The following is a 72089-nucleotide window of genomic DNA, read 5'->3' as shown; positions in this document are numbered from 1 at the left end:
TCCACTTTTTCCACCTTCTAGATGCCTTATATACCATTTCCAATCATTATAGATAGCCACACAATCATGCTTATATTAAAACAGAAAAATCCCCAAAAATAATAAAACTTCATCACTTCAACCACAAATCAAGAAATAACCCATAACTTTGCATCTCATACAACCACTAAGCATGATTTAAGCATCAATTAAGGGAGGAGGGTGGTTCTTCACAACTTACCTTTAAAACAAGAGAGAGAGAGCTATTGGTCACCTTAACTTTCCAAATAACTTCACCAATCACCTCAAAATCACTAAGTGGAGGAGTTTTATGGAGCAATTACAAATTTAACCGGTTGAAGTTGGAGATTGAGCAAGGTTGGAGACCAAAATTGTGGAGAGTTTTCTTTCCTTTGTGCTTGAAAGAAGTCGGCCAAGAAGAGAAACAAATGGTGAATTTTTGGTCAATTTTGATATTAATTTGGTAAAGGCATGAATAGTTGTCAAATGGCAAGACTAACTCTTATGGTGACACTTGTCACCTTTTAAATAAATGTTCACCAACCTTGTCTCTCTTATATCAATCCACTTAGCACCCTCTACTTATCTCTTAACACCCGGTAAATTAATTCCAGTATTCAAAACTTAACCTAGTTGGCCGAATTTTTCCGAACTTTTCGCACTAGTGGGTCCCACGTCCGGTATACGCTCTTAATTTCTCAAAACCTATTCAATACTAGAAAAATCATCTAAAAGTTATATCTGCTCCTTAAAATTATCTAGAAAATTTTCTAATCACGAAAATGCAGAAAACAAGCCATGAAAAATACGAGAAACCTAGAAAATGAAAATTATGGGTTCTCACACAATATAACACATTCATGGCTTTTGCATTTAAGGTGAGATGAGTTCTATCCACAGCAGTCAGTTCATTTCTAGTTTTTGGTCTAGATGTACGAGTATTTTCATCTATAAGAGAGGCATCAAATGGACCTTCACTAATAATAAACCACAATTCAATATCAATAGATTGCAAAAAGATAATCATTCTTTCTTTCCAACTCATATAATTTGACCCATTAAATATAGGTGGTCTAATCACAGAATGTCCTTCAAAAAACATGGCATTGTTGGTTGTCATTTTTACTCCAAAGCCAATTGAGCTTAATCTCTAGGAGACCAAGCTCTGATACCAATTGTAAGGCCCGAAGACGACCAATGAGACAATTAACAAGAAAGCAAGACTGTTTGGGAGTAGAAGAGATAATCAATTTAAAGAACACAAACGTAACAATAAGTAAATAAAAAGGAAAGAATAGTAAATCAATTAACCACGCAGCTCCTCTTGAACTTGTAGGTTAATTTAAACAAGCTACTTCAAGTTGATGAATTACAATCACTCTTGTGTACAAAGGAAGGTTCACCTCCTCCTTGCCCCGAACTCCACTCGGTCAAGCCAGGACGTTTTACTATCCCTCAGGACAACCCTCACAGAGCTACACTCATGAAGTATTCACTCACAAATGAAAAGCTTACAATGAACCTCACACCACTAAGACCACAAATCTTCTTTGAAGAGTATTTTCTCACTAAAATCACTCTAGATCTTTTGTATCTTCAGTGTGCCAAAGTTGTTTGAAGTATCTGACCATCCACTATTTATATAGGACCAAAAAAGTGCCTCATTAATGCTTCCAACGGATAGAAAGTAGCTGAAGAGTCAGCTAGCCGTTGGAGTATCGGACGTCCGATGCTTGTGTCCGATACTGTCGGACGTCCGATGCTTGCGTCCGACAGCAGGCAGTGAGTTTGAAAATTTTTCTTCAATTCTATCGGACGTCCGGTAGGCTGGTTTTCTGCGTCCGAAGGTATGATGTAAAACTGAGAATTTTTCTTCAATTCCTTAGGACGTCCGGTAGGCTGGTTTTCTGCGTTCGATGATACTCAATGGTTGTCGGACGTCCGATACAGTCTTTTTGAGCGTCCGACAGCTTTCAGCAACCTTTGTCTTCTTTTAATTGCACTTGTTCATGGAATCAAATAACTTCATAACTGAAAATATATCTTAAAGAGATATTAGTATCATTTATTTGTTTTGTAAACATCAAAATATAGGGATCAAGATCAACATTCCCCTTTTCCCTTGATTTGCATGCTTACTTCTTGATCATTGCAAGTTTTTACTCATTTGTTTTATTTTGATTTTGCCATTTGAAATGGTGCATTAATTGAATTCTTCTTTCTTTGCAAATAAGGATGAAAATTCATCACTTGACCATGGATTTGGATAGCGCAAGTTCAATAGCGGAGTACTACATTCTCTTACTTTCTTTATTTTTTCTTTCTCACATTGAGAACAATGTGAAGTTCAAATGTGGGGGAAGAAAATATTTGAACTTGCATTCTAGTATCATGTGATGATACTTTTTGGATTTAAATGTTTTAGAAATGTTGGAATTGTGCTTGGATATATTGCCATGTTGAACTTTTCTTGAAAAAATGGTTTGTTGGTAGGGAGTTTCACCGAATTATAAGGGAAAACTCTGTCAAAATTTTTCTAAATTATTTTTCAATATTTTCCTATGGCCCAAAAATTTTTGCAATTTTGTCTTTGTTTTAAAAAAAGGGCCAATTTGTTTCAACCTTGAGCATTGTAATTCTTTCACTTGTTGAAACTTTATATGTATTTTGGAAGATTTATTTCTCATTTGACTTGGAAATGGTTATTATGCAATTAGGATTTTCGCATTTTAGAAAGTATATCCAGTAAAGTAGAGAGAATTATGCCTATAATTTTCATGTTTAATGAGATTTCTCTTCTTTACTTAATTCTGCAAGTAAGTGATTGATATAGTCAATAAAAGCTATACTCTTCCTTTGATTATTCTTATATACATTCTATGAGGGAATGTCTACTTATTGTCTTATACTTTAAAAGAAAAAAAGAAGAGAAAAAAAAAAGAAGAAAAAGAAAACAATTCAAAAAAAAGGGAATAAGAGCTTTTGTTCTACTCCAATGATTCTTGTACCGAATAACCGGAGGTTGGCATCTACAAATGTCAACACTCGCGTAAAAAGGTACTTGAATTAAGAGTATGCATAGCAATTTAAATAAGTGAAATGTTGAATAACTGGAGTTCTTCACCTAAAAGTGTCGATCTTCGCGTCAAAAGACGTTTTCATAATTTAAGTAAGATATTCGGCCGTAAATCCCTCTTAATTAAAATTTTTGAGGAAAGAATGATTATAGGAGGAGGAAAACTATAAATTGACTATGTGATTTGCTTGCTTATGAAATTAAGTTAGGGTGAGAGATTAAGTTTAACTTGTTAAAATTAGGGTATAATTATCTTTCCTTTACTTGATATTATGAGTATTTAGCGTAAATTGAACAATTGCATAATGATTGTTTGCCAAGTTATGAGAAATTGAATTCGAAAAAGTACATACACTGTTTCACCTCTTGAATCGTTGTTATTGGAGATGTGTTGATTGCTTGAGAACAAGCAGTGATTCAAGTATGGGGGAGTTTGCTAAGTGTATATTTTATGTATTTTTGTAATGTGTTTTATTAGTTAGTTTTGGTGTGTTTTAATTAGTTTTATAGCTAATTAACTAAGTTTCTAATGAAAATATGCATTTTGTGGTTTAAGTGATAAAAATTACATTTCTATGAATTTTTATGGTAAAAACTTCAATTTTTTTGTATTTTAATGATTCAATCATCAAATGGAGTGATTTGAGAAGATATTTGGATGATTGACGATAGTTTAAAGTGATAAAAAGAGAATATGAGAGATTTTACAATTCCAGTGATTAAAATTAGGGTCTCAATTAAAATATGAGAGATTTAAGAAAATCGGTTAGTCACAAGTAACTAGGGTTTATGATTAAAATATTAGGGTTTCTAATCTTTTAAAACAAAATAAGGTTTTAAATCAAACCCAAAGAAATATACTTTAGTATCTTCTTTACAAACAACCTCCTAATATTCGGGGTGTCACAGAAGTAAGCAAAAAACCAGATTTATGGCTCACAACTTCTTCAACAGATTCAAGACTCACAACTCAGACGTACAACGAGGAAGTAAAACAGGAAAAAGCATCGCAACTCTAGTAGGCTTATGAACAAAGTAAAAAGTATTACCTTTAGCCTTATGAAAGGCAAATCACGATCTGAAATGATCAAAACAAGAGATATCTTTGCTCAGACCAAAACCTCCTCTCAAAGCCTCCTCCTTTTGCTTTTCTTTGCTTCGTTTCTCTCACGAAACCCTCACGGCTGAAACCCTTTCTTCCTACTTGCTCAAAGCCCGTAACTTTCCTTGCCTTTTACACAGCCGAAACCATTTCTTGCTTTTCTCAGCTCTTTCTCGTTCTTTTCTCTCGGTCTTTTTCAATCTCCGCCGCCCTCTTTTTCCAGCTCTCTTTCCATTGCCCTCTCCCTCGCTCTCTCTCGGTTTCTGGTTCCTTGTTCTGTATCTCTCTCGCTCAGTTCTCCTTTCGCAGCCCGTTACTTTTTCCTCTCTCTTGCTCTCAGACCTCTCTTGAAGCTCTCTCAATCTCTCGGCTCTCTCTCACTCCAATCTTAGCCGCCAGCCCCCCTTTACTTGTTATCCTCAGCTTTTATAGCTACCGAAATCCTCCAAAACCTAGAACAAAGGGAGGAGATTGGAGCTGCATTTTTGGCAAGAATTTGAGCCCTTAGATGGGCATTGATTCTAGAACTTAGCACCAAAATGCGTTGGCATTGTACTGAGAGTACTTGGAGGAAAAAAAATGCAACGGAAATGAGTAAAAATGGAAGAAATGGCCAGCTGCAATTTTTCGGTGTTGTCCGAAGCTTGTAAAATGAAGAAATAGCGTCTGTCCCCTTTTTTTCTTTTTTCATTCAACTTTAAACAACAGAAATTAATTCTTAATAGAAAATTTATTGCCATTAAAGTGCTTTAAATCCAAATGTAAAGGGCTAAAACAAATTTTGAATTTTTGTGAGGATTTTTCCTTTTTTTTTTTAGAAATATAATGCAAAAAATACCTCCTAATTTTATAAGTATAAGCAAAATTAACTATTATCTAATCAATAAAATAAAATAAAATAAAACAAGAATAAAGCTAAAATTGAATTTAATGAGAGATAAAACTAAAAAATCCAATAAATAAAATTTTTGGTGTCTACAGTGGGATGCTGTGATGCAATCAGCTAGGGAGGCGCAAGGTATGGACAGAATCCAGCTCACGGTGAACATACTGTGGCAGATCTAGAAAGCTCGAAACAAGATGACATTCCAGACTGAGAAGGTGGATGCAAAACTGATTGTAGATAAAGCACGGCAAGAATGGCTCGAGTATGAAGCTGCAAATGAAACCAACACACGGCCAAATACAACATCAGTAGTGGAAGGACAGCTACAGCAGAAATGGGAACCACCTAAGGAAGGAGTAATAAGGATCTACATAGGTGCTGCAATCTCAGCTAGGATGGTAAGGACAGGCTTGGGGATAATTGCAAGGAATTGGCGTGGAGAGATAGTGAAAGCCAAAGGCATCGCGGCGAGGAGGGGAGGAGAGGAGAAGCAGCCACAGAGGAAGCTTTAGCAGTAAGAAGTGCGCTGGAAATGGCCAAAGCTGCAGGATGGACAAGAATAGAGATCCAATCTGATTGCAGAAATGTAGTGAGATTAATCAACACAGGCAATGTGCAGGAATGTAAGCTACAAACAATCCTGGAAGACATTGAGGACCTGAAGAAGAGTTTTGAATGCTGTTTGTTCTTGTTTGTTCCCAGAACTGCTAATTGTTGTAGCCATGCTATGGCTCAATTTGCAGTCAAGTTGGTTAGGATTATTGAATGGGAAGGTTCATTCCCATCTTGGCTATCAGAGTTAGCTAGAAAGGATATGGGGATAGTTACCCCTTTTTGTAATTAGCTCTTGTGTTATCAAGTGTTAATATTTATAATATTGGTATCGTTTGTCAAAAAAAAAAAAACAGTAGTAGTAATAAACTTCCTGGTATCAAGTTGTTTGCACAAATAATACTAGAATATGTTATAACAGATGCAGCGGAACAGAAAAACAAACAAAAACAACTCCCGAACAGCTCAGCGAAGGACGAAAATCTAATTCAAGACATCTCAACAAATAGGTCCGATTTGGAAGAGATTCACAACTGAGGGGGAGATTGTTGGGATATCAAGTATGAATCAATGTCCCACATCGGAAAGAGATGAGTGGAAAGAGAAACATATAAGTGGGAATGATCCATAGACCCAATGCCTTAAGGTTTTGGGTTGGATGTGGTGTCAAACCCATGGTTATGGTTCCCATTCTAGCTCATGGTTAAATTCTCCCCGAGTTTGGCTCTCTCAGAACCCAACAAGTGGTATCAGAGCCGATGGTTGGGCTGGACAGTGACTCCAGGATAATTAAAAAGCCAGTGGGAGTGGTAAGGCGTGGCTTGGATAAGAGCGGGGAAAAAAAATCATGCAGACCTTGAAAGGTGCCGAACTTGTGCAATAATAAATACCTGCTTAAATAAAATATAATTTCTGTAGATAGTGATAAGTAGGGTCGAATCCACAGGGACTGGGGATAATTTATTTCTTTTAGAGTCCGAAGTATGGGGGGGTTTTTGGAGAATATAAAATAACTAATTAACTAACTAATAAAACAACTAATAGAAATAAATAGAAATTAATCAATAACCAATATGACTCTAGCCGAAGGTACAACTTTTCAGACACGGTCCATGCAACTGATCATCGACGTAAAGATAATTCAATTACTCATTAACAGATTGGTTATAGTTGTCATACACGCGATGAACAACCAGCCTTTCCTTAATTTCTCGATAGTTAAGGTACGACCGATAACTATTTCTCTAACCAAGAAATAACCCTAGGTACGACCATAGGATTTAATTACTTGACTGCATTAATAATTAGAAAAGCCCAACCCTAACCAACAAACACGCTACGAGGGTTTGTTTAAGTTAGATCATACGTTTCCCTAACATGAAACCAATCACGCTAGTCGCCACTGGTATTAATCGATAGAACAATTACGGATTCAATCAATTAATATGACAGTAGATTATTAGGTTAATTCGAATATCGGGCCCTTGACATTCAAATAACAAAACAATCATAAACAATTAAATCAGGAAACGTACAAATACCAATAAATAAAAGAAATAAATAAAATAATTAGATCTCACAGATGTTCGGAACCGAGTCCTCAAATTGACCTTCGACTAGAAAAAATGAATTAGTTCATCTTCATGGAGGAAATCCCATGCAAAATTGCAGAAGTAATTATTCTAAAACAAAGCTATGTTTCCGTCCTCCCCCAAGAAGAAAACGGCAAAGCTATATATAAAGTAATGAATACGAAGGAACTAGCTAGAAGCAAAAACAAAACGAAGCTCTCCTATTCTAAAACAAAAACTACTTCTTATCTCGTGGTACCCACGAATAAGGAACAAGCCACAAAGACTAATGCCTTTCTTCTCCTCTGTACGTTTGTTTCCGTAAAGCCAAAAGAAATGACTCAATGCTATCTATCTAGTGGTCCCCACCGAATTGAGAGTCCAAAGTCCAAAGAATTGGAGCTCTGCGAAGTCCTTGATTTTAGTTTCCTCTTCGTAGGAAAACTTCTAATCAGCAAAAGAGATGCAATCCGTCTGTGGCACCTTGTGGGCCCGGGTTTGTGAAGCTCTTTGGAGTCTCCCACGTGTGGAGCAATTTTCCTCAACAGGTCCTCCTTTTTAGTATATTTCAGTTCAACTTCCCTGTAGATAAGTCCAAATACCAAATATAAGTATATATTAACAATTTAAACAATATTTGGCAAGGACAAAGGGAAAAATTAACAATAAAATTACTAACAATTACCACCCTATCAATTCCCCCCACACCTGAACCATGCTTGCCCTCAAGCATGAGAACAGCAATTGAACACCAAAATTTGACAATGGCTATTGCTCCAACTACCGTATTGCCAAGATACCCAGAAAAACATATATCAAGCATCACAAGTTAAGATTCAAGAAAAACCACCCCGGTTAGCTTCCCAACCACCAACTCCTCAAATTTAAAGCAAACTAATCTAAGAAAAAGGAATGGTTGCTCACATTTATCAGCAAATGGTCCAACTATTAACCAAAATCTCGACATTAAGATCACAAACCGGCAAGCTGATTTATTCGCATACTAACACAATCTTTACTTTACTTTTTTTTTTCTTTTTGTTGTTCTTGTTTTTTTTTTTTTTGTTCGAGTAACAAAAGACTTAGTCTATAGCCCTTAGAGCCTTTCGACGCGAACTCCAACATTTGCCAGATGGAGGAGCCTGGTTACTCAGCTCTAATTGCTACGGGACCACGCACTCATAGCAACTACTACCTTTTGACGCGAAAATCAACACTTTAGGTGAAGATCCCCGGTTACTCAGTAGTAACTACTAGCGGAGTACAGTCAACTCTTATTTACAACCACATAGCACGATATCTAAAAGCAACACAAGAATAACAGCAACCAGCCTCAAATTTCCAGACATTGAGAACTAAAATTAATAACTGGACCAATTCACATAAAAAATGCCAACAATCATTCCCTATGTCTAGAAAAATTAACCAAAAATTGGAAAAGTTAAGCAATTATTGATATTCATCAAAGAGATGTTCCTGAACTCAACCACATCAACTTGATACCTTTTTATTAATAAACTTGGCAATAGCAGAATTAGAGACAACAATCCAGCATCAAACTTGGTATTCATATGAAGACTGACCACTAGAAAAAAAAAGAAAATAAAATAAACGAAAAAGAAGATAAATATCAAACTAAAACACAGGAAAAACCTCTAGAACCTAAAAACAAAAATACTAGCACCCCAACTGATCCCCCCCTACACCTAAATAACACATTGCCCTCAATGTGATAACGTAAAAGCAGAAGGAAGGAGAGGGGCGACGGTACTTCCCTGAAGTTATCAAAATAGGGGCGGTTCAGGTGGAAATTGTGGATCAACTCGCATCTGGAGCTGGTGCCATTCGTGGCTTCACCATGGACTCTAGATATCACTCTAAGCAACAAGAGACTACAATTGCCAACAAATAATGGAAGCCGGAAATTCAATGCAATAACAATTTTAAATCCAACCCAACGAATAAAATGCACAATTCAACCACCCAGAGGACATACAAATACCCCAACACTTATGGCAATGGCAATCAATACGCACTTACGGTCCCAATGTAGTCAATTTCAGAATCAATGCAGTCCAAAAGTGCAACAAATGCTCCAAAGATGTAGGACTTGAATTTAAGAGGCAGTGTACCCCAAGCAAGTCAATTAGGCACACTCGATCAGCAATAAGCAAAGGAAGGGACACAGTAGCCTTCCAATTCAACGAACGGACGCAGAAAGTACCCTACGATACCAGAGCACAGCTCCCAACAATGCACCAAAACAACAAGTCGAACAAACTAAGAGCGGTGCTAGTGCTAATCAAAATAACAAATTTCAGCAATTGGACACAATTCCACCCACAACCTCAACAACTGTCTCCAATTGGACAGTCAAATACTCAACTCAATCTACTAAAATCAGCAAATGACCCAAGAAAAGGGAAATTCCAGCAACAGTAGTTCGGAGACTAACAGGAGCAACACTTTCAGCGCAAAAGCCTAATAGTCAATGGTGCATAACAAAAAATTAAAGCAAAGCAAAATTAAAGCAGCCACAAGAACCTCTTACAAATCGCAACCAATGGTACACAGAAGCGGCACCTAAATGCCCAACCCAAAATCGCAACGAACGCCCCACAGAAGCAGAAAACCCCCAAAATCAACTCCCAATAACTTCCAAAGAAAATAGCTATCAGAAGGTCTAGAAAATATCAATCTCAAGGGCGAAAAGAAGTCCCAAACAAATGAATTGGGATAGTAACTATGGCCATGAAATCAGCAATCAATGCACTAAGTATTATAGTTGCTGGATTGAACAAATAAATGCACAACTCTGCCAACTACAATTCAGCAGAGGCCCGAATACTTTAGCTACTTAAATCAACAGTCATAGGGCATCAAGAATTCAGCAAAATAATTTAGCAGGGGCCCGAAAACCAAAATTCAACATAGAACCCAAAGTCTGTGCCCAATTCAATCTAGAAATCTATTCCAGAAATAGTACTCCAAATATAAGTAATTTACCTTAGAAAGTTGGGCCAATAAATTGGGAAAAACAAATACCTCCGCTTCATACCAGAGACACCAAGCAGATGGCCATGGGTGGTGGAGCAGTGGAGCAGCGGAGGAGCTGTTGGCCGTGAGATGGTGACGAAGTGGAGAGAAAGCAGAGGGAGATGGCGGCGGTTGGCGGAGCTTGGGCGAACTGGTGGTGACACGAGCTCAGGAGGCAGCGGCGCGCTTGGAGTTACGCGCGGAGATGTGGCGAGCTGGCGAAGAGGCGGTGGCCGAAGCTTCGTGCGCGCGAGCAGCACGCGACGGTGGCTCTGGTCGAGGACGAAGTTGGAGGAGAGCTGGCGGTGGTCGCGCGTGGTGGAGCTCGTGGCGCGCGACGGCGGCCAGGAGGCGTGCAGTAGGGAGGCAGGCACGGCCGTGGGCTGTGGGTGAAGTGGAGAGAGGCTGGTGAGGCGGACGAGCGGCAAGAGGGCAAGCGGTGGAGCTGGGCGTGCGGCAATGGCGAAGCTGCGGCGCTCGGCTGTTGGAGGTGGAGGTCCATGGGCTCCAAGCAACAGGCGGCGGCGAGGGATTTCAGCCAAAGAGAGAAAAAGAAAAGAAGAAGAAGGAAGCGGGGAAGAAGAGGAAGAAAAGAGAAAGAAAGAAAGAAGAAAAAAGAAAAAGAAAAGAGAAAAAGAAAAAAATAAAAGAAAATAAATTGGTTTTGGAGGTTTTTTTTTCAATGTTTTTTCCAATTTTTTTCGGATTTAAATTTTCAAAATTTGAAGAAAAAGAAAAAAATGTTTTTTTTTTTTGAATTTTTGAATTTTCTCAAAGTGAAATTTTTAATTTTTTTTTTTTTTTGGGTTTTGGGTCGTAAACACAGCGTGGGCACGCCAATATTATAAAACGTCCACTGACCTTAGGAGTCATTAACATGGCGTAGGCACGCCAAGATTGCATTTCCTGCCAATGTCACGAGATGTTGAGATTTGACCAACACCGCGTGGGCACACCAAGATTGACAAACGCCCACTGACCTCAGGAGTCACAAACACCGCGTGGGCTCGCCAAGATTGCTGTCCTGACCTCAGTGGAGGAAAACATTAAGACCGACCACAACCTAAATAAGAAACGACATAATTAAAGAATTTAACAACAAAAAACATTAAAATCAATATTTGGGTTGCCTCCCAAAAAGCGCCTTTTTTTAATGTCTTTGGCTAGACATTGTCATCTTTGCTCAGTGAGGATAAAATCTTGTGGCTCGTTTCAATGCTTCATCCTTTATATAGTCCTGATAACCCTCGTAAATAGAGTAATCCTTGAGCACACGAGCTACGGTTTTCCTTGGACTAGTAGATGGCGCCAAATAATCCAGCAGTGATCTCAATTCTTCATCCACTCCTCCATCAAGAGCACTCAACGGTTCAAGATATTTGACCATAGCTACTCTTAACTTATTTCTGCCATGAGACTCAAAAACTTCCGGTATAACAAAATCAATCTCATTAACAGAAATCATAGAGTAAGAGTTAAGAAAATGCGGGTTAGGGAATGGAGGTGGTGTCACCACATTTGATGATTCTTCACTGGATTCTTTCACTTGAATGGGTTGCGGTTGGGGTTCCATTTCTTCCTTTTCGGCTTCTTTTTCAACTGCATCTGTAGATCTCTCATTTTGACACTCTTGCATCTCCTCATCACTAGTCAAGCAAATTGCACTCTTATTTTCTTCAAAATCAACAATGGTTTTCGAGGGCAATTCTTCAATTTGAGAAGCTAATCGATTTATTCTGGATGTCAATAGACATATTTGATCTGTCAGATTACTCATTGCATCCTTCATCATCCCATTTCTCATTTGTGTCTCCTGTTGGAATTGATATGTATTAGTAGCTATTGATTCAACTATTTCTTCAAGAGACATACCTGACATAGATGATGATTCTTGAGACTCATACTGCTGAAAATTCATTGGCCCTATTGTATAATTATAACTGGAGTTATCCCACCATCCTTGATCATACCCATTTGGATTAGGGTTATACCACGTTTGAGACCAGGGTGAAAAATCTCCATAATTATTGAGTGGGACACTCAGATTATCTTGATATTCGGGGCACATACCAGTTGAATGATTCCTGGCATAACAAATTTTACAGGGTGCAGTAGCCATTCTTTCTCTAATAGAGTTTAGTGCCTCTGAATATGCACACTTAGCAAAAAAACAAGCCTCATTGCCTTCCTTGGAAACAAAATCCAGTCTATCACCAAAATACGGAGTGTTAGAAGCCATAAACTATATAAAAAAATAAGAGAAAAATAAATAAAAATTAAAAACAAGATGAACTCAAAAAGAAACAAATTAATCTGGCACCAGTCCCCGGCAACGGCGCCAAAAATTGACCCGTGCCGAACCTGTGCAATAATAAATTCCTGCTTAAATAAAATATAATTTCTGTAGATAGTGATAAGTAGGGTCGAATCCACAGGAACTGGGGATAATTTATTTCTTTTAGAGTCCGAAGTATGGGGAGTTTTTGGAGAATATAAAATAACTAATTAACTAACTAATAAAACAGCTAATAGAAATAAATAGAAATTAATCAATAACCAATATGACTCTAGCCGAAGGTACAACTTTTCAGACACGGTCCATGCAACTGATCATCGACGCAAAGATAATTCAATTACTCATTAATAGATTGGTTATAGTTGCCATACACGCGATGAACAACCAGCCTTTCCTTAATTTCTCGATAGTTAAGGTACGACCGTTAACTATTTCTCTAACCAAGAAATAACCCTAGGTACGACCATAGGATTTAATTACTTGACTGCATTAATAATTAGAAAAGCCCAACCCTAACCAACAAACACGCTACGAGGGTTTGTTTAAGTTAGATCATACGTTTCCCTAACATGAAACCAATCACGCTAGTCGCCACTGGTATTAATCGATAGAACAATTACGGATTCAATCAATTAATATGACAGTAGATTATTAGGTTAATTCGAATATCGGGCCCTTGACATTCAAATAACAAAACAATCATAAAAAATTAAATCAGGAAACGTACAAATACCAATAAAAAAAGAAATAAATAAAATAATTAGATCTCACAGATGTTCGGAACCGAGTCCTCAAATTGACCTTCGACTAGAAAAAATGAATTAGTTCATCTTCATGGAGGAAATCCCATGCAAAATTGCAGAAGTAATTATTCTAAAACAAAGCTATGTTTTCGTCCTCCCCCAAGAAGAAAACGGCAAAGCTATATATAAAGTAATGAATACGAAGGAACTAGCTAGAAGCAAAAACAAAACGAAGCTCTCCTATTCTAAAACAAAAACTACTTCTTATCTCGTGGTCCCCACGAATAAGGAACAAGCCACAAAGACTAATGCCTTTCTTCTCCTCTGTACGTTTGTTTCCGTAAAACCAAAAGAAATGACTCAATGCTATCTATCTAGTGGTCCCCACCGAATTGAGAGTCCAAAGTCCAAAGAATTGGAGCTCTGCGAAGTCCTTGATTTTAGTTTCCTCTTCGTAGGAAAACTTCTAATCAGCAAAAGAGATGCAATCCGTCTGTGGCACCTTGTGGGCCCGGGTTTGTGAAGCTCTTTGGAGTCTCCCACGTGTGGAGCAATTTTCCTCAACAGGTCCTCCTTTTTAGTATATTTCAGTTCAACTTCCCTGTAGATAAGTCCAAATACCAAATATAAGTATATATTAACAATTTAAACAATATTTGGCAAGGACAAAGGGAAAAATTAACAATAAAATTACTAACAATTACCACCCTATCAATTCCCCCCACACCTGAACCATGCTTGCCCTCAAGCATGAGAACAGCAATTGAACACCAAAATTTGACAATGGCTATTGCTCCAACTACCGTATTGCCAAGATACCCAGAAAAACATATATCAAGCATCACAAGTTAAGATTCAAGAAAAACCACCCCGGTTAGCTTCCCAACCACCAACTCCTCAAATTTAAAGCAAACTAATCTAAGAAAAAGGAATGGTTGCTCACATTTATCAGCAAATGGTCCAACTATTAACCAAAATCTCGACATTAAGATCACAAACCGGCAAGCTGATTTATTCGCATACTAACACAATCTTTACTTTACTTTTTTTTTTCATTTTGTTGTTCTTGTTTTTTTTTTTTTTTTGTTCGAGTAACAAAAGACTTAGTCTATAGCCCTTAGAGCCTTTCGACGCGAACTCCAACATTTGCCAGATGGAGGAGCCTGGTTACTCAGCTCTAATTGCTACGGGACCACGCACTCATAGCAACTACTACCTTTTGACGCGAAAATCAACACTTTAGGTGAAGATCCCCGGTTACTCAGTAGTAACTACTAGCGGAGTACAGTCAACTCTTATTTACAACCACATAGCACGATATCTAAAAGCAACACAAGAATAACAGCAACCAGCCTCAAATTTCCAGACATTGAGAACTAAAATTAATAACTGGACCAATTCACATAAAAAATGCCAACAATCATTCCCTATGTCTAGAAAAATTAACCAAAAATTGGAAAAGTTAAGCAATTATTGATATTCATCAAAGAGATGTTCCTGAACTCAACCACATCAACTTGATACCTTTTTATTAATAAACTTGGCAATAGCAGAATTAGAGACAACAATCCAGCATCAAACTTGGTATTCATATGAAGACTGACCACTAGAAAAGAAAAGAAAAGAAAAGAAACGAAAAAGAAGATAAATATCAAACTAAAACAAAGGAAAAACCTCTAGAACCTAAAAACAAAAATACTAGCACCCCAACTGATCCCCCCCTACACCTAAATAACACATTGCCCTCAATGTGATAACGTAAAAGCAGAAGGAAGGAGAGGGGCGACGGTACTTCCCTGAAGTTATCAAAATAGGGGCGGTTCAGGTGGAAATTGTGGATCAACTCGCATCTGGAGCTGGTGCCATTCGTGGCTTCACCATGGACTCTAGATATCACTCTAGGCAACAAGAGACTACAATTGCCAACAAATAATGGAAGCCGGAAATTCAATGCAATAACAATTTTAAATCCAACCCAACGAATAAAATGCACAATTCAACCACCCAGAGGACATACAAATACCCCAACACTTATGGCAATGGCAATCAATACGCACATGCGGTCCCAATGTAGTCAATTTCAGAATCAATGCAGTCCAAAAGTGCAACAAATGCTCCAAAGATGTAGGACTTGAATTTAAGAGGCAGTGTACCCCAAGCAAGTCAATTAGGCACACTCGATCAACAATAAGCAAAGGAAGGGACACAGTAGCCTTCCAATTCAACGAACGGACGCAGAAAGTACCCTACGATACCAGAGCACAGCTCCCAACAATGCACCAAAACAACAAGTCGAACAAACTAAGAGCGGTGCTAGTGCTAATCAAAATAACAAATTTCAGCAATTGGACACAATTCCACCCACAACCTCAACAACTGTCTCCAATTGGACAGTCAAATACTCAACTCAATCTACTAAAATCAGCAAATGACCCAAGAAAAGGGAAATTCCAGCAACAGTAGTTCGGAGACTAACAGGAGCAACACTTTCAGCGCAAAAGCCTAATAGTCAATGGTGCATAACAAAAAATTAAAGCAGAGCAAAATTAAAGCAGCCACAAGAACCTCTTACAAATCGCAACCAATGGTACACAGAAGCGGCACCTAAATGCCCAACCCAAAATCGCAACGAACGCCCCACAGAAGCAGAAAACCCCCAAAATCAACTCCCAATAACTTCCAAAGAAAATAGCTATCAGAAGGTCTAGAAAATATCAATCTCAAGGGCGAAAAGAAGTCCCAAACAAATGAATTGGGATAGTAACTATGGCCATGAAATCAGCAATCAATGCACTAAGTATTATAGTTGCTGGATTGAACAAATAAATGCACAACTCTGCCAACTACAATTCAGCAGAGGCCCGAATACTTTAGCTACTTAAATCAACAGTCATAGGGCATCAAGAATTCAGCAAAATAATTTAGCAGGGGCCCGAAAACCAAAATTCAACATAGAACCCAAAGTCTGTGCCCAATTCAATCTAGAAATCTATTCCAGAAATAGTACTCCAAATATAAGTAATTTACCTTAGAAAGTTGGGCCAATAAATTGGGAAAAACAAATACCTCCGCTTCATACCAGAGACACCAAGCAGATGGCCATGGGTGGTGGAGCAGTGGAGCAGCGGAGGAGCTGTTGGCCGTGAGATGGTGACGAAGTGGAGAGAAAGCAGAGGGAGATGGCGGCGGTTGGCGGAGCTTGGGCGAACTGGTGGTGACACGAGCTCAGGAGGCAGCGGCGCGCTTGGAGTTACGCGCGGAGATGTGGCGAGCTGGCGAAGAGGCGGTGGCCGAAGCTTCGTGCGCGCGAGCAGCACGCGACGGTGGCTCTGGTCGAGGACGAAGTTGGAGGAGAGCTGGCGGTGGTCGCGCGTGGTGGAGCTCGTGGCGCGCGACGGCGGCCAGGAGGCGTGCAGTAGGGAGGCAGGCACGGCCGTGGGCTGTGGGTGAAGTGGAGAGAGGCTGGTGAGGCGGACGAGCGGCAAGAGGGCAAGCGGTGGAGCTGGGCGTGCGGCAATGGCGAAGCTGCGGCGCTCGGCTGTTGGAGGTGGAGGTCCATGGGCTCCAAGCAACAGGCGGCGGCGAGGGATTTCAGCCAAAGAGAGAAAAAGAAAAGAAGAAGAAGGAAGCGGGGAAGAAGAGGAAGAAAAGAGAAAGAAAGAAAGAAGAAAAAAGAAAAAGAAAAGAGAAAAAGAAAAAAATAAAAGAAAATAAATTGGTTTTGGAGGTTTTTTTTTCAATGTTTTTTCCAATTTTTTTCGGATTTAAATTTTCAAAATTTGAAGAAAAAGAAAAAAATGTTTTTTTTTTTTTTGAATTTTTGAATTTTCTCAAAGTGAAATTTTTAATTTTTTTTTTTTTTTGGGTTTTGGGTCGTAAACACAGCGTGGGCACGCCAATATTATAAAACGTCCACTGACCTTAGGAGTCATTAACATGGCGTAGGCACGCCAAGATTGCATTTCCTGCCAATGTCACGAGATGTTGAGATTTGACCAACACCGCGTGGGCACACCAAGATTGACAAACGCCCACTGACCTCAGGAGTCACAAACACCGCGTGGGCTCGCCAAGATTGCTGTCCTGACCACAGTGGAGGAAAACATTAAGACCGACCACAACCTAAATAAGAAACGACATAATTAAAGAATTTAACAACAAAAAACATTAAAATCAATATTTGGGTTGCCTCCCAAAAAGCGCCTTTTTTTAATGTCTTTGGCTAGACATTGTCATCTTTGCTCAGTGAGGATAAAATCTTGTGGCTCGTTTCAATGCTTCATCCTTTATATAGTCCTGATAACCCTCGTAAATAGAGTAATCCTTGAGCACACGAGCTACGGTTTTCCTTGGACTAGTAGATGGCGCCAAATAATCCAGCAGTGATCTCAATTCTTCATCCACTCCTCCATCAAGAGCACTCAACGGTTCAAGATATTTGACCATAGCTACTCTTAACTTATTTCTGCCATGAGACTCAAAAACTTCCGGTATAACAAAATCAATCTCATTAACAGAAATCATAGAGTAAGAGTTAAGAAAATGCGGGTTAGGGAATGGAGGTGGTGTCACCACATTTGATGATTCTTCACTGGATTCTTTCACTTGAATGGGTTGCGGTTGGGGTTCCATTTCTTCCTTTTCGGCTTCTTTTTCAACTGCATCTGTAGATCTCTCATTTTGACACTCTTGCATCTCCTCATCACTAGTCAAGCAAATTGCACTCTTATTTTCTTCAAAATCAACAATGGTTTTCGAGGGCAATTCTTCAATTTGAGAAGCTAATCGATTTATTCTGGATGTCAATAGACATATTTGATCTGTCAGATTACTCATTGCATCCTTCATCATCCCATTTCTCATTTGTGTCTCCTGTTGGAATTGATATGTATTAGTAGCTATTGATTCAACTATTTCTTCAAGAGACATACCTGACATAGATGATGATTCTTGAGACTCATACTGCTGAAAATTCATTGGCCCTATTGTATAATTATAACTGGAGTTATCCCACCATCCTTGATCATACCCGTTTGGATTAGGGTTATACCACGTTTGAGACCAGGGTGAAAAATCTCCATAATTATTGAGTGGGACACTCAGATTATCTTGATATTCGGGGCACATACCAGTTGAATGATTCCTGGCATAACAAATTTTACAGGGTGCAGTAGCCATTCTTTCTCTAATAGAGTTTAGTGCCTCTGAATATGCACACTTAGCAAAAAAACAAGCCTCATTGCCTTCCCTGGAAACAAAATCCAGTCTATCACCAAAATACGGAGTGTTAGAAGCCATAAACTATATAAAAAAAAAAGAGAAAAATAAATAAAAAAATAAAAACAAGATGAACTCATAAAGAAACAATTTAATCTGGCACCAGTCCCCGGCAACGGCGCCAAAAATTGACAGGTTCCGAACCTGTGCAATAATAATTACCTGCTTAAATAAAATATAATTTCTGTAGATAGTGATAAGTAGGGTCGAATCCACAGGGATTGGGGATAATTTATTTCTTTTAGAGTCCGAAGTTTGGGGGTTTTTGGAGAATATAAAATAACTAATTAACTAACTAATAAAACAACTAATAGAAATAAATAGAAATTAATCAATAACCAATATGACTCTAGCCGAAGGTACAACTTTTCAGACACGGTCCATACAACTGATCATCGACGCAAAGATAATTCAATTACTCATTAATAGATTGGTTATAGTTGCCATACACGCGATGAACAACCAGCCTTTCCTTAATTTCTCGATAGTTAAGGTACGACCGTTAACTATTTCTCTAACCAAGAAATAACCCTAGGTACGACCATAGGATTTAATTACTTGACTGCATTAATAATTAGAAAAGCCCAACTCTAACCAACAAACACGCTACGAGGGTTTGTTTAAGTTAGATCATACGTTTCCCTAACATGAAACCAATCACGCTAGTCGCCACTGGTATTAATCGATAGAACAATTACGGATTCAATCAATTAATATGACAGTAGATTATTAGGTTAATTCGAATATCGGGCCCTTGACATTCAAATAACAAAACAATCATAAACAATTAAATCAGGAAACGTACAAATACCAATAAATAAAAGAAATAAATAAAATAATTAGATCTCACAGATGTTCGGAACCGAGTCCTCAAATTGACCTTCGACTAGAAAAAATGAATTAGTTCATCTTCATGGAGGAAATCCCATGCAAAATTGCAGAAGTAATTATTCTAAAACAAAGCTATGTTTCCGTCCTCCCCCAAGAAGAAAACGGCAAAACTATATATAAAGTAATGAAAACGAAGGAACTAGCTAGAAGCAAAAACAAAACGAAGCTCTCCTATTCTAAAACAAAAACTACTTCTTATCTCGTGGTCCCCACGAATAAGGAACAAGCCACAAAGACTAATGCCTTTCTTCTCCTCTGTACGTTTGTTTCCGTAAAACCAAAAGAAATGACTCAATGCTATCTATCTAGTGGTCCCCACCGAATTGAGAGTCCAAAGTCCAAAGAATTGGAGCTCTGCGAAGTCCTTGATTTTAGTTTCCTCTTCGTAGGAAAACTTCTAATCAGCAAAAGAGATGCAATCCGTCTGTGGCACCTTGTGGGCCCGGGTTTGTGAAGCTCTTTGGAGTCTCCCACGTGTGGAGCAATTTTCCTCAACAGGTCCTCCTTTTTAGTATATTTCAGTTCAACTTCCCTGTAGATAAGTCCAAATACCAAATATAAGTATATATTAACAATTTAAACAATATTTGGCAAGGACAAAGGGAAAAATTAACAATAAAATTACTAACAATTACCACCCTATCAATTCCCCCCACACCTGAACCATGCTTGCCCTCAAGCATGAGAACAGCAATTGAACACCAAAATTTGACAATGGCTATTGCTCCAACTACCGTATTGCCAAGATACCCAGAAAAACATATATCAAGCATCACAAGTTAAGATTCAAGAAAAACCACCCCGGTTAGCTTCCCAACCACCAACTCCTCAAATTTAAAGCAAACTAATCTAAGAAAAAGGAATGGTTGCTCACATTTATCAGCAAATGGTCCAACTATTAACCAAAATCTCGACATTAAGATCACAAACCGGCAAGCTGATTTATTCGCATACTAACACAATCTTTACTTTACTTTTTTTTTTCATTTTGTTGTTCTTGTTTTTTTTTTTTTTTTGTTCGAGTAACAAAAGACTTAGTCTATAGCCCTTAGAGCCTTTCGACGCGAACTCCAACATTTGCCAGATGGAGGAGCCTGGTTACTCAGCTCTAATTGCTACGGGACCACGCACTCATAGCAACTACTACCTTTTGACGCGAAAATCAACACTTTAGGTGAAGATCCCCGGTTACTCAGTAGTAACTACTAGCGGAGTACAGTCAACTCTTATTTACAACCACATAGCACGATATCTAAAAGCAACACAAGAATAACAGCAACCAGCCTCAAATTTCCAGACATTGAGAACTAAAATTAATAACTGGACCAATTCACATAAAAAATGCCAACAATCATTCCCTATGTCTAGAAAAATTAACCAAAAATTGGAAAAGTTAAGCAATTATTGATATTCATCAAAGAGATGTTCCTGAACTCAACCACATCAACTTGATACCTTTTTATTAATAAACTTGGCAATAGCAGAATTAGAGACAACAATCCAGCATCAAACTTGGTATTCATATGAAGACTGACCACTAGAAAAGAAAAGAAAAGAAAAGAAACGAAAAAGAAGATAAATATCAAACTAAAACAAAGGAAAAACCTCTAGAACCTAAAAACAAAAATACTAGCACCCCAACTGATCCCCCCCTACACCTAAATAACACATTGCCCTCAATGTGATAACGTAAAAGCAGAAGGAAGGAGAGGGGCGACGGTACTTCCCTGAAGTTATCAAAATAGGGGCGGTTCAGGTGGAAATTGTGGATCAACTCGCATCTGGAGCTGGTGCCATTCGTGGCTTCACCATGGACTCTAGATATCACTCTAGGCAACAAGAGACTACAATTGCCAACAAATAATGGAAGCCGGAAATTCAATGCAATAACAATTTTAAATCCAACCCAACGAATAAAATGCACAATTCAACCACCCAGAGGACATACAAATACCCCAACACTTATGGCAATGGCAATCAATACGCACATGCGGTCCCAATGTAGTCAATTTCAGAATCAATGCAGTCCAAAAGTGCAACAAATGCTCCAAAGATGTAGGACTTGAATTTAAGAGGCAGTGTACCCCAAGCAAGTCAATTAGGCACACTCGATCAACAATAAGCAAAGGAAGGGACACAGTAGCCTTCCAATTCAACGAACGGACGCAGAAAGTACCCTACGATACCAGAGCACAGCTCCCAACAATGCACCAAAACAACAAGTCGAACAAACTAAGAGCGGTGCTAGTGCTAATCAAAATAACAAATTTCAGCAATTGGACACAATTCCACCCACAACCTCAACAACTGTCTCCAATTGGACAGTCAAATACTCAACTCAATCTACTAAAATCAGCAAATGACCCAAGAAAAGGGAAATTCCAGCAACAGTAGTTCGGAGACTAACAGGAGCAACACTTTCAGCGCAAAAGCCTAATAGTCAATGGTGCATAACAAAAAATTAAAGCAGAGCAAAATTAAAGCAGCCACAAGAACCTCTTACAAATCGCAACCAATGGTACACAGAAGCGGCACCTAAATGCCCAACCCAAAATCGCAACGAACGCCCCACAGAAGCAGAAAACCCCCAAAATCAACTCCCAATAACTTCCAAAGAAAATAGCTATCAGAAGGTCTAGAAAATATCAATCTCAAGGGCGAAAAGAAGTCCCAAACAAATGAATTGGGATAGTAACTATGGCCATGAAATCAGCAATCAATGCACTAAGTATTATAGTTGCTGGATTGAACAAATAAATGCACAACTCTGCCAACTACAATTCAGCAGAGGCCCGAATACTTTAGCTACTTAAATCAACAGTCATAGGGCATCAAGAATTCAGCAAAATAATTTAGCAGGGGCCCGAAAACCAAAATTCAACATAGAACCCAAAGTCTGTGCCCAATTCAATCTAGAAATCTATTCCAGAAATAGTACTCCAAATATAAGTAATTTACCTTAGAAAGTTGGGCCAATAAATTGGGAAAAACAAATACCTCCGCTTCATACCAGAGACACCAAGCAGATGGCCATGGGTGGTGGAGCAGTGGAGCAGCGGAGGAGCTGTTGGCCGTGAGATGGTGACGAAGTGGAGAGAAAGCAGAGGGAGATGGCGGCGGTTGGCGGAGCTTGGGCGAACTGGTGGTGACACGAGCTCAGGAGGCAGCGGCGCGCTTGGAGTTACGCGCGGAGATGTGGCGAGCTGGCGAAGAGGCGGTGGCCGAAGCTTCGTGCGCGCGAGCAGCACGCGACGGTGGCTCTGGTCGAGGACGAAGTTGGAGGAGAGCTGGCGGTGGTCGCGCGTGGTGGAGCTCGTGGCGCGCGACGGCGGCCAGGAGGCGTGCAGTAGGGAGGCAGGCACGGCCGTGGGCTGTGGGTGAAGTGGAGAGAGGCTGGTGAGGCGGACGAGCGGCAAGAGGGCAAGCGGTGGAGCTGGGCGTGCGGCAATGGCGAAGCTGCGGCGCTCGGCTGTTGGAGGTGGAGGTCCATGGGCTCCAAGCAACAGGCGGCGGCGAGGGATTTCAGCCAAAGAGAGAAAAAGAAAAGAAGAAGAAGGAAGCGGGGAAGAAGAGGAAGAAAAGAGAAAGAAAGAAAGAAGAAAAAAGAAAAAGAAAAGAGAAAAAGAAAAAAATAAAAGAAAATAAATTGGTTTTGGAGGTTTTTTTTTTCAATGTTTTTTCCAATTTTTTTCGGATTTAAATTTTCAAAATTTGAAGAAAAAGAAAAAAATGTTTTTTTTTTTTTTGAATTTTTGAATTTTCTCAAAGTGAAATTTTAATTTTTTTTTTTTTTTGGGTTTTGGGTCGTAAACACAGCGTGGGCACGCCAATATTATAAAACGTCCACTGACCTTAGGAGTCATTAACATGGCGTAGGCACGCCAAGATTGCATTTCCTGCCAATGTCACGAGATGTTGAGATTTGACCAACACCGCGTGGGCACACCAAGATTGACAAACGCCCACTGACCTCAGGAGTCACAAACACCGCGTGGGCTCGCCAAGATTGCTGTCCTGACCACAGTGGAGGAAAACATTAAGACCGACCACAACCTAAATAAGAAACGACATAATTAAAGAATTTAACAACAAAAAACATTAAAATCAATATTTGGGTTGCCTCCCAAAAAGCGCCTTTTTTTAATGTCTTTGGCTAGACATTGTCATCTTTGCTCAGTGAGGATAAAATCTTGTGGCTCGTTTCAATGCTTCATCCTTTATATAGTCCTGATAACCCTCGTAAATAGAGTAATCCTTGAGCACACGAGCTACGGTTTTCCTTGGACTAGTAGATGGCGCCAAATAATCCAGCAGTGATCTCAATTCTTCATCCACTCCTCCATCAAGAGCACTCAACGGTTCAAGATATTTGACCATAGCTACTCTTAACTTATTTCTGCCATGAGACTCAAAAACTTCCGGTATAACAAAATCAATCTCATTAACAGAAATCATAGAGTAAGAGTTAAGAAAATGCGGGTTAGGGAATGGAGGTGGTGTCACCACATTTGATGATTCTTCACTGGATTCTTTCACTTGAATGGGTTGCGGTTGGGGTTCCATTTCTTCCTTTTCGGCTTCTTTTTCAACTGCATCTGTAGATCTCTCATTTTGACACTCTTGCATCTCCTCATCACTAGTCAAGCAAATTGCACTCTTATTTTCTTCAAAATCAACAATGGTTTTCGAGGGCAATTCTTCAATTTGAGAAGCTAATCGATTTATTCTGGATGTCAATAGACATATTTGATCTGTCAGATTACTCATTGCATCCTTCATCATCCCATTTCTCATTTGTGTCTCCTGTTGGAATTGATATGTATTAGTAGCTATTGATTCAACTATTTCTTCAAGAGACATACCTGACATAGATGATGATTCTTGAGACTCATACTGCTGAAAATTCATTGGCCCTATTGTATAATTATAACTGGAGTTATCCCACCATCCTTGATCATACCCGTTTGGATTAGGGTTATACCACGTTTGAGACCAGGGTGAAAAATCTCCATAATTATTGAGTGGGACACTCAGATTATCTTGATATTCGGGGCACATACCAGTTGAATGATTCCTGGCATAACAAATTTTACAGGGTGCAGTAGCCATTCTTTCTCTAATAGAGTTTAGTGCCTCTGAATATGCACACTTAGCAAAAAAACAAGCCTCATTGCCTTCCCTGGAAACAAAATCCAGTCTATCACCAAAATACGGAGTGTTAGAAGCCATAAACTATATAAAAAAAAAAGAGAAAAATAAATAAAAAAATAAAAACAAGATGAACTCATAAAGAAACAATTTAATCTGGCACCAGTCCCCGGCAACGGCGCCAAAAATTGACAGGTTCCGAACCTGTGCAATAATAATTACCTGCTTAAATAAAATATAATTTCTGTAGATAGTGATAAGTAGGGTCGAATCCACAGGGATTGGGGATAATTTATTTCTTTTAGAGTCCGAAGTTTGGGGGTTTTTGGAGAATATAAAATAACTAATTAACTAACTAATAAAACAACTAATAGAAATAAATAGAAATTAATCAATAACCAATATGACTCTAGCCGAAGGTACAACTTTTCAGACACGGTCCATACAACTGATCATCGACGCAAAGATAATTCAATTACTCATTAATAGATTGGTTATAGTTGCCATACACGCGATGAACAACCAGCCTTTCCTTAATTTCTCGATAGTTAAGGTACGACCGTTAACTATTTCTCTAACCAAGAAATAACCCTAGGTACGACCATAGGATTTAATTACTTGACTGCATTAATAATTAGAAAAGCCCAACTCTAACCAACAAACACGCTACGAGGGTTTGTTTAAGTTAGATCATACGTTTCCCTAACATGAAACCAATCACGCTAGTCGCCACTGGTATTAATCGATAGAACAATTACGGATTCAATCAATTAATATGACAGTAGATTATTAGGTTAATTCGAATATCGGGCCCTTGACATTCAAATAACAAAACAATCATAAACAATTAAATCAGGAAACGTACAAATACCAATAAATAAAAGAAATAAATAAAATAATTAGATCTCACAGATGTTCGGAACCGAGTCCTCAAATTGACCTTCGACTAGAAAAAATGAATTAGTTCATCTTCATGGAGGAAATCCCATGCAAAATTGCAGAAGTAATTATTCTAAAACAAAGCTATGTTTCCGTCCTCCCCCAAGAAGAAAACGGCAAAACTATATATAAAGTAATGAAAACGAAGGAACTAGCTAGAAGCAAAAACAAAACGAAGCTCTCCTATTCTAAAACAAAAACTACTTCTTATCTCGTGGTCCCCACGAATAAGGAACAAGCCACAAAGACTAATGCCTTTCTTCTCCTCTGTACGTTTGTTTCCGTAAAGCCAAAAGAAATGACTCAATGCTATCTATCTAGTGGTCCCCACCGAATTGAGAGTCCAAAGTCCAAAGAATTGGAGCTCTGCGAAGTCCTTGATTTTAGTTTCCTCTTCGTAGGAAAACTTCTAATTAGCAAAAGAGATGCAATCCGTCTGTGGCACCTTGTGGGCCCGGGTTTGTGAAGCTCTTTGGAGTCTCCCACGTGTGGAGCAATTTTCCTCAACAGGTCCTCCTTTTTAGTATGTTTCAGTTCAACTTCCCTGTAGATAAGTCCAAATACCAAATATAAGTATATATTAACAATTTAAACAATATTTGGCAAGGACAAAGGGAAAAATTAACAATAAAATTACTAACAATTACCACCCTATCAATTCCCCCCACACCTGAACCATGCTTGCCCTCAAGCATGAGAACAGCAATTGAACACCAAAATTTGACAATGGCTATTGCTCCAACTACCGTATTGCCAAGATACCCAGAAAAACATATATCAAGCATCACAAGTTAAGATTCAAGAAAAACCACCCCGGTTAGCTTCCCAACCACCAACTCCTCAAATTTAAAGCAAACTAATCTAAGAAAAAGGAATGGTTGCTCACATTTATCAGCAAATGGTCCAACTATTAACCAAAATCTCGACATTAAGATCACAAACCGGCAAGCTGATTTATTCGCATACTAACACAATCTTTACTTTACTTTTTTTTTTCTTTTTGTTGTTCTTGTTTTTTTTTTTTTTTTTGTTCGAGTAACAAAAGACTTAGTCTATAGCCCTTAGAGCCTTTCGACGCGAACTCCAACATTTGCCAGATGGAGGAGCCTGGTTACTCACCTCTAATTGCTACGGGACCACGCACTCATAGCAACTACTACCTTTTGACGCGAAAATCAACACTTTAGGTGAAGATCCCCGGTTACTCAGTAGTAACTACTAGCGGAGTACAGTCAACTCTTATTTACAACCACATAGCACGATATCTAAAAGCAACACAAGAATAACAGCAACCAGCCTCAAATTTCCAGACATTGAGAACTAAAATTAATAACTGGACCAATTCACATAAAAAATGCCAACAATCATTCCCTATGTCTAGAAAAATTAACCAAAAATTGGAAAAGTTAAGCAATTATTGATATTCATCAAAGAGATGTTCCTGAACTCAACCACATCAACTTGATACCTTTTTATTAATAAACTTGGCAATAGCAGAATTAGAGACAACAATCCAGCATCAAACTTGGTATTCATATGAAGACTGACCACTAGAAAAGAAAAGAAAAGAAAAGAAACGAAAAAGAAGATAAATATCAAACTAAAACAAAGGAAAAACCTCTAGAACCTAAAAACAAAAATACTAGCACCCCAACTGATCCCCCCCTACACCTAAATAACACATTGCCCTCAATGTGATAACGTAAAAGCAGAAGGAAGGAGAGGGGCGACGGTACTTCCCTGAAGTTATCAAAATAGGGGCGGTTCAGATGGAAATTGTGGATCAACTCGCATCTGGAGCTGGTGCCATTCGTGGCTTCACCATGGACTCTAGATATCACTCTAAGCAACAAGAGACTACAATTGCCAACAAATAATGGAAGCCGGAAATTCAATGCAATAACAATTTTAAATCCAACCCAACGAATAAAATGCACAATTCAACCACCCAGAGGACATACAAATACCCCAACACTTATGGCAATGGCAATCAATACGCACATGCGGTCCCAATGTAGTCAATTTCAGAATCAATGCAGTCCAAAAGTGCAACAAATGCTCCAAAGATGTAGGACTTGAATTTAAGAGGCAGTGTACCCCAAGCAAGTCAATTAGGCACACTCGATCAACAATAAGCAAAGGAAGGGACACAGTAGCCTTCCAATTCAACGAACGGACGCAGAAAGTACCCTACGATACCAGAGCACAGCTCCCAACAATGCACCAAAACAACAAGTCGAACAAACTAAGTTGGATGTGGTGTCAAACCCATGGTTGTGGTTCCCATTCTAACTCATGATTAAATTCTTCTCGAGTTTGGCTCTCTCAGAGCCCAACAGAATATTTGAAGGATAATATCAAACTTTGTATTCAAATAACAAAAAATGGTCAATTGATATTGATACAAGTCGGTTCCTGATTTGGACCCAATGACTCGATCCTGGAAATGTCTGCAGTCGACATCATTGCAAGTTGGTGGTTTTTTGGAGTTTATTTGCTGTCCTCGTGAGGTTTCTTTAATTGGAATGTTGCTTGGGTAGGATTCACAGCTAAGCAAGTCAATTTCAAGGTTTGGACTCAAAAACGACTTACGTAAACCAACAATGATACTGCAGGATTGGAATGTAAGTTTTTACGTCTGAATTTTGCTCAAACTGAATTGAATACATTGGAATTAAGGACTACGCAAGTATATCAAGAATTAAATCCAATTCCCGTTCTAAGCCTATTAAATGTTTTAGGTATACAATTTGTATCCTTCTCCTTATGGTCCATGCATATATACTTAATTATGTTTAAAGTTAATTATAAATGCTTCCGTACCATCATACAATCTACAGAGGTTAAACATGTAAATGCTAGGATCTTGCTGGGGATCCTCTGTTTCATGGCAATGATCACTAGATTCACTACACAAAGCAGAATCTGGTTTTAGTGTCAATCTATAGTTTCTAGAATAGCTTCTAAACAAATACTGATCCTTGTTTTTTCACTTTCACCAATTCTGTAGGTTAAAAAAATGTCTAAACTCAGTCTAAAATAAATTTAGTTGGAATGTAGATGTCTTGTTTTATACGTACCTAATAAGATGTATTAACCTCTAAAAACATGGTATTACAATGGACTCTTCCACATTATGTTGTTTTTTTAAACTTTTCTTATTAAGTTAGAGTGTCCAATTTTTTAAATTAGATGTTTATTTGTGGTTCGATATAGTTCATTCCAATTTCATTAAAATTGGAACTTTTTCGTTTTATTGGGGGAAAGGTAGACATTCTATTTTGTTAATTTTGTTTATTTGCACTATTTGGACTTGAAAACAAAACCGAAAAAAATTGGAGAAAATAATCAAAAAACTTATATGATCATTTGTTAAGAAAGAAAGGATACATATCTGCATGTGTTTAAAACGGCACACCATGGCCACTTGCTAGTAGCGATGCAAGTTGCCATACAGCCAAGGTTCTAGTTCCCATTGAGCACGTTGCAATATTTGATTTATTCATTTTTTTTTTATGATTCTGTGGTGACGATATCAGAATACAAATGGCATGGCTGCTGATGGCCGATACTTCTGAGTAGTGAATTCCCGTGACATTAATGAAAGGGCATTCACCAAACACGAGAAACTCATATGTAATATCAAAAACATGAGAAACTCCAATTTCCTTTGTTTCTTTGCAATTGTCTTTGACAGCAAATCTTAATAATGTTACACACAAGAACAACTGTAACATAAAGAACAGTACTCGAAATAAATGCTTACTTGGCCCCTTTTTCGTGAATCTACGGGCCATCGAAGCCTCAGAGAACGAAACAAGAAATAGGAAGGAAACTAAGGAGAGAAGCACCTTTTTTTTAAGTATAATCCACAAATATCCGTATTCATTTTATGATCTGCGGTTAATCCTATTTGAATCGGGTCAGACTTTTTGTGGGGAAAACTCTCTCTACATTGTCTTTTTCATTTCTATGGATTTCAAATCCAACAACTCATGATTAATGGATACAAGTTTTTTTCACTTGCACTAACATCCGATGGTACAGGAGAAGAGCACTAGCATGCATGATCCCCTCTTCTAAATCTCTCCGGCTTACGAAGAGTTTTTGTTTATCAGTTTGTAAACTTTTTCACTATCTGACTGCAAAAGTGGCAACGTGCTCTCTCTTACGCTAACTTCTCTCCTGGTCCTCAATGTCTCTCATTTGTGGATTTTGCCTCCTAAGTATCACAACCTAACACCCACATCACGTGGTATATATATATATATATATATATATATATATATCTTGTTTTCTGTATGATAGGTTGCTGAATTGAACGTATTCATGTTCTGCCAGCTGAACCATTTATCTTTTTGTCACTTGAACTTCTTTAATATTTGTATTTTTCTACTTTTTAATTCTTTTTCTATTTTTTTGTAACAATTAATTCCCTTCCTTTAATATTTATTTTACGTATATGTACGCATATCTATAATAAAATAAGGTTCAGTTTTCTATATGGTAGGTTGCTGAATTGAATGTATTCATCTTTTGCCAATTTGACAATCTATCTTTTTGTCATATGAACTTCTTTAATATTTGTGTTTTTTTATTTTCAATTATTTTTCTATTTTTTTTGTAAAAATTAATTCCCTTCCTTTTTTACTTCTTTTTTATAGTTACTTTCAATTAATTTATTAATTTCTACATTAATATATTTGTATCAATTTTACCTTATTAAATCTTTTTATGAATCAACTTATAATTTTCCTTTTTATTAAATATTTCAACAAATTGGGTGCAATCCCGTTCAAGTAACGGGTTAAGATTTAGTTGTATTAAAATAATACAAAACCAAACATGGGTAATGATATATATAGGCAAACTGTGACGCCCCCAAAAAAAAATGAGTTTGAGAACCCGGAAATTTTCTAATTTTCTAGGGTTTATTTTTTAAACGCCCGCCTTTTCTACATTTTCTTTATTAGAAAAATTCCCCAAATAAAGTTTATGAGCAAAAATAGTTTTAAAATGATTTTTCTAGTATCGGTTAGTTTTTGAGAAATTAAAAGCGTATTTTGGACGTGGGACCCGCAAGTGCGGTAAATGCATTATATTTTTGACAACTTGTTGGAATTTTGTATTAAGTGATATTATTTTACAAAGTGTTAAGATATTTGTATTGGAGAGACAAAAAGATAAGTTTTGAACCAAAAGGGTGACAAGTGTCATCTTCCTATTCAACCTTGACTTTGACCATTATTTCTTACCTTTATTAATACTCAATTTTGACCCAAAAATCACCTAAATTTCTGCAAGCTTGGCCGAACCTTTTGGAGCAAAAATACAAGAAGAAAGCCTTCAACTCCAACTCCATTTCTTGCTCAATCTTGTGAATCAACCGTTAAACTTTCGAATTCCTCCACAAAAGTCACTTGTTTAGGAAGATTGAAGGTAGTGGTGGAGTGATTAGAGAAGGCAAAGGACTAAGCCATCAACTTTCTTGATATTTCAAGGTTCATGTCTAGCAATCCTTTCTTTGTTCTTGATTATACTAAATTAGTGACTTGTGATGGCTAAAGAGATGGTTTGATGGATTATATTTTGAGTTGTGGTTGGATGGATGAACTTTTATTATTTTTGGGGATTTTTCTGTTTTAATATGAGTATGATTATGTGGTTATGTATGATGATTGGAAATGATGTTTAATGATTCTAGAAGGTGGAAAAAGTGGAAGATTGCAAGTAAATTCTGTTTTGGAAAAAATCTGGAAAATTAGGGTTCTTGGTTTTTCATTCTGTCCGAAATTTTTGGTCCTAGATAGAGGCCGAATTGGCCTTGGCTCAAAACATGAAAGTTGTAGGTATTGATGTTTTAAAGGTTCCTATAAAATTTTAGGTCAATTGGAGTAGTGTAGAATGAGATAAGCCGAAATTACTATTGCTGTTCTGGGTTTATCAGGATGTTAGAACTGCGTCTGAAATGGGTTGTTTTGACTGGAATTTTTTTGGATTTGGGTGTTGAGGTCTTCTGATGAAATGTATCTTGATGTCCTAGCTACCATATTCCTTTGGAATTTCTGCATTTGGACTTGTGTAGACTGAGTTGGACTAATTACAGCATAGTGTGATTTGTGAACCTGCAATTACGGTTCTGGTTTGTTATTTGGCATATTTGACTTAGTTGTACTGGGATTTGGACTGAGTGACCTTCTACATTGTTGTAGCCCTATCTCTTAGCTTCGAAATGGTGGGTCTTACACCCTAATCCGATAATCGTAGTGCAAGTTGTACCATTACCGCAAAATGACGTCAAAACTGTTTTCTGGTTTTGAGCTTAACTTTCATTTCCGGACTTTTCCCTAGCTTGACTTGTCTTTGTACTACTTGGAGCTTGCTGAATGGCTATTGGATGAACTTGTTGTTGTGTGTGTACCTTTGGGACTGGCTGAGGAAATAATGAAGCCTTGATGGCTGGAAAAGTAAAGAAATTCAGGGGAAGTGCTGTCCGAACTTTGAAGGGATTTGTTTGCATTGAGTTTGTGATCTAAGACTTGGATTTGAGCAAGGCAATGTTATATGCTGGATGATTTCTGAGCCATGGAGGTGAGTGACCCTAAACTATTTCCAAAGTACTTGTGAAATGTTTCTTACATTATTTACTTTTGAACTGTTTCCAAAGCTACTTTTGAACTGTTTTCTTGCATATCATGCGTGTTTATATGAAAGTGTTCCTTGTTTGATATATTTCCTTAACTTCATGACTTGTATTATTGATTGATACCGTGTTACGTGCATTGAATGATTTCCAAAACGAGCTTTCTAGGCGAGTGTGTATTTTATCGCACTCGACCTAAATCAATGTGAAATTTTCATGATAAATGATTAAATGCTACTTGCGCATGAATGTAAGCCTTTTGGGCTGAACTGGCCATTGCCCCTTGTTACCGGTCGTCTCGAGCCAGAAACGGACTCGGTCGGGCGATTAGGGACCTGGGTGAACGTTTGGTATACTCGAATATTACCTTTGTAGGTTGGTGGAGGTTGGTGGAAAATGATGCAATTTCAAATGAAAAAAAAAGGGAAATGACAGGAGAACGAACGTATCTTTTCATGAATGTTACTATCGCTTTCCATTGTACATGTTTCTTGAATTATTGATACTCCATATTTAATGTTTTGTAAATGTTGTAATTGTTTCTGGACTTATCATTTGATTTATGACATCATTGAAAAGAAATATTGTTAAACCGATTTGATTACTGATTTTCTGGTTACTCGCTGAGCTTCTAGCTCACCCCAAAACTATTTTATTCCCCTCCACAGGGCTCAAAGCGAAGGAAGGCTTGTAGTACTTGTGCGCATGATTGGATGGCCTTTATGTTGTACAGTTTGGATTTGGAATCATTTTATGTATAGTTGAGAATTGTTTCCGCTTTGCTTTTGACATGTACTTATTGGAGAATTTATTGTAATATTTGAGGTTTATTCTTGTAATTCATTTGAGGATTGTAGTGAACGACTGAGTCCCGGCGAGAGCTGGGCAGGCGGCCCGCCGAACCCTCTGGTTCGCCTCAGGGGGAGGTGGGGCCGTGACACAAACCAATTCTTTTTTTTTAATGGTAAATTTTATTAATATCAGGAAATCAGATTACATACAGATGCTCTTAACATCATTATTACACTCCTCCCTACAGTATATTCTTGGAACTCTATAAATACATGCTATATCAAAATTTTGGTAGGGATGCCCTTTCCAATAGCATCCTTTAATTCTCCTTAGTCCTAAGAATTTTATCCCAAGAAACGACTGCATAATGGACCGTGTCAATAATGGCATCAAGAATATTCACGTCTAATCTCTGTTTTGAATGCAATCTAATTTCATTTCGAACTCTCCGAATGGTATGCATGTTACTGCTAAAGCTGTCCTCTTGAATTGATGGCAGATTGAATCCTTTGACCAATGATGAGCAAGCCAAGCGATCTTACAATCCCAAAAGAGTTTACTTCTAAATACACCACACATGTTTTGCACCTTTTACCAATTTCTTTGAATAAATGTGCAACCAAAGAATAGGTGGTCTATACTTTCCTCAACTGTTGCACAGAAAACACAAGTTGTTGATTCCACCTTCAAGCCCCACTTCCTCAATCTGCCCGCAAGTTGTTGCCAATCTGTCCACTGCTGCCATTTCTTTTTCTTTTTTGTTTCAACACAAACATGAAATTAAAACTCAGATTAATCCAAAGTACAGAAACAAAAGAAACCATATAAAAAAATTGCAAATGGCATTTAAAAATAAATTTATAAATTTTAATATTATATGGTGCCAGAATAAAGTTATCTTCAAACCTGGGGGGTGTGAATTTTTATATTTTTTAAATGAATAAATAATGATATCCTTTGTGCGTCTACGGTCAAGAAGAGACACAAGTCAAAAGCATCGGACCATTAGTGGCCTTATCAATTGTTTTCTGATATCATCTGTTATTGTAATGTGCTCAATGTGAACTAAAAATTTTGCCTACAGAGCAACTTTGCATCACTACTAGCAAGTGGCTTTGGCTTTAAAATTAATCGTATGGTTTTAAATTGGTTAATTATTTCTCCATTGTTTGATTTATTGTCATTCAAAATAGTGCAAATAAGAAAAATTAACTACAATGAACGCCTAGCTTTCCAAGGGAGAGAAAGAGAGAGAGTGTGTGTGTGTGTGTGTGTTCCAATTTTTTTGAAATTGAATGGGCAGTGGACTCCAAAGTACATACCATAATGAAAAGAAAAGGAAAAAGAAAACCCATAATTTTAAAGGGTCTATTGCAATGTGTTTACGTGTCAATACAAGTTGAAGGGTTGGATTAATATACGTCTAACTTTTTTTAAGGTACACCCAATTTTAAGTACATACCACCTTAATTCGTTGGATAGAGTTCACACTAGAACTTTAAGTTTCTAGGACAATTGATCCAGCTTTTAAGCTTTTATGGATCAAGAAAAGAGTCGATTAAGGAATCTAACGGTCGCCTGATAGGTATCGAGCCTATATAATAATAAATAACTACTCGAAAAAAAATATAATTTTTGTATATAGTGGTGAGTAGGGTCGAATTCACAAGAACTGTGGATAATTTGTTTCTTCTAGAGTTTAGAATATGGGGGGGGGGTTTATAAAAATATGAATAATTGTCAAATAAAAAAGCCTAACTAATAATTTACTAAAAATGAAATAATAATAAATAAACTCTAGTCAAGAAATAATTTCGGAGATGGTTCACTCAATTGATCATGGATGCAATAATAATTTCATTCACTCACTGATAAAGAAGTTATAATTGCCAAACAAGTTATGACAATCAACTTCTCCATATTGTATCGGTGATCAAGGTACGACCGTTAATCACTTCCCTAATCAAGAAATAATCTTAGGTACGATCATAGAGTTCAACTTTCTAATTGTCTTAAGAATTAGATAAGTTCTGTTCTAACCAAATAACACGCTATGAGGATTATTTTAAGTTAGTACATACAATCCTCTGACACAAATCCAATCATGTCAGTTATCACTAATTTAAAGTAATTAAACAATTACGGATTTAACTGTCCTAACCGGTTTAGGTTATTAGATTAATTAAATATCGAGCTTCCTTGATATTTAAACAAAATAATAACCATAAGAAATTAAATCAGAGAACATACAAATACCAATAAATAAAAGAAATAAAAATAATAAATTCAATCTCACAATTTTAGATAAACCACATCCTCCATTGTTTCTTGACTAGAAAAGAAAATAGTTACCCTCCATTGAGAGTAACCCACGCAATTCCATTGGTGTGAATTGCATGAAGTTCCACGATGAAAAGAATAAAGCAAAGGAAAAGAAAAACGAAAAGGGAGCCAAGCGGCCCTTGGTTGTGACTACTCACAATTCGAATGTCTATTGTAATCCTTGTTCGATTTCCTATCAAGTCCTAATACTTCGGCCGTCCTTTGGCCAATCAAAAATAGAATTCTAATTGCAAAAGGAAACTTCTCAAACTAATGCTTATTGTTCCCTAATAAAATATCTAAGAAAAATGATAATTTCCTAATTTTTTGCCAATAATCCACGTAGACTCCATCTTGAATTGGAAAACTCTTGAAAAATCACCTCTTTTATCACTTTTTGCTCCACCTTCCTACAATTAGCACCAAATATCAAATATAAGTAGAATCTATCAATTAATACAATATTAGCTAGAATAAAAGGGAAAATAATCATAAATTGAATGACAATTTTACACTCTATCATCACCTCACCAATGTTCCTACAAATTAAGTTGGATATTTGGGACAAATTTTTATTTATTCCACTGAACTACTTTCTTGAAGAGGAGTATAGCGAAATGTCAAAATCTATTGAAGTGGCACCTCGCACGACCATGATTTCCGTCTCTTCTAACTGATGATGTGAATGCAATGAGCCATATGATCAGTTTTAAGAGTTTGATGCATTAATTGGAGTGAAAAATAGTTCAGTTAAGTGAATTTTGATATATATGGGGACCTCTGATGCACTTTATCCTAACGTTTGATGCTTTAACTGGAGCAAAAAAAATTTCAATGAACTAAGTGAAATTTTGATATAATTTAGTGACCTTTGATGCACTTTATCCTTACTTTTTTACCTAAATTTAATTTTGCATAGTATTCACCAGCAAACCATTAGGCGGCCGTTATGCGCTCTGGCCATCAATCAGCACACCATTTATTAAATTTTTTGGGTTAATTTAAAATTGCAACTTGTCAATGTGAAGTTAGAGTTTTGGCCAGTACATGGGCTGTTTTCTTCTTCTTTTTTTTTTTAATTGGTGCTGGCATGCTGATTTTAACAAGTGGGACAATCACTATTCTATACAATGAATGCACTCTTTGGTAACAGATAATTGCTTGGATTCTCAGTTTTTACAATTTGTTTTATTGCTATATTTATTGATAATAAAATTGCAAGGAAGCAAAATTTAGTGAATCCAATACGATGTCTATGAAATAAAAATAGGTGAAGCACTTACAGTGGACGATAATTATGGTAGCATGACAAGATAAATAATTCTTTAAGAAGCAAGTGATGTGAAAAAATGAATATCCATTCTATAGATGTTAGCATGACAAGATAAATTTTTATTTATTGCACCAAACTACACTTTAGTGTAGTGTAGGGCAGAATAACAGGCATGCACATGCTTGTCTATGTTAAAATTTCTACTCAACTTGTATGTGTCTCAATATGTTTGGAATTCAATAACGCGCGATCTGCTCTATTGTACTGTTATTTTACAACATGAGGACAAATTTGTTAGACAGATCGTATTTGTGACAAAAGAAGGTGAGTATGCAATGTTTTGAAAGCACCTTTTGAAGAAAAAAATTGAAAATGAAGGTACGAAATAGATAGAAATTAAGCAAACCAAAGGTAAAAATATACATGTAAAAGAGTTATAATTTAGTAATCATAGAGCTACAGTTTATCATTTTTTTGCTCTTTTTTATCGACATGATATTTCTAGTCTACTGTTACTTCTATTAATCATTGCAAACAAACACAAGCTTTAGACAACTTTTTTTTTTAAAAAAATTTAATATTAAATCAATTGGTGCGCTTATAGAAACAATTAGTTGTACCAAAATTGCATAACGTTTATGTTAATAATAGGGATAATTGCAGAAACCTCCCCTGAGGTTTCTGACACTTGCACTGACCTCCCCTCTAGGTTTAAAAATGGCATTTAGCACCCCTGAACAGAAACAATTCGTTGCAGAAACCTCCCCTGAGGCTTGATGTCCCATTAAAAAATTATTTGTAGAAGTGAGATAAGAAATTTCTTCCAATTTTGCCCTGATCTTATTTGACAATTAGTATTAACAAGGGAGGGGCATAGGCATTAAGGATCAAGCAAGTTCAAGGGGTATAAATGCAACATATTTTCCATTCCAATATCTAACTTGGTTTGATGAGTGTTTCGGAATTAAATGCAATTAAATTTCAAATTTACCCCTGACATAACAATTCTTATAAAACAAAAGAATTACACATACGACAAATTAACATCTCCATAATTGTAACTACAATAGTTATTAACTTTTTTGATAAAATATAAGAAAATCATAAACCATAACAAAAATTAATACTAGAAAATAAATATAATGGTTGTATTAATAAGGAATAAATTCCCAAAAAGAGAGAGTTTTTAAACTAACTTTCTAAAGGGTGGCGATTTTTGAGTCTTTTCTCAAAGGGTGAAAAACGCATCGAAGGAATGTGTTCTTCCAAATAAAAATGCAACTTTCAAATACGTTATTTTAATTTTCATAAATTTGTTTAAATATGAAAAATTGATTAAATAACGCATAACATACCAGCTCTTTATAGGAAACTGGCAGGTTTTGTAGTATGTTTTATACCAACTCTTTATAGAAAACATACCAGCTCTTTATGGAAAAATTGGTTAAATAGCACCCAAAGGAAAACTAGTATGTTTTGTATTTAACATAAATTAAATATGTGAAAGTTAAAAAAAAAATTTGCCCATAACATACCAGCTCTTTATGGGAAATTGGCAGGTTTTATATTTAATGCACAATTTAAACAATTTCGTTGGCCTGTGGAGCTAATTAACCAATTAGCGCATTAAGTAATTAGTTAATTAGACAAACAGAAATTAGTTAATTAGTTAATTAATTAATTAGATAATTAGTTAGTTAATTAGTTAATTAATTAATTAGATAATTAGTTAGTTAATTAGTTAAGCAGTTAATTAGATAATTAGTTAGTTAATTAGTTTAACATGCAAAGAGTTTGTTAGTTTCAGACAGACAACAGCTTTAGTTAATCAGTTAATTAGATAAATAGAAATTAGTTAATTAGTTAATTAATTAATTAGATAATTACATAAATAGAAATTAGTTAATTAATTAATTACATAATTACATAAATAGAAATTAGTTAATTAGATAATTAGTTAGTTAATTAGTTAAGCAGTTAATTAGTTTATTAGTTTAACATGCAAATAGTTTGTTAGTTTCGGACATACAACAGCTTTAGTTAATTAGTTAATTAGATAAACAGAAATTAGTTAATTAGTTAATTAATTAATTAGTTAATTAGTTAATTAGATAATTAGTTAATTAGTTTAACTATGCTGAAATAGTTTGATTAGTTAATTAGATAAATAGAAATTAGTTAATTAGTTAATTAGTTAATTAGTTAATTAATTTAACTATGCGGAAATAGTTTGATTAGTTTAATTTGTTTAACAAATTAAACGTTGGTTTTGATGAAAGTACTCAGACCTTTCATCTGGTAAAGTCAAATACAATTGGGGGTACTCTAGTAAATTCACACACTTTTACCTTTTAAATTGGCTCCAACTTTTTCTAGGGGAGGTTAATGCTATTTCAAAATTGACAGGGGAGGTCAGTGCAAATGTCAGAAATCTCAGGGGAGGTTTCTGCAATTTTCCCTTAATAATATTGCAATCCTTGATCAAAGGTCCTGACTCCGTCATTAATTTCAATATTACTTTTGTTAGCCTTAAAGTCTCAAATGAAGTGAAGGACTTCAGGTGTATGCTTTTAAAGATTCATTGTGGCAAAAAAAAAAATTCATCTAACAGTTGGAGTGCTAAAGTATACAAATTTGGAATTTAAGGGACAAATATATTTTTTCCCCAAAATGAGATAAAAGAGAAAAGCTGAGTTTCTCTACTATCTCTCCGCCTAACAAAAGTTGGTGGATATCAGTTTGGATAACTGACAAACATCGCTTTTTTGGAAAACACAACTTTTAATTTTAAAATTGTATGGGGCCAAAAATAAGTTCCTTTAAACCTAAGGGGCGCTAACCCAGCTGCCCTTCTTGTACCTTTTACTGTTTGGTGGCTCCGATAAGTTTTTTTTTTTTTTGGAATAGTATTTTTATTTATTTTATAAAAATTTGGCAGAGTTTCCCCATAAAATGGATGAAACTCCCTGTCAACAAACCCAAATTCAAGAAAATAACCACAAGATAGTTATATACTGCATCTAATGCTATTGCCTTTATTCTGTCGAATAGATGCCACTCCTATCCTATAAAGATGGAAAGCCCCTCTCGGTTGCTGACGTAAAGATGCAGCTACCAAATAAATGTCCTCCTGGTTTTGCGTATTACCAACTTCAACTCAATCTATCATTGTCCCAGACACCGTGTACGAAACGAAGGAAGCCCTAAACGATCCAATCTAATAGCCCCCCTGACCAATTGAGGCAAGTCCGAAAATCTATTAAACACATGTCCTGCGCTAGAGTCAGCACCAAAATTTGCCAGACGATCTGCCGGTGCGTTTGCCTCCCTATAGCAGTGTGTGATCAATTGGAAATACTGCTTGAACATCATCAACTCATCCAGATCTCTCTGCAGACGCCAAGGACAAGCACTAGTTCCTTGAACAATCTAAACCAGGGTGAGAGAGTCCGCCTCTAAGTTTAACTCCAAGCACCCTCGAGCCACACAAAGTCTAACGCCCCATAGCAACGCTCGAAGTTCCGCCTGCATGCTGGTTATGACTCCGAAGTGCTCCGCGTAGCTGAACAAAAAATTTCCTCGACTATCCCGCACAAGCCCACCACCCCACTCCTTCCTGGGTTCCCTCGAGAGCATCCATCTAAATTCAACTTATATCCTTCTCGCGGAATTACCCAGTAAACTGGCTTAATAACCATCCGCCTTTGATGACTACCCAACTTGCGAAGCATCCCTTCCCATGTGGGGGCAGAACATTGTACCCCCAGGAACCGTGACTGAAGGAAATCATGCTGAAGCTGGATAATCCGATTCACCGTAACCCCGACCCTTATCTTCCGACCTTCAAACACACCCTCATTCCTAGCCTTCCACAAAACCCAGTATACCACCGAAGGAAGTATATTCTGCACAAACTTTACATAAACATTAGTCCCTCTCCTTAACTAGCAAGACCACACCATGTGACACACTGTATGTATCCCACTAAACTCACCAGCAGTATTCTCGAAATGACGCTGGACCAATCGTGCCCTCTCGCCTGAGCAAAACACATGATTCAAGTCCTCCTCCTGGGGGTTCTGACAACACCAGCATCTAGACGGGCCAGAAACCCCAAATCTCTGTAGGCGATCCATAAGAGGAAGCCTCCCTTGTAGTAATCTCAGCATAAAGAAAGAAACCTTGACTGGAAGACCCTGCTGCCATATACGGCCAAAGAGCCAAGAGCTGCTACCGGAATGACGGATCAGTGAGTAAGCCGATGCAGTGGAAAAGACGTCCGAGTTCGTAAGCGCCCACACCATTCTATCATTGCCCCTACCGGGAGGAGGGTCAAGCTCCAAAACCTGCTTGACCAATTCTCCATCCAAGAATTGACGGAGCATTTCCACATTCCAGGCCCTTCGATCGACAAAATCAGCCACCGAATGATCATGGAAGACCTCCACCTTGTCGCAAAGTGCACCTGACCCCATCCAATTGTCATGCCAAAAATCCAATGCACCCTCACGAATTACCCAGGTAATATTGTTCTCCCCAAAATGCTGTATCGTGACCATCCTCCGCCAAGCCTAGGATCCCCGATGCCCAATATTAGCAAGACAAGGGTGCTATCTTGCACAGTACTTCTGGGACATCAACGCTGCCCATAGCGATTGTTGTTGCCGAAATTTCCACCAGAGTTTAATGGAGAATGAGTCGTAGACCTGCTTTAACCCCTGCAGACCCACTCCTCCTTCAACCCCTGCAGACCCACTCCTCCTTCATCCCTCGGCCGTCACAAATCTGCCCAACGCATCCAATGGAACTTGCCCCCCGAATCAGAATACCCCCATAAGAACTTGGCAAACAATTTCTCCAGTGCCACCAACAGCCCCTTTGGAGAAGACGCGGCTGCCAGCAAATGAACTGGCATAGAGGCTAGCACGCTCTGAATCAACACCACCTGCCCCCTGGCGACAAAATCTAGTTCTTCCAAGATAGAATCCGGGTCGCCACTGCATTGGATGTATCCGCATAGTAAACCTTCTTGCTCCTTCCAGCATACAAGAGGCAACCAAGGTACCTTATCGGAAAAGCCCATCTATTATACCCCAGTACCTGGCTAACAACCACTACCCTTTGAGAGGGAGCCGTGGATGAGTAAGGAAACAACTCTTCTGAGGGTTGAGCTGCTGACCTGAAGCCACACTATAATCCTGCAGAACCCGTTTGATCAATCGTAGGGATCACCTGCCCCCACTTGAAAAGATAATCACGTCATCGGCGAATGCCAAATACGTAACTATAGGACACCGAGGAGGTACTCTAAATGGGGTAAAGCCTCTCTGTGTATGTAGCGCATTGAGGGCTCGAGACAACACCTCAACTCCAATAACGAATAAGGTCGGTGAAATGGGATCTCCTTGCGGTAAACCCCGTGACGACCTGAAAAAGCCATGTGGAACACCATTAACCAATACCAAGAACCACACATTCGATATTAAGCGCCAGATCATGTCTATCCAGGTTTCACTGAACCCGAAATGCCGCATCACCTATAGGAGAAAGGGCCATGAGACTCGATCATAAGCCTTCATCATATCTAACTTGATGACCACGTTGCCACCCCGATTTGATTTCCCGATATCCGCTACTATCTCCTGAGCTAACAAGAAATTATCTGTAATCTGCCTCCCTTGGACAAACCCGCTTTACTGTGGAGAAATAATCTGGGGTAATATCGTCGCCAACCTTGTCGATAACAGCTTGGAGATGATTTTGTTAGTAAAGTTGCATAGACTGATCGGCCGAAACTGCGTGAAATCTTGAGGATTCTCCACCTTGGGCAACAACACAATCAAGGTAGCCGTGATACTCCTAGGTAACTCAGCCCCACAGAAAAAACTGATGATAGCTCGGTATATATCCGATGCCACCACCTCCCAAGCAAAAGTAAAGAATTTCCCTGTAAACCCGTTCCTCTCCCCATCCATAGCAAAGACTATGTTTTTAACTTCTGTAAGAGATGGAACGTCCGTTAACCATGAGTTGTCCTGTTCCGTTACCAATTTCGGTATTACCTCCAGACTAGTATGGGAGGGTAGGCCTCCCTCTGCCGTGAACAGCTCCTGAAAGAATCCCACCGCTACCTTCCCAATCTGGGACTCCTCTTCGATCCACTCTCCAGCGGCACCCCTAACTCGATGACTCACCACCCTACGTCTCTTTTCCGTAACCAAAGAGTGGAAGTATTTGGTGTTCCTATCTCCGTCCAAAAGCCACTTAACCCGCGCCTTTTGTTTCCAAAAACCTTCCTCAACTACAAGCGCACGTCTCAACCGAGCCCGAGCATGATGTAACTCGCTCCGTCGTTGCTCTGTAAGATCCAGGTCGTACTCCGTCTCAGCCTCGGCTACCACACGCTCTGCATTACGGCCCCCTCAAAAATATCCCCGAATGTCGTCCTAGACCATTGCTTAAGGGTATTTTTAACATTCCTCAACCTCGAGGCCAATACTTGCAAAGGAGAGCCATTGACTGGCTGAGCCCAACAATCCTTGATAACCCCCAGTAAACCAGGATGAGTGGTCCAGATGTTTAAGAAACGAAACGGCTTGGGCTTGTTGTCTAGCCTAGTAGCCACCGACAGCAACAGAGGAGCATGATCCGACGGGTCACGGCCTAAATGTTGCACCATGACTTGGAACGGAAGCTCCAAAGAGCACCCACACAGAAGTAATCAATCCAAACGCTTCCAGATCCGCGCTGTTCCGGATCGATTATTACACCAGGTATACCTTGACCCAGAGAATCCCGCATCACTGACTCTAGCCACTGCCATGAAATTCAAAAAGTCTAACCCCTCAAACTGTCTAAATGGCAAACCACCCCTCTTCTCCTCGGTCTTTGTGACCACATTGAAATCTCCTACCAAAAACCACGGGTTCAAAGCAGGTTTATCCTTCAAAAGTGCACTTCACAAATCCTCCCTTTCCTGTTCCCTACACTTCGCATGTATACAAGACAGAATAATGGAGTCTTGGAAAAGATGAGATTGCACTCTAATAGTTAAATGTTGGGGAGTCTCCCCGGCAGTCTGACACGTAAACAACAACCGGTAGAAAACCCAATAGAACCCCAATGATTGGACATGCAACAATCCATCCCCAATTTAATTCTAATATCAGTGATCGACTCCACCCTCAACTTAGGTTCAACAACAATCACCAATTGAAGATCGTACACTTTAATAAGTTTCCTTAACCGTCTTAAGTTAGGAGCACGAGCTACCCTTCTTATATTCCAAAAAAGTAACTTAATCATCAGAAAGGACAGAAAAAGAATTTGTTGAAGAACTAACCATGGAGCGTAGTGTTCTATCTAACGGAAGGCCAGCCCGGAGACCACGCGACCTTACATCCATTCTCTCCTTACGAACCACTTCTTCTTGTTCCAGGGTATCAGAAACAGCCCCCGTGTCTATATGCCCCGTCTCCAGTGGTGACACCTCCCTTCGGACACGATCTCCTCTCCTAGGGGAGAGGTTACCCACTCTTCGTTGAGTGTCCTGTATGTCTTCCACTTCCCCCTCAGCAGAACGCACGACCACCCTCGCGGGCAACCCACTCTCCGCAGCCTCAAAAGCTTCCCCTCCTCCCTCATGTCGCAGCACCACCTCAATACCTTCGATTGCCACCATCCCACAGTCCGCCTCTGTCTTCCTCTCTTGCTCCACTGGAGTAGCAACAGAGGTCTGCCGCACCTAGTCCCCTTGCTCAATCCCTGCTCGCTGCCCGTGAGACGCACCGCCTAGTGATTGACCTTGATCATCGTTGCCAGCCATAGCCCCCGTAACTTCTCCCTTTGCTCCATCAACCGCTGCTGCCTCTTGCAGCAACACTGATGGCAATTCCCCATTACCCTCTGCAGGCCCATCAGGCTTGTCTGTATTCGCCGTCTCTACCAAACGGAGTTGTCTTGTTCCAGTATTCTTGGCATGATAAGTGCCAAGAGAAACCAGTCTTTCTTTGACGCCACTTAGAAGCATTGGCCACTTGTCTTCTGATGTCATCTGCTCAGTGCGAACTGAAAATTTTGGCAACTTGCATCAATACATGCATTTGGCCATTGGCGTGCTGGTTAAAGACCACAGGGTTAGGGGCAGCCGCCTTAAAAGTTTCTGAAATCTTAGAGTTCTCCATAGTTGTATCATCTTGGCCCTCAAATATTATTCAGTGGTTCTTTTTTTTTTATTTTCTTTAATTTTTTTTATAAAAGTATCCTATACTAAACTAATAATTAGTTTCCTTATAGAAGAATACCAATACTTATATAATTTTAGTATACAATTAGTATTACTTTTAAATAACAATTAAGGAAACATCAATTTTTCTTTTAAGCAAGTGATGTATAACAAACAACCAATTGCCATTTGGGCTATTGGCTATCTTTTAAGGTTTGGTGGGATGGAATTCAAACCTTATTGTTCACCACTTGTCACAATATGTGGCTTGTCATTTTAAGTGGTTTAAATTCATACGGGTACGTAGTGCACTCGTTTGATCTAACAGTGGTTCAGCCAAAAAAAAAAGTGATGCATAACAATCCAGCTTTTAGTTTCCTTGATTATTACATCTTTAATATAGTAACTAAGGGAGCACACTATATATGTAATGGGAAATCAAATAAATATAAAAGAAAAATTAACTATCATACAAAATCAAGAATTTTCGAGGATATAGTTTTGAATGGCTGGCATTGATAATAAATAGAATAGTATATAGTTTAATTGTCACATTTTGCTTCATACTTGTTCTTTATTATTAAAAGAATCTTATTCTTTACCATCGTTTACTGAACTTTCTGGCCCTTTCGCAAACTAAAATCCTGGATCCGTCAATAATTCAATGAATCCATTCTTTCTAAGTATGGGTTTTTGGGTTTATCAATTCTCCATTTTTTGGCTTTATTTTCATCTCTAAATAATCCAAATAAGCTGAACTTACAATAAAGAATATTTGCCTCTACCAAAAACAAAATAATATGCTCCAATTGGTTATGAAATGGAATGAGCAATGCACACAAAAGTGAACTATACTAGACATCTAATTCTAAAACTTGGATAATCAAACTTACCAAAATATGACCCATAATTTAGGACGCTATTGTAGTACTTGTTTATACAGGTCAGTACATCTCACTGGGCAGAATTAAGACAGTGCATCTACACATCTAGATGCATACCAAGGAGCTGTACTTACTTTACCTTGAAATTGAGTCCAAACCTTGAAATTGACTTGCTTAGTTATGAACGCTAACCACACGAGGACATGAATAAACTTTAAAAAAACCACCAACCTGTACCAACATCATTCGCTATCTCCCTTTGCAATGATGTCGATTGTAGACATTGCAATTCTCGAGTCTTTGGGTCAAGATCAATAACCAACTTGATGTTATCCTTCAAATATTCTAGTATTATTTCTGAAAACCACTTAATACCAGGAATTTAATAGTTATTGTTACTACTTGGAGCACGTACATCACAAATTATTAATCTAGATAATGAAGGAAAAACGAATCTATGCTCAACTATAACTACATGACATGCACAAGCCATATTCCTCACCCCTTTAGTGCCCTGCACCCAACTAACAGACTGTGCCTAATCTCCAGATAGAGAAACAATAATGTCTAAGCTAAGCTTTGCTACTGTTCTCTTTGTCATTGCCTTCATGCTTCCTGCATTTATTACTATTGGCAAGGGCACTCCTGCACCTTCAGTTTCATTTACAGCCTCAAATCAACTCAAGTATTGGTCTCTGAATGTTAAAAACAACATGCCTCCAGCTATCTTGTCTAAATTATCTCCCCTCAATGAAGATGATAGTGAGTTTTTCACGTCACTAGTATCCAAGCAATCTTTCCAGTCAAATTCCAAGTTTTGCAGTCTTGCCAATCTGGCTTGTTACTCAGAACTAGACAGCATAAAACCGTTAAGTCGAGCTTATGGATACATAAACGACCCATCTTTCTTTGTCCAAAAAGTCGACCCTTTTTCCTTTTTCAGAATGTCAGTTCTTAGACAAGGAAATAGAGTCCACCTTTCGAATTTGGGAGATCAATTTCCTCAACGTGCATTTCTTCCTTCTCAAATTGCATCCAAAATTTCTCTAGTAGAAAATAATTTGCAAAAGATTTTTCCTCAATCTTTTATTAACCCCAATACAAAAGGCAACATTGAAACCACTCTTCTTTATTGCAATGCTGTAGCTTTGAAAGGAGAGATCAAAAGTTGCCCAAAATCCTTAGAAGACATGATTGAATTCTCAAAAACTACTTTAGGTACTAAAAAGCTGGTTGCACTTACTTCCAAAAGCACAAAGGGCTCTGGTGAAATGCTTACGATTGGAAATATTAAACAGCTTAATGCAAAAAGGGTTGTGTCATGTCACGAGGTATATCTTCCTTTTGCGACTTATTTTTGCCACATGGTCTCCTCAACTCAACTCTATGCAGTTGATGTTGTTAAGCCTGAAACAAAAGTACCAGTTAATACAGTTCTTGCGATATGCCATATGGACACTTCATCATGGCCAACAAATCATCCGGCATTTGAGATACTTAAAGCCACCCCTGGCAAAGGCGAAGCATGCCATTGGATAACAAAAACGGGTCTTCTTTGGGTTGGTACTGGAGAGAGGCTAGTGTAGAGCCAAATGGTAAACTTGTATAAGCCTCTGTGCTTTGAAATTTCTATTAGCTTGTTTTTGCTTTAGTTTGTCGTTGGAAATGAATAAATGCGTGAAGCATTGGGTTGTTGTTTACCACAAAAGTTTAACGTTGGTGATTTTCATGATTTTTCATACACAAACAAGTTGTAGATTGCAATCCATATCCCAAATAGAGTGGTACCTTGTGCTCATACTTGTATGCTTAAGGATTTTCCAATTTTGACATTGTGCTTTTTTCTCCACGATTATGAAGAAATCTTTCCAGTGTAATTCCAAGTTTTGCAGCATTGTAAATGCGGCTTGCTACACATACTAAAAAGTTTAAAGCCCTTAAACCAAGCTTAAGTAATCCATTTCTACTTACTGTCCAAAAAGTCGACCCAAATTTTATTCTAGTTTTCAGATAACGAAATAGAGTTCACCTTTCAAATTTGGAAGATTATTGGTTACTCTGACTTCAAAAGCGCTTATTACTGAAAATACTAAGAAGATTATTGCCGACAAAATTGGGTCACGTGATGAATTATTCCTGTTTTGACTTATTTTTTTTGTCATATACACTCCTTGACTGAAATCTATGCAGTTGGTACATTTAAGTGGCGTTTGGATTTCAGAATAGAAAATTGGAATAAATCTCATAATTATTATTTGGATTACTCTATCGAAATCAGGATTTTGAAATCATATCTAAAAAGTTAGAATTCATCAATTCCCTAGTAACTTGGAGGGTTTTGGATAAAACCCAAATCTGATTCCATTTGGAAATGGGGCCTGTCCAACCACCCATTAAAAAAATTAAAAAATAATTATATACATATATAATTATGTATATAATATATATTATATACATGGGAATTATTTTGGATGCATCATTTTGGTGCTCGTATCATCTACCAATTGAAATGCTTAAAGTCTACCTGGCCTAGGCAAGGGTGAAACATGCGAGTGGAGACATGGTTCCTAACTAAAGTTGTTTGTGCTGAAATTTTAACCAAACTTGTTTGTGTTCTAATCTACTAACAACAATTAAATTGATGCGTGATGTATATCAAAACAGAATGTATGTGTCAAATTGTAGTATGCATATTTACGAATCAGTAAATAACTAGCTGATTATTTTGTAACTCAACATCAGAATTAGGTTGACATTTTTTTTGTATAAATGAAAGGTTTTGAATTCAAAATCTCCAATTTACAATCCCTTATATCTTATCAATCAACTCAATCCTTCCTTTGAATCAACTTCATATTAATCAAGGGCGTAGAGAAAAAAGCAAAAAGAAAAAATTCCTTCATTATTAGAATGGCTATAAGCATCCTAAAATTTATACTTTACACTGCAAAATTTTTTAATCGTTTTTTTAATACAAGTAGTACAAAATTTTAAAAGTTTTTCCGAAGAGTGATTGCGGTCCCCATTCATTGGATTCTCTCGATAACTTTTTAAAATTGCAACTTGTCAATGTGAACTGACAATTCGTACAGTGGGCTACTTGCACTGCTAGTTGAATTATCATTTGCTTTGGCATGCTGCTTGCTTGTCGTTTTCAAAAAGTTTCCTTGGTTTGCTGACTTTAAAATGTGGGAGAATAAAAATATATAACGGATCTTTTCTTATGAACAAATAACTGCAAGGATGACTTGTTTCCAGCTCTTACTACTGCAATTTTCAGTTTCTTCGCTAAATCATAAAGTAAGCATGTACTTATTAAAATAATGTGTGTTCTAAATGTTTATGAAATGAAATAGGTGAACGGCATAGACTAGAAATTAAACAAGTATGGAATGGATTAGGAAAAACACACAACTTGTGAAATAAAGTGCCAATAAATTTTACTTTTTCCTTAAAAGTTAGATTTAGAAGTTATCCAAACTCATAAACACGAACTCTTGGTAAGTGATATTTATGTAGTTTTTCCCTCCTTTTCATTTCTTTCCCATTCCCTCTAGGGAAAAATTTTGCATGGCTTTGTGAATTATAGATTTTGATATTTTTAGACCTTGAACTATTATGTGAATCTCTTTGCCTCCCTGAGGTTTTAAAAGTGTATACTTGCAATCCTTTAGTCCATAGAGTCTTTAAAACTCCACTTGACCCCTCACTGAATAGTTCCTTCACGTTACTTCTTTGATTGCCCTACATCTTTTTTTTTTAACTTAAAATCAATTTTTATTAGACAGAAAAAGTAGTACAAGCGTGTGATGTATTACATGTTGGGAAGAACACCTGTGACCCTAAACCTGCGAAAGGAAGGAAACCTAAGCTTATCCAAACGGTATTCACCCCTAGCCATTTTGAGCAATTCCGCAATATTTTCATATACACAAACCCCATGCAGAGGATGTGCAGAACCAGCATTTGCCAACGCGTCGGCGACCTTGTTTGCTTCCCTGTAATAGTGTGTGATTTTACAGCCCCCTCCAGCCAGTAGCTTAGCCTTCACCACCTCCACACTGATGGACCATGGACACTGGTGACACTTTAGGATAGTACGATGTAACACCAAAGAATCTGTCTCCACCACCAAACTACCAAGGAAATCCCGTTGCGCACGTAACTACAGCCCGATTAATAATGCTTTGGCTTCCGCTTGCAAGCTAGTACAGCTCTCAAAATAACTCGAGAATGCCAACACCATATAGCCCGCAGAGTTCCTAAGGATCCCCCTCCTCCACTCACCCCTGGGTTACCTTTTGAGCACCCATCAATATTGAGCTTGACCCCATCAGGCCACAAAGTGAACCACCAAATCTGACGCATGAGAAACGCATCGGCCGACATTCCACCAATTCCAAGAACGTAGGCCAATCAACTGCCCAATGTATCTCCCCAAATTTGAGCCAAAAACCATCCTTAAACTCCCGAAAGATGGTCTGACATACCTGAGTAGGACATTGCACAGCCCCCTAGAACACCGCTGTGTTCCTAGCCTTCCAAATATTCCAACAGATGAGACTAGATAAAATCTGAAACACAAACCTAAGCCTCTCCGACTTCACCGGCTTAAGCCACCAACCACTCAAACACACCCGGACATGGCTGGCATGCAAAGACAAACCACATATCGAGCCAAAAAACTGCCACACCGCAGTTGCAAGATCCCCCTCCAAGAACAAGTGTTGAAGGGATTCAATGTTCGATACCCGACAACATGAACACTTGGATGGAAGGTGAAACCCATGTTTCGTCAACACGTCATCCAAGGGAAGGCGATTAGACAGCAAACGAAGCATAAAGAAGGACATCTTCAGGGGGAAAAATGCAGCACAAGACTTCCTTTGCAAAAAAGAAATTTGTTCATACTTTAATTTTCAACAAAGAATGCAGCACAAGTTGCAAATGATCTCTCAAAATGCTGCATAAAAGAAGTTGAGAAGCCAAATACAGACAGAAATTCTGGGATCCCTATGTCAAGACTTCCTTTGCAAGTGAAGGGATATTATGACTACTATCAATGGAATCTTGTCATCATTTTTGGAGCTTGTATACTTCGCAAGTGAACATACAATCAATTTCAAAGCCTAATGGTTTTTGGAGTTTGATCTTGTAGATGTGCTGATGTGCATGTATTCCTAAAGAGAAAGAATACGGAAACAATGATAAGTATCTACATTTGGATCATTCATCTCCTGAATCCTGCTTGGCCAAAATGAGAAGTGGGGAAAAAAATGAAAATATAACCGAATCAGCTAGTTAATCTTGCTTTTGTTACATCAGAAATTCCGTTAGTTTTGACTTAGAGTTATTGAGGGTGGAATATCCTTCTATTTGTAACTATGTAGGAACTAAACTAAAGGCACTGCAAGCATCTGGTTGTCATTGATATGCTGATAATCTATTTTATTTAACCTTTTTCTTTTTCCGACAGTCCTGTCCTTGATGATTATTCTTTTTGTTTGGGTCATTTTGATGGCCATGGGTTTGACCATGGTTGTCAAAATCGCGATCCGGATCAGCAAAATCGATCCGGATCGTGCATCGAATCAAAAATTGCCTTAATATGTATAGGATCATTAGAATCGTTCGTGGGATCGTATGATCCTACGATCCCATTGTGATCCTACGAATTTTGAGAATTTTGTAAATGTGGTGCTAAATTTTGAAACTAAATGGAAACATTTTGATTAGGTTTATAACTTATTAAAGAATTAGATCATTTAATTATAATTTTGCAACAATTTTTGTCTAAAAAACAAAAGGTACAACAAAAAAGGATTCAAGAACAAATAAATACAACAAATAGAGACAAAGTCACAAAGGACGAAGAGATATAAAGCTTCTTTGGTGCTTCCCAATCTCCATTCCAAACTTTTTCCCCATCTAGATTTCAATAAAATTTCACAAAATTTTGCCAATCTCCCATCTCTAATACTCTATTGTCTTTGGTTTTTTAAAGCTCAAGGAATTTTCGGCAAAAGAAGTCACTCAACGCAAACAACTGCGATTACCCATAACCCTTAATTTGATTGTTGCTTTTAATTATACCTATTAGATATATATGTGTACTAAATGTTTTTACTATCAACCGTTAAGATGAGTTGTATTCTTATTTCTAATTAGACAAGATGCCTGAACCTTTTCTCTTCGTTTTGGGATCCGTTGTTTTATTTCTTGTCAAACTATAGGCAAAAAATACTATATGTTAATAAATAATTTATTTATTTGATTTTTTAAGTGTACAAAACTGTATATGAACTTTAAATTAATTAATTTAGTTAATTTGGGAGTTTTTGGTAGATCTTACGATCCGATTATGTGAAATTAAATTCGATCCTGTGTAGGATTCCGATTTTACAAACCTTGGATTTGACTACATTCTTCATCTTTGGTCCCATGTTTTTTCCAAATGCACCTCTATTGCCCGCATTAAAATTTTTTCTACTTGACTTATTTAAGTCTCATATGTTGTAGTCAAAAGTATGCGTTTCGCCTATGAAACGCCCTGCCCTTAACTGGAGAGTTTGTGGCACCTATCATGTTGGAAGCAGTTATGATGTCTATGCTTTAAAGATGTCGGTAGCTCATCTTTAGTATTCAGAAACAGTAGCTAACTTGTCTCATTGTTGTTTTACTGATTTATATATCTCGCGTCGAATAATGATAAGATTTTGTTTCACTAAGGTCTTCTTTTTGTTCATTTTACTAGTACCTCTAAAGCAAAGTTGTATATCATCTTATATTGCTAAACTAATACATTGAGCCGGATTCTCTGATTTTTCTCTCATAGGTATTTTGTGTGGTCATTTACATTTTGGCATATATTTTGAGACTTTAAGTGGAAGCCTTGATGAATTTTGTGAATAGAATTTTTGTTTCATTTTATCTCTTTCTCGTCCTATGAAATGAAGGGAAATAATATTACAAGGAAAAATTTTTTAAGTATTTTGTGTGGTCATTTACGTTTCAGCATACGTTTTGAGACCCTGATTTAGGAAAATTTTCTAAGTTACTGAACTTTTAAGTGGGAACCTTGATGAATTTAAGTGTGTGTTAATCGAGTTGTTCTTTCACTTTTTCTCTTCCTGCTGATATGAATACAAGTCTCATATATTCATCAACCAATGCTTTCTTACAGTTATATGTTCTTGTAAGCAAGAAATGGCACCTGCTTATGGGTGGTGATCAACAGATTACTGTTTAATGTCTATTCTGACTGTTGTTGATTGGTGACTGCTGTAATTTTTTCCCCCGGCGCACTGAACACAAGAAAGGTGGATGGTTGCTGGTTATTTTCTGAACTCATTTAAAGAAAATTTTTTGCTTTTACGACGAAGTGAAGTAAAATCTGTTTGTTGAATTGGATGTTTAACCAGTGATTACCATATTTGAAAGCTACTTATGCTCTTCCTTCGGTGAAACACGGATCACCTTCAGACCTAGTGCTGGTTTCTTGAACTATAACAAAGAAAAAGGGTAACTGGCAAAATACTGCCAGAAAAAAAAAAAATTTATTGTGTCAGCATGTATACTTAGGAGAGTTTTATAGTAAACTAAGCGACATACAATCTAAACGACAAAAGATGTTGTAATATAATTAGATCTCAAAACTGGGTGGAATTTTTTTGGTTTTATGACGTTGCGTGACTGTTTGATTAGTGTGGATTAACGTCGAAAATGTGCAGAATTTCTGCCGCTGCTTCAGAGTAAATCAATAACGTGTTGGAAGACTTTGGATCAAGTTTATTAGGGAAAACCGAAGACTTTGCGAATTGTAGCTAATCAATCTTTTCGCGTCTTAGAGATACTAAATCAGGAAAATCTTGAACTTTGTCTCAAACATCATCTCGCCTACGAATTCCTTCTTATATAGAGTGACTTTCGGATGCAAGCAATCTTATTTGTTAAATAATGCAACTTAATTGTCAATCTTTTATTTTTTTTTTTAGTTTGAATAAACAAAAAATTAAAGTCAAAGTGACAATCAGAGACCTCCATGTGGGCTTTGATTAGATAATTAGATTCATGAATGCCAACTAAATCTTCTCTGGTAATGTAGGGTCTTTGATCTATGGTCATGAATGCTCATCAAATTTCCTCTAGAAATGCCAAACAGAGTGTCGCTGCGTGTTACATCCCTTTCGCAGCCAATTGTTCTTTGAAAGATTGGGGATTGGTCAATACTCAAAATAAAAATGTTAATTTCTCCCTAAGAACATCTCCAAAATTTAACAAAAATATAGAATGAAATTATCCCTCATATTAGTATACTCCCTCTGTCTCAATATAACAGTCGTTTTTGGTGAATCCAACTTTTATGGAGGCATAGAAATAATTATAGTTAGATGAGGAGGCATTGATGAATTCACATATATACCCTTTGAACTCAAAAGATTTTCTTTTTAAATGTGCATTGAAATTTTAAAAGTTGCTCTTTAAAATGATAAGATCGGAAAGCTTGTATTAAATTTGAAATAGTAACATTTATTTTGGGACATCAATAAAGTAGAAATAATGGAAGGGAATTAGAACAATGTTGTGATGCACTAGCATAAAGTACAAGCTATCAAAAACCTGTATCAATTTTCTTCACTCTAAAGTAATCCCAGCTACACAAAAGGGTTTCGTACAAATACAGCATTTCTTCTTAAATTTGTTCAAGCTAATTACGGGCAGACCATCCGAGGTTCAGTTTGAAATTCAATTTTACTTGTTCAAGAATGGGAGAAGACAGTTTATATCAAGTCAATGTGAAATCTTTATATGGAACCTAATACTTTTCAATGACAGATCATTTATTCCTTGCTTACATGTCATTACAAAACCCATTTCTCGGATGCAGCCTGTAAATTCTTATATCAATAAGCAAACTCATTGTATTTTTATATATAACAGAAAAAACAGCTTTCTTGAGGTTAAGGCTTCATTAGTTTGGGAAAGAAAAGAATATGTTGTCTTACAAGCTTAATTGTACAAAAGCATACTGCTTCAACGTCTGAGTTTTGTCAGGGAACCGATTATTCCTACATTGAAATTATAGGCTCGGTTTGGATTGAGGGATTTGACGAAAAATTTGAAATCCTTTCAAATCATTCTAATTGTTTAGATTATTTAAGAAGTATTTGAATTTGTGAATCACAAATTATAATAGTGTTTAAAATGTATTTCGATTAATTGATAAATTATAAATTCAAACGCTTATTAAATAACCTAAACGACTATATCGATTAGGGTAGATTTCAAATCCTTCATTAAATTCCTTAATTAAGTAGAATGATACATATATTTGTGTGTGTGTGTTTTTTTTTAAGGCAAAAACTAGCTTTTTATTGAATAAGCAGAGAATGGTCCATAGCAGCAACAACTGGACTATAAAAAAAATAAAGTGTCTAATTATAGATCATTTGCAATCTAAGTCTCAAAGTCTATACAAGACTATTAAGATAAACAAAATATGTGCTGATCAAAATTCCATTCAATGCTAAACTCCCAGTTCTATTGTCTGTATTTTGTTTACTTGACTCAATGTTAATCTTTGTCATAAACCAATCCTGCAAGTCACACCTGCCTAAAATTGCCACTATTGCACGATCTAGACAATTTCTTCCATGTGTGTAGCCATATTATGTCTTGAGTCCATTGACTCCTAAAACAAGGAGAAGAAGAAAAACTAGGGCCCATAGCCATAGGATTAGTGAAGATCAATTCAATTTCTTCAACTTCAATCAAGACATATCATCAGCACCAGGTGGCAAGATTAATTAGTAAGAGTCAGGGTCTCATTATCCATAGAATAGGGCCAGCTTTGTCAGGTGGAGAGTTTGATTTGGTCAATATATAACGTAATGAGCTAAGTTGTCAATCATCAACTAGGTAATTTCTCATTGAAACTCCAAGATTTAGAGATTTTGATTTCAAATCCATCTTTTCCTTTCCCGCTTCTTAATAATCACATTCTCGCTACTAGAAAAAAAAATTTTAATTAGATAATTTCTCTGCTAGCATTATAGGTGGACATGTGATTGATAAGAATCAAAGGTTCCTAACCAATTACATTCTTGTCATATTGTTCCTACTTGTTCCTTGAAAAAATGTCATTCTGATACAATTCATGGATTCAAGTCTTTACACTAGAGATTAGATAATGCGTGGAATGTGCTTTGTATTACTTACAAAGATATATTTTTGTGAAGGCCAATGCTTCCAACTAATAAACATGACAGCCTAAAATTTGTTAAAAGCAATTTAATTGAACTTGACCATTATCCCTGCTTTTACAATTTCATCATCAGACTTGCACATCACACCCACGTCAAAGTTGATCAAGGCTTAAGCAATAGAAACGTACTAATCAAAATAGTAAAATTCAAGCTCTGAATTTTTGCTAAAAATTGATCACGGGATTATGATCTCTAAGAAATTTTTTTGTAAAGCTAGACGTTCTCTATATAAATTTCACTATAGTTTACGTATGGAATTTTTTTTTTTTTTTAGGTTAATGGAATGGATATTAATGGCGGCTTTATTTACCTTCGTTCCCTTTTTTTAGTTAAAATAAAGGAGGCTTTTGATTCTTAAAAGATTGACCAACCAATCAAGAAACTTCATAAATGGAAGCAGCTCAGCAAAACTAAGGTATAGAAAGAGACTTGCCTAGCAAAGACAATCTGTAGCAAGGCTGAAAGAAAGTTAAATCCAAAAACAAAAGCAAACTACTTAATAAATACCTAGAAAAAGAGATTTGGCGGAAGGAAAAGCAACTTCCTTTCTTTTTCCTCCAAATTTCACCCGCTTAATACTTGAAGCCCAAGTTCATTTCCCTTCGATTGTTATATAAACACCAGTTCAAAAGCTCTCGTCTTCACAGCCATCAGGATCAAGAATCAAGAACTTCACATTCTTAAACTCCATCCTACAGATCCCACTTCCATTTTCAATTCAACCTCCAAACACACCAAATTGATCGAATAAGAAGAATTCGCTTTACTTTTGTAAATGCTTAATTAATAGAAGTCAATGGTGAATCCTGCAACGTCAATGGGTAGTGAAGGAAGCATCCATCTGCAGATATCTGAGCTCAAAGCAAGGAGTAGCAAAGCAGGCAGTTCAGGTCCAAGTCCAGCAACAATCTTAAAACCTCAAAGCCCTATTGAGACAACGAACACTAATAGCAAAGGCAGTTCAGTGTCTCCACCAAGGCTGCCACAACCAATCCATGCACCAGAAAAGAAGTTGACCGCTTTTGCTCTGAGGCTTGCTGTGTTGGAAAAAGCGGCAACTAAATTGGGAACTCTTGGTTTCATATGGGCTACAGTTGTTCTTCTTGGTGGTTTTGCCATCGATTTGGACAAAACAGATTTTTGGTTCATAACCATTATTCTGGTAATTGAGGGGACAAGGATATTTAGCAGGAGTCATGAGCTTGAATGGCAACACCGAGCTACACGGTCCCTTGCTGATGTTGGAAATAGTGGCTTCCACGCAATGAGATCAAGCTCACGATTTATCATCAAAACTGTCAGGGAAATTTTTAGGCCTATTGCTGCTGTTGGAAATCGGAGCAGGGAAACTACTACAGAAAGCATCCATCAGTCAAGCCGAAAAAACTTGCATCACAAGAAGATGCCAACTCAAACATGGGATAGCTCAGAGGTTCCTCTCATTCCATATGCTCCATGGGTGTTCATATCAAGACATATCAGTAAAGTGTTGTATTGGCTGCAACTTGTCTCTGCTACTGCTTGTGTGGTACTCTCCCTGATGAAGCTTATCAAGCGAAACTTTGGCGATGTGAACAAAGGAGATAAAGAAGGGAGGAACACGAGTGCAGCTTTGATTATATTCTATTCATTAGCTTTGGCAGAAGCATTGTTGTTTCTCCTGGAGAAAGCCTATTTGGAGTGGAATGTTATCTTTCACAAAATATTTGATGAGGTGAACAAGGAGTGTGAGTTGGGGCCATCAGGTATATTTGCAATTAGAAGGTTTTTCTATGATGCATATTCAAACTGTGTTTATGGAAGCATTTTTGATGGCCTGAAAATGGATATGGTTTCATTTGCAATGGATCTCTTGGCCTCAAACTCCCCCCATGAACAGCTCATGGGGGCTCAAATTCTAGAAACATTTTCAAAAAGCAAGCGCTTTTCTGATGATACCCTTCAAAAGATTGGAGTAAACTTACTGGTAATGGAACGGTTAGTAGAAATGTTGAACTGGAAAGATCCTCGAGAAGAAGAGATCAGAAAATCAGCAGCACAAATTGTAGCACATCTTGCTGGTAAAAAGAGGAATTCTCTTCGGGTAGCTGGTATACCAGGTGCAATGGAATCAATATCATCCTTGCTCCACATCAGCAGGAGCTTTGCTGATGCAGCTGATGAAATACCAGAAAAGAGAATCATCTTCGATGATGAACGTTATAGTTTCTGGACATTTAACAACCTGGGACTCACAATTTTGAAGAAGCTTGCTCGCGACCATGACAATTGTGGGAAGATAGGGAATACAAGAGGCCTCCTGCCGAAAATCATAGATTGCACACATGCAGGAGATAGGCTTCTGACACATGAGGCAGCAACAACCTCACAGATTTTAACAGTAAAACGATCTCTGCAGGTGGTAAAGATGTTGTCCTGCACTACTGGTGCCACAGGCAAACAGCTCAGGAGAGAAATTTCAGAGATAGTTATCACAATCAGCAATATCAGAGACATATTGAGGTATGGGGAGAAGCATCCAACACTGCAAAAGTTGGGAATAGACATTCTAAGAAATCTGGGAATGGAAGAGGACGCAACGGAGAGGATTGGAGGCACAGGTGGACTCCTCAAGGAGTTGTTCAACATCATCTTCAAGCAGGTGACAAATGAAAAGCACAAGGATGTAAAAATTGCAGCAGGAGCAGCACTGTCAATGCTGGCATTTGAAAGCAAAAGTAATTGCTTGCGCATATTGAAATTAAATGTGACTGGAAAACTTGTTGAAGCGTTAGAAGATCCAATACTTCGAATTAATGCAGGCAGAATTCTACGAAACTTATGTGCATTTGGCGGAGAAGACAGCTTTGATCAACTAAAGGACCTTATTGTTGCAGGACCAACGGTAAATTGTACTAACTACATTGCAAGAGCCTTTTCTTTCCGTTTTCTTGTTATATGCTGTGTCTATGTTGTAATGAATGGAAACAACATTGAGTAATCATCGCATTTCCCCATGCAGGTCCTTCAGGCAATCATGACAGAAGAAGCCAAGTTGCAGGAAGTAATGATTGGATTAGCGGCTCGTATTTTCAAGTTTATGACATCACGGGAATCAAGCATTGTGTTTCAGAAAGCAGGCATCCAAGAAGCTGAAGTGGCTAATAAACTTGTGGAGACTCTGAAGCAATATCGGTATCCTTCCATCAAGTTTCCACGAATGAGGAGGTTTGTTTTAGAATTAGCAATGGGGATGATGAAAGATAAAAAAACAAACATCCAAATTTTCAAGAGTTTAGAGATGGAAGTGCAGCTGGAACACATGATGAACACTATTACCGATATTGAGAGCTTCAATATTTTCTCTGGGACTGTGGGGCTGAGCCGGCATAGAACAACAATTCATTCACTTGTTGAAACTGTGATGCAGCTGCTGGCAGATGGTTAAAATTGCCATCCGGAGCATGGATTTTGCAAAACAAGCATCATATGTTGAATCTCTTGTATATGTCCATAAAAGTTTCATAGAATAGAGAGATTCTTTTTCTCCAAAATAATAAACAAATTATTCCTATCTCTTAATCCACTTTTCAAGCAGTTGTTCGTCAAGAAACGTCAATCTTACACAATATTCCTTAAGTTGTGATACATTTCGTAGATCGTTTTGCCTATGCGTGCCTAGAGGAGTGACTAGCAGAATAGAAAAAAGCACCGCTAACTATGAAAACAAAGAAATTAAGCACGACCCACTCAATTCTTTGCATCATTGTGGACAGGCGGGACCCGAGTTAATAGCATCATAAACAGAACTATCATTATTAGATCTAACCAAGCCGCAAGCATAATATTATACAGTATCACACTAAAGCAAGTCGTGTTTCTCTCTGGAATTCTCCATCCTCTCAATGACATTAACTCCTGTCGATGTACTTGTGGCACATGAAGACCGTATATCATATTACAAGTTACAAATTTAATTAGATCAGAATTTGGGCGAAAGAAAACAAAGCTATGACCTTAAGCTTACATGACTTTCACCAGAAATAAGAACGTGGAAATAAAACCGTAAGAAATAGATCACAAATATATATATATATAGACACACACATACATGCATACAAATACATGTGCGCACACACACATATGGGTTTTACTGTTAGTGGTTATTTATATTAACGTTTGATAAAAATTATCACCTATTAAATCCAAAATTTTTAAGGCGATTATTAAAAAATAAATTAACAACAAAATTGCGGAAGCATACCTGAATTCATGTTGATAAACTAGTACTTGAATCCTTAAAGATTTTAGGATAACCTTTCAGGTCAACACGTAATTGTTATTCCCTTGAAAAAAACCCTTTAATTTTTCTTTGGTGTCTTTCCTAACAATGGGATATCAGAAAAGAACTATTTTGTGGTACTAGAAAATACTACAATAAGAATACGTGTGATTTGGAAACCATAACCTTATTTATAGATAACTTTTCTGTTACCTTTTGGATTCCTATTTCAACCCATCATAGAAATAGAAATTACCCTTAAATCTCTAGATATTAAAGGCCACATCCTATTTGATACATTAAATTTTAAATTATAATTAATCACTTTAATTAAATTTAGCCTTACTTGATAGTTTGCAACACATAATTATTCACATATAAATCCAACAAATCATTATAAAAACAAAACACTAGGTATAGATGAGTCTAATTGAACAAAATCCATACATTCTCAAATTAAACAACATAGATGAGTCTAATTTTACTAGATTTTTAAAAAAAATAAAGTATACAAACTAACTTAGCGAAAACAAAAGAAATACGACCCAAACATCCAAATTTTGACTCCAAAATCATCGTCATCTCATCTCTATTGCCCATCATACTCTTCATTGCCATCAATGGAACCTCTATGTTAAAATTATTCAGATATTCATATCCCTCAACTTTGCCATCATCTTCACCATTTAAAAAGTGTAATAACGAACTATTAAAGGAAGAAATTGAAAACAAAATAGGAGCAAGAAATGGCAGTAATTGGATGATCAGAGGCTATAGGAGAGGGGAGTGTGCAATTCGAGGGTTTTTTACTCGGTTTTACACTTTCTAATTTTCACTATTTCTCCTACCTGACAGCCTGACAGCTTGGTTTTACCCTTCTGTCACTTTGTTAATATTCATATAGTTCTATTCCCTGCTCACGTTTCCTTTTAGGCAATCAAACTGCTTTGGTTTGGGATGAAGATTATATTTCAAAATTAATCTGTAGCTGAATCTCTTTAAGAACATTCTTTGTTGAAATTTATTGGTCTAGGTTTATTTTATATCGAGTTTGCCTAAGGGTGCCTTTTTATTCCAGAAGTTAAGTGTAGGCGAGAAAGTGTATCCAACAAGCCGGGTAATAAACAGGAATAGAGCATTAACATTGTAAATTATGTGTATTAATTAGTTCTCTGAGGACACTCGCCAGATTTTTCTTTTTATACACTTCAAGCATCAATGACTTTACGAGTAACTATATTAATTCTTACCCGATGATCACTTGGATAGAAAAAGTCAATCAACCTGAAGAGATAGTAATTCGAAGGGAAAGGATTGAGAAAAAGGAAAAAGGAAAAGAAAATATATCTGTGTGTGTGAAATGTAAACTATTTGTACATTAGGTTATTTTTTATCTACACTAGTAATAATTAATTGATAATGAGTTATATCATTTTTTTATTTTTTGTATTAATTAAACAGCTCATTGAATTCCCTTTAAAATATATGAAATATAAATTATTTGTAAATTAAGCTTTCTTATGATTTTTTAACAAGTGCTTGGACACTTGTTAAGACACTTAAATCATACATAAATTACTATGTGAATGCACACACCAACAATTGTTATCCTCTTCTCAAACTTCTCTCTATTTTTTCTCTTTTCGAAAACCTTCCATTAGGGAGGGAGAATCTATTCTTAATGAGAATCTCCTTAAGTTTTCTAATAAAGTTTCTCCCTAGGGTTCATTTGATAAAACTGAAATTTAAATCCATTAAATTATTGAATTATTAAGTACTAAATCTGAAACATTTGAGAGCATATCACATTCAATGATAGTGAATAGCTTATCACTTAATTTGGGGGTAAGTTTTGTCCAGAAAATTCAGTGCCACTTAATTAATTCAGATATTCTATTTTTTTTTGTTACCAAACGCATCTAAATATAAACCCTTCTCTTCTCCTTCTCTCTTTCTTCTTTCTAAAAAAAAACTCTCTAACTAAAACTCCCTTCAACTCTCCTATGGGAGAGAGATCAGATTTTTCTGAACTTTCCCCATGGAAGGAACCCTCTCTATAGTTTCTTTTCATTTGTGTGGATAGTGAGAGTTTTTTCTCTCCTTAGGGTTGTCTAGCAAAAGTTTTCTTCTGTCCTAAATTTTTTAGTGAGAGTTTTATTCTCTCTAGGGATTCCTATTGTGAGTTTTTGATAATTTTTCCATTTTTCTTTTATTAGAACTGAGTTTTTTGAGATTTTGATTATCAAATCTAAAATTCTCTTGGATCTATTCAACAGATCTCACTATAATATCTGGACTTGAAACAGTTAATCAGTAGATCTGACGATTGAAAATATGCACAGATGTCCATGGAGTTATAATTATTTTATCTCATCTTTTTAATTTGGAGTTTAATTATGTAATTTTATTGTTCTTTAGATCTGGAGTGTCCTTTCTTCATTTCTTCTTTGATATCTGTATATGTTTGACGATGTAATTTCTGCCATTAGTATAGATTTTAATGAAGTTATAATATTTTATCAAAAGAATGAATAAGAATAAATTAAAATCTGAATTCATTAAATTTAAGTGTTAAACTGTGTTATCAAATGGGACCTTAGTAAGAGTTTTCCTATTTCTTCTAGGGATTCTTATGGAGATTTTTTTTCTTATTTTATTGTCAGATCTAAATTTATTTCAGATATGGATGTTAGATATGATTTTTTTTTTAAATTTTGGATCTATTTCAATAGATCTCATTATCATTATTGGAGTTTCAAACTATTAATTAGTAGATCTAACAATTTCAACATGCAAAGAAGGGAGATGTAACAATTTATCTATTAGAAGATAATTTTGAAAATTTTTATATTTTTCATATCTATTGTATCTATTAAATTGCTAATCTATAATTTTAGTGCATATTTAATTTGCTATTAGGGTGGTTATATAAATCAAATTGTGCTAGATGATTTCCAATAATCTATTAATAAAATTCGCTTTTTATCAAATTGAAGGGGCAGAACCCCTTGAGTTCACAAGAATCATACGTTTTTTTGTCTAAATGACAAAATAGATTTCCCTTTCTGTTGTTTCAAAAACTTCATTTCTTTTTTCTAATGATGTTTTTGAAAAATGAACTTTATTAAGTGATTCAAAAGATCTCCCTTAGACAATATCTATCGGTACTTTCATTTCAAAGTTAGCAGAAAGAAGGAATCACTCAATTTTTTGGATAATAAAATATATAATTTTGTAGATTAGATATTTGCAAATACTTTCTATTCGTGCTGGATGATTTACAGCAATCTATTTATAAATTTGCTTTTTATCAAAAAAAAAAAACTATTGTTATGTTGTATTGTATTTATAAACTTTCTCTATTTAACTTTATCTTTCCATATTATTAACACTTGAATTATATCTTAACGAGAACCTAGTAGGCACTCATTAGACAAATCATTTTTTCTTTGCATTTCAATAGGTTATCAACTGAGTTTGAAACAAATTTGGTTTCAAAAATTATTTGAATAATTAAATGATTATTGGGGTATACAAATTTTAAAATAAATATTTTAAAACTATAGTGATGGAATATGAGATTTTATTGGTAAGAAAGACATAAAAAAGGAAAACAACAGTCTTTCCAAAAATTCCTAAAAGTAGTTCATATCAATATTTACCTTTACTACTTTTTATAATCACAATGGCTAACTACAAGAATTTGAAATCAATGCACACCAAATATACAAAAATTTATTTAGTGGTAACTATAATAAACTTGAGACTAACCATGCAAAAGACAACAAGTATATGAGATATTAGTGGCATAAATAAATGAAATAAAAAATAAAAAGGAGAAAATATATTTAATTAGAATTTCTATTACCAATTTAATGTAATTTCATTCTAAATTGCATCTCATTTCATTTTAAACCCCTTAATGTCACTATTTAGAATTTAGGAGAATGATTAAAAATCAAATATTGCAGACCAAAAGTGTAAATTCAAAATTGTTGTCGACGAACGACAATTTCATATTAAATATTTTAAAACTATAGTAATGGAATGTTAGAGTTTACTTAGTAAGAAAGACAACAAAAAAATAAACAATGGCAAAAATTCCTAAAAGTACTTCACATTGGTATCTACCTTCACTACTAGTTTTTATAATCACAATAGCTAACTACAAGAATTTGAAACCAATAGGCACCACATATACAACAATTTATGTAGTAGCAACTATAATAAACTTAAGACTAACCATGCAAAAGAGACCAAGTATATGAGATATTAGTGATAGGAATAAATGAAACAAAAAAAAGGAGAAAATGGATTTAAATAGAATTCATATTATCCATTTAAGTAAATTTCAATTTAAATTGAATCTCATTGCATTTTAAAATTCTTAATGTCACTATTTAAAATTTAGAAGAATATAATGATTCAAAATCAAAATATTGGGGTCCAAATGTGTAAATTTGAAGTTGTTGACGAATGGTAATTTGATGTTGATCATTAGGCATTCTTAAATTTCCATTAGTTGTCCTAAATATGCCTAAAATTATAAACTTTAGGGTTTAGATTTGTTTTAAACAAAATATTAAAGACCAAAATTAGTGTGATTCTTAACTTGGTGTAAACCCATACAAATGAGTGATCCATTTTTGTCACCAATGCTGAATTCTCATGCACCAAATCTCGCAAGAAATGCACTAAATTTTCTTAAGAATTACACCAACTAGGCACAACTGAGACCAGCCCCAATCCCATGTCTGTTAATCTAGTTACATGATCACATCTCTTAAACATTCATCCAATCCCAGGTTGGCCGAACGAAGCATGTCTGCTAGCATCCCAATGCTATCAAAATAGAAAAACAAACAAAAAAAGGGAAAAAAAATTCTATGCACCGTTCTAATTCTAGGTGATTCCATAGCACAATATAAAAGAAGAAAATGGCCAGAAAAAATTGCTTAGTAATTAAGGTGACATATGGATTTAGTAGAGATGTATTAGATCTATAATTATTGGTACAAGATGGAAAACATATTTGAATGCACAGCCGTTGTGATTTTCAATTTTTATTTTTTTCTTCACTCATTAGAGTTCCTCTATAAGAATATGATGGTGTAGAGAATGAGGAAAGGAAATAACAAATTGTTTTCAGAACTAATGTGCTTCAACTTTTACAAAGGGGACAAAAAAGAGGATTTTTGGTAATTGAAGCGGATTAAAAGGAGAATGTTGAAATTTCGGTGCGAATAGATAACTGATGCCAGTCGAAGACATTAAATTTCAGCACATTTTGTTTGGTTTTGGACAGAAATTTGATTTGGCTTTATCACAGCTGTTGTTTCCCTTCCAAATGACTGGTTAAATCACCACCGTGATTTAGTTGGAACCGGCGGCAAAATGGAACTAGTTGGACAACTTGCAAGGCCCCAAATTAAGGGAGTTTCATCCCCCTCAAATGAGAAGGTAATGGGGACAATATTACGTGATACAGTAAGTAATAGTTGTACTTGGTAGGCGTCCCTTACCTAGTGCATATCAGACAAGGCCTAGCATAATAATTAAAAGATTTTTTTTATTAGTACTGCATTGTCAGAAAGAAGTACTACAGTCTTTTTGTTTTGTCGCAACGATAGATGTTGTATAACCTACTCTAGCTTAGTCTAAGGGAAGGGGCAGGGGATGGTCAACTAAGACCAGCCACATAATGTGGCCAAATTGTAGGAGGCAGGGGTTGATCCCCTGATCTCCAGCATCACCATTATGGGCAGGGATTGTCATATGGTGCTCATGGTATATTTAATATTTTATTTTCCCTATCAAGTCCTATTCTAATCCAGTTCTAACAAACTGTGCTTAAGTACAATAGAGGAAAAGGGAAATCTAGAGAAATATCAATCTTTGTTTTTTTTTTTTTTTAAATTAGGTTAGAGGAAGCCTTAACCCCATTAAGAAGTTCCCGTCTTTGCCAATACATCCATTCACCCACAATTAAGTAGATGCTGCACTTCAAGTTGCTAGATTTTTTTTTTTTTTTAAATTTCTACAAAGGAAAAAATAGGATTTAAGAAACGAAGAGGGAGTAATAGGATTAGAATTCAAGAGGACCATTAAATCCTAGGCTCTCAACCTTAGTAACTAGATCAATCTCTCCTCATCAAGTTGCTAGATTTTGCTCGTCGAATAAACTATAATCCATAAAAGAACCAAAGCCAATATAGTGTTTATCATGTCTGCAATGGACAAAAACTCAGAAAAGAACCCAAAACCAAATTTAGTTAAAGGGACACCACTCATAAGCACTGGGCCATCTTCAATCCGCGAGCAGATTGAATTCTATCATTTGGTTGATGGATAATATCTATTATTGCAACTTGTTCGGTGTGAACTGAGCAACTTTCAAAGCGGAAGATGTTGGACTATATCGCCATCGTCAAGTGGACGCCTGAATTCACTTAAGTATCAATGCACGGTATGCACCTTGTCGGCATGACTAAAATCCAATGCATCCTCCCTCTCATTAGTTCATATAATTCACAATTTTTATGCATTGCCAACCCTTTTTGTCTTCTTAAAATTTTTTAATAAGGCAGCTGGTAATCCTAATCTAATAGAGATGCAAATATATTAGAATTATTTATCATGCAAGGTATTTGTACTTGCTTATGAACAAAATGTATCTTTTTTGTTGCACAAAGTTGTACGTTTTGCACCGTGATCAATAAAAATGCACTACTGGTAGTTAATTAAATTTCTGCCACTTTCATTAATTAAAGTTCCCTGCGAGATTTTTTAACTAATTTTTGCTTTTTGTGCTTTTAATCTCAGAAAACTGCATTGCAAAGTAAATGTATGTCAAATTTGACCTTGATCATAAATTAGAAAAAGGAAATTTGATGAATGGAATGAGCGACTGATAAGGTACTGTCAATATCCAAAAGGGGGAATTAAGCGCAATGCTTGAAGTATATATATATATAAATGATGACTTAATTCAGTTAATTAAGCCAAGTTGAATTTGTTCTTGTTCATTTCTTCATTTTTCATTGAAAGACTTGGAACAATATCTTTCTTGCACATTGTTAGTTCTGTTCTATTGTGGTGTTGAGCAATATTTCGACCTTGTTTGTAGAACCTGACAGCAAATCAAAATAAAACACTGAATTTCTTTTAAAAATGGTAGTGGAAAATAAGGTTCGATTCCTTTAAAAACACCATCTGCTTTGCTTCTACGTACTAATCTAAATAGACGCCAGTAAGCCAGACAAAACTTCAAACTGTTTTTTTAAAATTTTTTCCTAACAAGGGAGGAGTGAGATTTAAAAAGTGAGGAGGAGGTAGGGGACAAAACTTCAAACTACTACTCAACAGTTTTGAAAGATAGTAAGTGAGGTTAAGTACAAAAAAAGAAGCTATTTTCCTTTATGCATATTTTCTTTATAGACACAATATATATGTGCAAACTTCTTGGAAGAAACTCAACATTTTTGTCATTTTTAATCTGGAACCTGAAGCATGAAATTGGGCCATTATCATTTCTCAATGATTTAGATAATCACCAAGTTCTTAATTTTTTTTTAAGCTTTTTTCTTCACTTCCTTCTTGAATCCTTTGACAATAAATTTCTTTCCCTGGTAATTGCCTGGTTATATGGGATATCAATGTATCCAAGGGCAAAATGAGCACTGCTAGAAACTAGCCTTCGACAATTTCCCATCCAATAGATTTCTTCTTTTCAGATAATCAGGACAAAATTTTAAGGGCAACAAAAATGTAGATGCTAAATCATTAAGTAAAAGTTATAGCTGAAACGACTGCTAAGTTACTTTTGAAACCGAATTATTCCTTCTTCTCCTCACAAGTATTATAATTTTCACTATTATTTTGTTTGACCAACTATTGTTGTACAGTAGATACAATTTTCATATTGATATTTTGCTCTTTTATACTCTTTTGACATCAAATTAATTGTTTTAATTTTGACTCCAATTTGGTTTAGCTGGAATTTGAACAAAAGTGTTTAAATTACACCATCATCTGCTTTTCACTATTATTAACAATTGCCAGACTAAAATCCCCCATGGCAATTTCTCAATAAAATGACAGAAATACATAATTTAGAACTGGCAACAATGAATTAGTTTTCGAAACTATCGAGGTGCCAAAAACTTGACGTGCGCGGAGTATACATATACAATTAAACTCATCCTAATCAAGTTTTACATTTATAAACTCCTAAATACCCCACACGCGATTTATCGCAAGTATACGAATCGTGAGCGAGTATAGGGTATTAAGGGTCGATCCCACAAGGAAGATTGCAATTACCGGTACTACTAAAGCTTCTCTATTATTTAGACTATCAATGAATTATAACAAATTAAACCTACTGAAATTATACAAAATAACAAATGAAAGCTCCTTGGGTTGTGGTATCCCTAACTACTCATGCAAGTGCTATATTTGGATCATTAATTACTACATTTAGGCTAATTATGGTGTAATTTCCTTATGCATTTGAATTCTACTTTCGTAGTGAATCAACTATACTCATAACTAATCCATACCTATTTTCATGGTTATGAAATTAGCTACAAGTTCATTTCTTCAATGAAATTACATGAAATGAATCACTAAAAACCACATAAGTGCACCTCTACTTTCGTGAGTGTACTCCCTATGTTTAGCACTTCTTGAACTAGTGTTAAATCTCAATTTTCATTGCAGAAACAACACCTTAGATAATCACAATTAATGGTACCAGATTAATCATGATTTCAAGAGCTGAAGTGCTAAATAACTTGCTCAAATCATAGCAGTCAAATAACCAAATAATAAACACTAACAATTATAGAAAGTTCAACCAAACCCAAGGTATAAACTTTAGAGACACATAAATAACATAAAATCCAGAACTTGCATATTAACTAAATTTGGAATCAAGTACAAAAGATAAAGAGTTGAAAAGGAATGTAACCCATGTCACTTGAGCTCATCACCTTGCCTTCTTCATCTCCATCTTAATCCTAGTCTAGCAATATACAAGAGTGGATGAATTACACTAGCTAAACTATCCTACACTAAGGAAATGGAAGAACTACATTTCTGCACTCTTCAAGCTTCTCCCGTATGTTCCTCTCTATTTTCTGCTATGAACTCCAATCTCCTATTTTTGCAATGCATTTGGCTATTTAATGATGAAAGGTGATCAAGAAATGAGGATTACATCTCCCTTTTACAGCTGGGAATGTTTCTCACATGTATAGCATCCAATGTGAGTTGGTGGAGGTGAAATTGAGTTTTACGCGTACAGAGCAGCCTTTTCTGACCTGTGATCCGAGCTGCTACAGTACCTCGGATCCGTATGGATCCGAGCTCGGATCCACTAACCCAGAAACAACCGAGGGTTCGGATGAATAGTGGATCCGAGTGTGGATCACTTGCTCTGTTTTTGGCCCAACTTCAACCAATCTTTTCTTGATGTTAGAGGCTGAACCAGCTCATGTCGAAAACACGAAAGTTGTAGCCTTTTGAGTTATCTTTCTAATGCATCAAGAATCACCTCATTTGGATCTGTGTAGGCTGAGATATGACTGAAATACCCTTGCCTGCTCATTGCCCTGTTCCAGCTTCGACCAGTAGAAATTTGCTATTGTAATTCGGCATTTTGACCTGGAAAACCTTCAAACTGGATTTAGATGTCTTCACCAAAGTTGTAGATCTATCTCTTATCTTCAAATTGGTTCAAGAATCATCTTAATCCGATCATTGTAGCTCAAGTTATAGCCGAAATACGAAAATGTGTCAAAACTGTCAAAATACACAAAATCCAAGTAAAAAGTGATAAAAACCTCATTTAATCACTTAAAAGCATTTTTCACCAATTATAGCCAAAATGATTCATATTCTACCAATAATATAACTAAAGTGACTAAAAATAATATAAAATATCATACAATTATTACGTAAATTAGTCACTTATCATTAGCCAGTATCTTAAAAGGTGAAATAAAAAACAATACGAGTTTCTTATATCACAAAAAAAAAGTATTTTATTTTTGCCAAGAACAAAATACTTAAAAAGAATAAATAAATAATACCATTGCAATTCCTTTCGTTTCTGATGTCCTTTTCAAATGAAGCAGACTGCTCAGGCTAGAGAGTCTTCATTTGTTTACGTTCCAAGCATTCCCTATTTTTGGGTCCATATCAACGATATGCATCACACAATAGTGTCGACATCAATCCACATAATTTGAGACTCTAGATTATCATTCAAGAAATTTGTATTATCTCAGTAATCTGAGCAAAACAATCATTATCATCAAAATAATTAAACAAATTCTCGGTCAAGAGAATAAATCTAAAATATAAGAAAAAGTTGAATGAGGCTCAGCTATAAATACTGAAGGAGCAGAGCTGCAGAGGCTATGTTCCTCACACTTACCTTCACTCATCACATATCCAACACTCAAACAATGGCCAATTTAAGTTTTTCTATGCTTGTTTTCGTCATTGCCTCCATCTATCCCGCATTTAGCTTTTGTAAAACCACATCTTCTTTATCTACTGCTTCAGAACAACTGAAATATTGGCATCAAAATGTACAAAACAACATGCCTGCAGCTTTTCTGTCCAAATTATCTCCACTCAATAAAGATGATAGTGAGTTTTTCACTTCATTAGCATCCAAACAATCATTTTCATCTAATGCCAAGTTTTGCAGTCTTGCAAATCTAGCTTGTTATGCAGAGATGAATAGCATCAAGCCTTTAGGTAATGGTTATGGCTATAATAATAATAAAGCATCTCCAGGACTTGAAAATGTTGACCCTTTTTCCTTTTTTAGAATCTCCATTCTTAAACAGGGAAATAGAGTGCATCTCTCAAATTTGGAGGACCAGTTTCCTCAACGATCATTTCTTCCTTCTCAAATCGCTTCCAAAATTTCTCTAGATGAAAGTAATCTTGAGAAAGTATATCCTCAATCTTTTGTGAACCCCAACAGAAAAGGTAATGTTGAAACTACACTTCTTTATTGTAACTCTGCAGCTTTAAAAGGAGAGATAAAAAGCTGTTCTACATCCCTCGAGAGCATGATTGAATTCTCAAAGGCTACAATAGGTAGCAAGCGCTTGGTTGCATTGACTACTAAAAGTACAAAGGGTTCAGGAAAAGAACTTATTATTCAAAAGATTAAAAAGCTTAATGTAAAAAAAATTGTGTCATGTCACGAGGTATTCCTTCCTTTTTCAACTTACTTTTGCCATATGCTCTCCTCGACTGAAATCTATGCAGTGGATGTAGTTGAACCTGAAACAAAAGTTCCAGTCAATAAAATCTTAGCAATATGCCATATGGATACCTCTGCATGGCCATCATATCACGCAGCATTCAAGATACTCAAGCTCTCCCCGGGAAAAGGTGAAGCATGCCACTGGATGACACAAATTGATCTTCTTTGGATTGTTGCTGGTGAAAATGTGTAGGGTTAAACCTGAACAGTTGCTTACTAGCGTGTATCTGCTTGTGTTGTATTAACATTCCTACCAACTTTAAGTGTTTTATTCTCCATTTACTGTGAACAAATAAAAGTGGTGTATGAATCCTTGCTTAATCATGTAGTGTATATCTGTATTGTTGTTTTCATAAGAAGTTGATCCTCCTTTTTCGCTGTAAGTGTTTGATATATATTCGAAGTTTGTTCTTGGCTATTTGATATTTCTTCATTGTATTTATGCTGCTTGCATATTGATATCTAAAGCATTACCATGAACGTAAAGCATTTTTTTTTCACACAGTTTAAACAGATGCTTATGTTATTTCAGAAAAGGTAACAGTAAATCTGTAAGAACTAGAAATGATCATTTGAAATTTCAATTCAGATACAAAATGTGATGCTTAAAGGAACTCA

The 72089-nt window shown here is 36.6% G+C and overlaps 3 protein-coding genes across 3 annotated transcripts; all 3 read left to right on the top strand.

Annotated features, from left to right (window-relative positions):
* The first annotated feature begins 46218 nt into the window (after positions 1-46218).
* On the top strand, positions 46219-47241 carry LOC113737610 (BURP domain-containing protein 16-like). Its single transcript, XM_027264811.1, has one exon. It carries the CDS (start codon positions 46219-46221, stop codon positions 47239-47241), a length of 1023 nt encoding a protein of 340 aa, XP_027120612.1.
* Positions 47242-56441: 9200 nt separating this feature from the next.
* On the top strand, positions 56442-59396 carry LOC113737801 (uncharacterized). Its single transcript, XM_027264973.2, has 2 exons — positions 56442-58804; positions 58922-59396. The coding sequence occupies exons 1-2, from the start codon at positions 56717-56719 to the stop codon at positions 59345-59347; spliced, it is 2514 nt and encodes an 837-aa protein (XP_027120774.2). The 5' UTR covers positions 56442-56716; the 3' UTR covers positions 59348-59396.
* Positions 59397-70653: 11257 nt separating this feature from the next.
* Positions 70654-71664, top strand: LOC113734995 (BURP domain-containing protein 16-like). Its single transcript, XM_072083870.1, has one exon. The coding sequence runs from the start codon at positions 70654-70656 to the stop codon at positions 71662-71664; it is 1011 nt and encodes a 336-aa protein (XP_071939971.1).
* Positions 71665-72089: the final 425 nt, after the last annotated feature.

The sequence above is a fragment of the Coffea arabica genome, chromosome 3e (genome assembly GCF_036785885.1).
Source record: "Coffea arabica cultivar ET-39 chromosome 3e, Coffea Arabica ET-39 HiFi, whole genome shotgun sequence".
In the NCBI taxonomy this organism is placed as follows: Eukaryota; Viridiplantae; Streptophyta; class Magnoliopsida; order Gentianales; family Rubiaceae; genus Coffea; species Coffea arabica.
The sequence above is the reverse complement of the archived record's forward strand: the minus strand, read 5'-3'. Positions and strand labels throughout refer to the sequence as shown.

Bases quoted from the DNA above. Each gene is read 5' to 3' on its own strand.
- LOC113737610 (XM_027264811.1), top strand. From the start codon at position 46,219: ATGTCTAAGCTAAGCTTTGCTACTGTTCTCTTTGTCATTGCCTTCATG.
- LOC113737801 (XM_027264973.2), top strand. From the start codon at position 56,717: ATGGTGAATCCTGCAACGTCAATGGGTAGTGAAGGAAGCATCCATCTG. The intron at 58,805-58,921 runs GTAAATTGTACT...TTCCCCATGCAG, and splicing joins TTATTGTTGCAGGACCAACG to GTCCTTCAGGCAATCATGAC.
- LOC113734995 (XM_072083870.1), top strand. From the start codon at position 70,654: ATGGCCAATTTAAGTTTTTCTATGCTTGTTTTCGTCATTGCCTCCATC.